Here is a 71,356-nt window from a genome sequence, read left to right as displayed (position 1 = left end):
TAAATAAATAAATAAATAAATATCTTATTCATAGCGATGCAGAAAACACATTTTCTCTTCCTTGGTCGATACCTCACATCGACTCCAAGGAAATCGCTGATGCTAGAAAACTGGAACTGAGAGGGGGTGAATGTCTATTCTCTGCGGGCTCTTTCCTAGGTGCCTGTCACACATCATGTCACTCCGTGGGTCAACGTACCTCATTCGACAGAAATTTGATGTAAACTGTGGCTCACTCGGTCAACTACTCGTCTCAAGTCAGAAAGCCAAGAGATGGCATAGCCTGGTGTCCATCTTTGGCTTGTCCGACTCTGAAGACCATCCCTCCGTTAGAACATCTACGTGTCTGGAGAGGATGTCATGTGGGTACCGGGAATGTACCGGGCATCCCTCTCTTATAAACACTCCTGCTGAAAAAGCTCAGCCCTGACAGTAGGCAGGAGATGTCTCCTTTAAAGCCCACTCTTGCTTATTAATTGATGACATCACTGAGCCTCACGCTGTGGCGCCCATTTTCACAGCCCAGGAAATTTACACGGATTGTGCAATGACAACCATAAATCATAGTCGAAACAACTCTGAGAACAAAAATACCAAGGGTTTGCCTGAGGTTTGCAGAACCTTTCATCCGAAAGATTACGTAATTTGTTTTGAACCTAAACATTTATTATTCATTCAACAGATATTAACAGAGCACCCACCGGCACCGTGCTCTGTGCACTCGTAGCTGTTGATAAATGCGGACTGCTGATCTGTCTTTGATTCAACACATATTTCCTGATTGTCCACCATGTGCCAAACAATGTGATAGATTCCCCTTGGGTGAAGAAAGGAAGCCAAACCTGGTCCCTGCCCTCCAGAACTCTGTCACTTGAGAATCGTCCTTCAGTCACTCCAGGAAGAAGAAATGTGTTCTGCCCTTTTGCCCCCGGTAGAAACAGAATGACATGCATAAAGTCAGAAAATAGGCGCTGGTATTTTTGTTTTCACCCAGTCTGGATGTATTCTCCACCCTTCTTTTCAGTTCTCTGTGCCACAGGAGGCCAGTTCCTGTGGCCTGTTTAACATGAGCTCCGTTGCCTGGTATCATCGGGTCTGAGACAGGAGAGGCACTGGTGGCAAACTGGACCGGGAAGAGGATAAGACACAATTCCAGTTATTTCTTCTCTGCTCCCTCCTGGAGTCAGTATTGTGTGTCTGAGAGGGGCTATGTGACCCTCTGGCCTGGAGCTCCCACCGGTTCACCTCCTCCCAAGTTCCGGGTGGGTGTCCTCCAGAGTTCCAGTTTCATCTGACTCTAGGAACCCTGTTTTCCTTTTGTCCTTTGGCCGTGGGACTAACTGCCTCCTGCTTACTCTCCTCCCTAGTCTCTGGGCACCTAACTAACTCTGCCTTCTTTGTTCACCCGGCACGCACATCTACAAGGGGTCCCTGTCCTAAAAATTCCCTTCCTGTGAACCATCTGGATCAAATTCTATTCCTTACTGGGACCCTGGCTAATCAGAATATCAAAGCTGATGAACATTTAGAAATCTTCTGATCTCTCCTTTTCATTTTACAGGTGCAAAAATCAGGTCCTGTGAGAGAGCATCACTTGCCCGAGGTCCCTCAGCCTGTGGGAAGAATGAGCCCCAGCTCACCTGCCTTTCCAGCCAGCGTTCCTGGACCTGGATCCCCGTCCACCTCTCCCTGGAAGGCTGGTTTTCTCTCTGGGGTCTGACCTTTCAGACTTCGGACAATGGCCCCTTCTGCAAGCTTTTAAGCTTGCAAGCTAAGGACATGAATGAACTGAGTCATCCCTGCAGAGCTTCATTAATTTTAAGGCAATTTAAGATTTCTGAGTCATAGGTTTCAGTCATTTAGACTTTCCCAGCTGGTACTGTGCTTGCCCACACACATTTTTCTTTCAAGATTGCATCTGTGTCTAGATGTGTGGCTCTGCCCACTCCCCATCAGCGTCTGAGAGCAGCGGCCTCATACAGCGATCCGTGCCGGGCTGTGCTTTTTCCATTTGCATGTGCATTTTAGTCTCTGCATGTCTTTAGTCTTTCGTCTTAATGGAATTAGCAGTCTGCAGCTTGATCCAGGCTCGATCCACCGGAGACCTGCCCAAGTCCAAATTCTATATCCAGCACAATATTTTACCCAGCCTCCCGAGGAAACTCAGTTATGCCATATGGTTGACTCCACTCACTGAATAATATTTAGCAACTTGATGAACAAGGACTGAATCATATCTTAACTATCTTGGCCAAATATTGTTTTATATAGCAACAGTATTAGTAATATATATATTTTATTTATTTATTTTTTTTACACACTAGCGCTTCCTGCTACGCCCACTGAAAATTAAGAGCTAGACCTCACTGGAAGTAGACTGCACAATAAAAGAGTTCTCGCTCATTAGCGATCTTCAATTCAATATTGCATTGTATGTATGATACATTCAGAATGTCTGTTTTTTCTTTTCCTCCAGAACAGCTGCCCGGATTGAGCGACAGTCTCCCGGGGTAACGCAGCAGGGAATCCTGGGGCATTTCCCAGACACTGGAAACAAAGGCTACGTATCCATGGGGAGGACAGGGCTCGAGCTCTCTCCCTTCCACCAGGGAGAAGTCCCAAATTCTCAGGATGTGGAGAAGAATATTAGCAGGCCTCTGTGTGGGGCCCCCTCTGTGTGTGGCTAGGTGATCTTAAGAAAGTCACTTTCCTCTTTGAGCCACAGTTCAGTTGTTTAATGGGGATCATAAAGAACACCCTTTATAAACTGTAACAGTGGACAAGCACTGGGTCCATCAGTTATAACGTGCAGGCACTGGGTAAGCCTTATAGACGCAACCATGAGTAAGATGTAATCCATGCTTTCAAGGAACTGACGAGTCAAAAATAGGAATATATGCAGAGGTCATCTCGATGAAATGCGGCTTGGCTAAGATAGAGCTGTGCGCAGTGGAGAGACTCTTAATTCTACCTGAGAACTCCCGAAAGAGATGGCACTCAAGATGAATGCTAGCAAAATTTACGGAGATGAGAGGGCATTCCACAAAGTCAAGACTAGGAGCATCGGTTCACTGGAAAATTATTGCATTGCACAGAATGATTAAAAAATAAGCCGTATTTATCACTAGCAGAAAATATTAGTTATTACTACAAATATAGGTATTTTCTGAAAATCGAGAAGGGGATTTTGGGGAGAGTCTTCATGCTATGGCAGTCGCAGCTCCTCTCCCCCGACCCCCATGGCAATACTGTACCCATCTCCATGCGAAATTTTTGCTGTAAAATGCTGAACTTACTAGAATTAAGAGAAACGAATCATCCTACTTTATCTCTATTCTCCTGAGTATGCAAATCCCTAAAGAAAGGAACACGTTCTCTTCATTCTCCGAGAAACATGTGCTGCTTTCCATGACCTAGGGACGTTTTCTATGGCAGCTGGGTTACCAAGGTTTGAAAAATGAATGATTAAAAACTCCTGGTTGGAATACAGACTGTTAGACAAAGAAGGGACTTGAGTGTCATTTAATTTCATGTCCTATGTTACAGATGAGGCAACAAAGCTTTAGTGAGAAAAATCGTCTGGATCACAGACCCCTAATAAATTAGGGGCAGAGCAAGAGCAGATGTGAGGTTCCCTGAATGGTGTCAAGTCTCTTCTAAGGACTGGATGAATTCTAAAACCTCTAGACCAAAGCAATCATGGTTGTCTTGATGGATTTTCACTCTCTTGACTTGCAAATGTACCCAACACTGCAACAAGGAGGAAGGAAGAGAAGAAGACTGGTCCTTGCCCTCAGAGGGTTCCTGATCCCCTGAGAAAGTCGTGTTCACTTCCTACAAACATGACAGATTAATCAGAATTCATTATAAAATACTGTTAATTGATGCTGTGCATATCAGGAAAGAAGATATTTCCTTAGCAGATCTGTCAGGGGAAGTAGGGTCTGAGATTCATTCAGCCTATTTAGCAAATATTCTCTCATCATTTTTTAATTTTGTTTCGTGTTTTGTTTTGTGGGAGTTTTTTTGTTTGCTTGTTTGTTTTTGGTTTTTGTTTGTTTGTGTGTTTGTTTTCTGTTTTTTTTTTTACTCCTATGGATAAGTCTTCTGGGAAATTGCTTTAGCTGGCTGCATAAGATGACTATACTACATTGTTCTGGTTTTCTGTTACTGAGTAAAAAAAAACTAACCTGATACTTAATGCTATAAAACAACCACAATTTTATTAGACCACGTTTTTGTGGGTCAAGGATTTGGAAAGATGGCGTAACTGGGGCATCTCTGTGGTACTCTCTTGGGTACTGCTCTGGTGTGGAAGAGTCAAGTCGGTTTCATTCTTGTGTCTGGAGCTTTTTCAAGGTTTGCTTGGAAGGCTTAGTTCCACTGGGGTCCCTTCCTCCGCAAGTAGTCTGTAGGGCCTTTCTGTGTGGTTTCTTCAGCAGGATAGTCGATTGGACTTAATGCACGGTAGCTCAGGGCTCCAAGAGCCCAAGGAGGAAGCCTCCAGTCTTCTCAAAGGTAAGCCTTGGGTCGGGTCACACGTAATATCCACCATTCTCTATTGATCTATGGAGTCCGACCAGTCCATATTCAAGGGGAGGGGAATGAACTTTGCCTCTCAACAAGGGGAGTGTCAAAAATGTGTGGCCATCTTTAGCTGGCACATTTATCTTCCTACTGTGTTACTTCATGTGTGCAAGAAAATCTTGGTGATTTATGGACCAAGTAAAAGTGTGATAGAAAAAAAATGAAAAATCTCAGATGGGAAAACAGGACAGTGTATGAGAAGCTTCTGCTATTAAACTGTGAGTTCCTATATGATCCACTGTGTGCAACCCAGCAGCTAGCACGATGCTTGACACATAGAAAGTGATCCATCAACAGAACTGAGCTAATGGACAGACATTTGTTACTATATTTCTTGTTATGTGAGTGAATTTCTCACACTAAACCTCCCAGGAAAGGTGCCAGGGGAATCTTATTGCAAAACTGGCAGTTTATTGGGTTGACAAAGAGAACATTCAATTAAGGAGATTTTCAGAACACAATGGAATCATTTTAGTTGTGAAATGTGGACTTAAAAAGTAATCATTTAGAAACATCCATAAAGCATTTGAAGACTGGATGACACCGTGCAGCCCCTTTCGCTCAAGCACAAACAGCATGTCCTGGATGGGCACAGACGTACAGAGGCACAGACTGATTTGGGTCAATCGCAGGTCCCTCTGCCCCACTCTGAGGCCCAGGCTCTTTTCATAACACTCGATTTCTAAGAGAACATCACTCATAGATTGACTTATTCAGAACACAACGATAATAACCAACATGTGTCCATCACAGTTCTAGCACTATGAGTATAGAGGGAAATAAAATATGCCCCTAAGTCTCAAGGATCTCCATGTCTCCAGATTGGGGCATTGTTTGCCCATTCTTAGAATCCAGGGAAATGTTCATGTGTCTCCAGATAGATCAAGTTAGTAGGGGACAGAGAAGCTGAGATGTCTCATTATCTAGCCATGGAGCCATCGTGTCAGAGGGAAAAATCCTTGGATATTAGAAGGATATCCGTTCTACCAGTGTGGGTCAACAGCTTTTAGCTTTTACCCCTTCCAGTTAAACATAATAATCTCCATCCCAAGATTCTGATATATCACCCCAGAGAACACTAAGGCAGACCACTTCTAAAATGGCTCCCACGGGGTGCCTGGGTGGCTCAGTTGGTTAAGCGTCTGCTTCAGCTCAGGTCATGATCTCAGGCTCCCGGGATGGAGCCCCTTGTCAGGCTCCTTCCTCAGCAGGGAGTCTGCTTCTCCCTCTGCCTCTTACCCCATTTGTGCACTCTCTCTCCTCTCTCTCTTTCTCTCTCTCTCTATCTCAAGTGAATAAATAAAATCTTTAAAAAAATAAATAAAATAAATAAAATGGCTCCCAATCATCCCTGCTCCCTGGTATTCAAATTCTTGTGTAATCCTCTTCTATCTTTTTGGGGTGGCCCTGGCGGCTTGCTTCTAATGAGTAGAATATGGCCAAGTGATAATGGGATGCCACTTCCAAGATTGGACTAAAAAAGGTTGTAGCTTCCATCAGGCTTGTCTCCTCTGTCTAGCCCTTTCAAATATTTGCTCTAATGAAACAAGCTGCCATACTGTGAACTACTCTACGGAGAGGCCAGCGGCCAAGAACTGAGAATGGTTTCCAGTCAACATCAACTGAAGAAACAAGACCTTCAGGCCAAAATATAAGGGTCTGAATCCTGCCAGTAACTCCACAGTGACCTTGGAAACAGAAGCTTTGAGGAGCTATTGTAATGCAGCGATAGATAATACAAATGTATAAAAGAAGAAGAAAATTCACTTTCTCTGCTTGACTTATTTCACTCAGTATAATCTCCTCCAGTTCCATCCATGTGGATGCAAAATTGGGTCATAAGGAGTAGCATGGAGGACATTAGGAGAAGGAAGGGGAAAATGAAGGTGGGGGGATCAGAAGGGGAGACGTACCATGAGAGACTGTGGACTCTGTGAAACAGACTAAGGGTTTCAGGGGGGAGGAGGTGGGGGGCAGGGTGAGTATGGTGGTGGGTATTAAGGAAGGCACATATTGCATGGAGCACGGGGTATTAAACACAAACAATGAATCATGGAATGCTACATCAAAAACTAATAGTGTACTGTGTGGTAACTAACATAATAAAAAGAAAAAAAGAAGGAGAAGAAGAAGAAAATTCAACTAGGTCAGCTCCAAAGCTAGTGTACTTTCTACTACTCCATGTAATTTCAAGCTAGTAAGGATCTTTCATCCAGAGGCCAGGGGAACATCTGCCCAGTGGAACAATGTCCATGCATGTTAGCTCAACATTCGTGCTCCCCCATGGTATGACACCAGCCTTGTCTCCCTCCTGTAGCCTTGGCCTTTGCCTCAGGCGTACCTGGCTCCGTATGCCTTCCTCTCTCCAAGACCCCAAATGGTTCCTTTTCCAAGACATTCTTCCATCTTGACCTACTGATGTTCTGCTCAGATTTCAAGGTCCGTTCGAATGCTTTCTTTGCTTCATTTCCTGGTGGGAGAAATTAGCTTTCTTCTCCAGAATTTTATATATGTATCTACCCCCTACTTTGTGCCAAGGACTACTTTTTTTTTTTTTTTTTAAGATTTTATTTATTTATTTGACAGACAGAGATCACAAGTAGGCAGAGAGGCAGGCAGAGAGAGATGGAGAAGCAGGCTCCCTGCTGAGCAGAGAGCCCGATGCGGGACTCAATCCCAGTACCCTGGGATCATGACCTGAGCCGAAAGCAGAGGCTTTAACCCACTGAGCCACCCAGGCACCCCATACTTTAAAGGATGAAGGGGCACACAAAATCTTCTGCTTTTCTCTAGTTTATATTTTACAATTATGTTTTTAGGACTGATTTTATAGTATAATTTATGTATATCTTTCATGCTTCAACTCAATTATTAATTCGGAAGACAGAGATATCATTTTAGTAATCTCTGTGATGTTTAAAGTAACAAAATCCCAGAGCACAGTAACCACCTGTTATGGCCTACATTGTGTCCCTTCCCTCCCCCCAACACCACCAAATTTGTATGTTGAAGGTCAACTGTATCTGCAGACAGGGCTACTAAAGAGGAAATAAAGTTTAAATTAAGTCAAGACTGGTGCCCTCATAAGAGAAAGAGGGGTGCCTGGGTGGCTCAGTCTGTTAAGCATCTCACTCTTGGTTTCAGCTCAGGTCGTGGTCTCAGGGTCCTGAGATGGGGTTCCACATTGGGCTCTGTGTTCAGTGGGAAATCTTCTTTGGATTCTTTCTTCCTCTCTCTCTCTGCCACTCTCCCTGCTTACTCCCTGTCTCTCTCTGAAATAAATAAATAATCCTTAAAAAAATTTAAAAAGAAGAAGAAGAAGAAGAAGAAGAAGAAGAAGAAGAAAGAGAGAGAGAGAGACACCAGGAACGCACATACACTGAGAAAAAGGCCACAAGGAGACATAGGGAAAAAGTGACCCTGTCAGGAGGAGGTCTCAGGAGAAACCAAGTTAGCCAATACCTTGATCTTAGACTTCTAGTCTCTACAACTGTGAGAAAACAAAATTCTGTCACCGAAGCCACCTAGTCAGTGGAATTTTGTTATGGTTGCCTGAGCAGACTAATACACTATCTTTTGACAAGAACACAATCAAGAGCTTCAGTAGGCTGAGTGGGTCGACGGTGGTGTGGAAAAGTCAGAAGCTATGGGCTCAGCCTTGTCTGAATTTGAATTCTCTCTCTACCCTGTACTGGCCAACAAGAACAACTCTTCCTTTTCCTTTCTTTTAAATGTGGTTAATCATGCCTATTTTACACTGGGCTCTAGAGGAAAATAGGAGATAGTGTTTGCAAAGTGCTGGTTATAAGCTAAACACAGAAAAAGCTACTCATTTCCTTCTTTCTTTTCTTCCCTCCCCTCGGGAAAGCCCAGATCAGTAAAAGGGCCAGAGAAGACTTTTTGGAGCCTGAGGCAAAAAGAAATATCACAGATTCTGATTTATTCTTTCTTTAAAATCTGGATGTATTTTTCATTGTGGATTTTTTTCCCTTGATTTTTATTTTTTTAAAATATTGCTTTAAAGTACTATTTCTCTTGATTACTGAGGTTTTTGGTGTTCCTTTAAATTTTGTACCTGAGACAAGATCTTTACTCTTCTTACTTAGTTTGGGTCCTGGTTACATAACTCACAAAGAAAGCCTCCTCTAGCCTGAAAGTTGATTCACATTCTTTTGGGATTGTCCCTACCTTTGAAATAACCTCATGCTTGAGTCTAGCAGGCTGTGTGAACGACACCAGGGTCTGAAATGAGGGCTGACTCTGTCTTGTCATCTGGAGATAAGGCCTCCTGACATATGTCAGGGCCTTTTTTTTTTTTTTTTTTCCCCTGAGAGGACATCGGAAGGGGCTCTGCAAGGACAGAAGATGATGAGCTAAGTAAAGGATTTTCAAAATGTGATCCTTTGTCAGTTTTACCTGAGGAATTTTAGTGAACATTAAGAAAAGGAATGGGCCCAGCCAATGGAAACCAAATTGAATTTTGGACTGGGATTCCCAGCGGTGCCTTTGGTCTTTACACCAGTCCCTGATGTGCTGTCTCTCCTCACCAGGCTGACAGCAGCTCAAGGGGAGGTGGGGGGCCTTAGTTTACCTTCAAGGATATTGCCCAGTGCGGGGTCAGTAAGGACAACAGAGAGGAGGAGGCAGGGAGAGAAGCAGGGGGAGCAAGAGAAGGGGGAGGGAAAGGAGGAGGAGAAATGGGTCCTGGCAGGACTGAGTAGTGATGGTGGTGGTAGCTTTGTGGTAAGTAAGGGCCAACCTGAGCACTTCACCCACATCACTGAATCCTCATGATGGCGGCCATTTTAAAGAAGCAAAAAACTAAGGGTTAGGGATGTCCTGGAACTGACCAAAGGTCACAGAGCTCCTGAAGTTCTAAATTAGGGCTCACTCAACGTCTTCTGGACCTGCCTGCTGAGGGACAGTTGTTTGACTTTTGTACTGAGCTCTTTCCCAGAGGCTGTTTCCTCAAGTCTGTCAGGGATCAAGCCTTGTGGTCACTGCGCAACCCTGGGGCCCACAGAGAAAGTGGCTTACTTCCCTGTGGCAAAACCCCCTAAAAGTCATATTTATTAGCAGGATCTTTTATCATGCAAATGAAAAGGATGACCCCTAGGCCCTGGGGCACCACTCATATTTATAAGGGACTTTATTTCAGCAACCTTTCCTCCAATTTACACACTCAGGACCCTGCGCCATCATTTTCTCAATGTCGGGTGAATTGTCAGGAACCAACCATCCAGTGCCGAGCAAGCCTCAGCCTTCAAGTTTGGGGACCCATGGCGAAGGAGATAAAATTTCATGTTTTCTCCAGTGATAGCAAGTACGCTGAGATATATTTTTAATTGCCTACCTAGAAAAAATGTGTTATGAAATCGGTGATTTGTTTACATTTTATTAACCACCAAAGCACTCATGCATATTTGAAAGTGGATCCCATGGACAAGCGTGAGATACATCATGTTCCTACCCCCCACCCCGGAGTCTGCCGAGTGGGCTTCCCCACGTGGAGCTCAGTCCCCATCGCTGGGCGTGCTCTGCTCCACGCCCACCTGGGGATCCAGGGCTCACAAGGTGGAAACTGTTCTTCTATCGATATTCGGTTCAGACATACTTTCCTCGTTTGCAACTTTATGGTTTTCATCACATGAAATCCCATGCAAGGTCCCACAACAGAGGATCCAAAAAGGGCTTTAAATTTAAGATGATACGTGGACAAAGTTCAAAGAAGAGAGAGAGGAGACGCACAGAGGAGGAAAAGGGACAAAAGGACTGAGGGCAAGAAGGAACCGTGGTGGGAAGCAGAGTTGGATTACAGAGTATACGCAGGCTGTGTGATCAGAAGGACTGGTTTTGGGCTTATTCACCGGCAATTTCTGTTCCTTGAGACTCACTTTCTTCTTCCGGAGCTGATAATGAAACCTCCTTATGGAGGCGCTGTGAGGATTCAAGGGGGCAAATCTGTAAGCTGGTCTCTAAGTGGGCAAGCCTGTTGCACATGTTAATTCTTAGAAACCTGAATCTGAGCAATTAGGGCCATCCAAGGCCATGTTGTTAATTGGCTGAATTGGAGCCCAAATGGGAAGAAAACTCAATGCACCATTGTTCGGACATTGGTCTCCTGGTGACAAGACTATCGTCGTCACCCTCCCCCCCCCACCACTGAAATTTGGATCTTAGAAGCTGGAGGGGGACTGAGGCAATCATCTTATTTCTCCTCTTCCCTCTCTCAGCAAAGTATTGTTACCTTCATGCCGAGAAGGGAAGGAAAGCTAAGTTCCCTTCAGAGCCCTCCAGCCTGCGGGGTCTCCACCTATCATGTATGGAAACACGCCCAGGATTTACCGGAACAGCTTCAGGCTGAGTTCCTCCGGACAGAAACCTAGCACTCTAAGGACTTGTAACTGGAGACCACCTCCCAGAGGAGCCGGTTTACTGGACCTGCTATCACTTTTCTGTCGCTGGTCAACAATGGGTAACAGGATTGTAGACCATCAGCAAGACCCAGAAAATTCCCAGAAGCCGGAGTTCCTACCTTCCTCTTAATGTGAACAGTAACACTTCTCTTCTGCTCATTTCACTGTTGAGGACTCAGAGTTATTTTCCTGTGCGAGAAGAAGAGCTTACAAAACCAGGGCTTGGGAGGAAAATGTTTCCTACATGGCAATGTCTTTAGTATTTATACATTGGACCATTTATCCAAAAAGAAAAACACATCCCTTACCTTGCCGTGATAAAACGAGCAAGAAGCCACTTTTTATTAATTAATTAATTTTTTTTTTTTTTTTTAAAACTCATGACCCTGAGATCAAGACCTGAGCTGAGATCGAGATGGACACTTAATGCACTGAGTCACCCGGATGCCCCAAGAAGTCACCTTTTAACAGGTACTCCTAGGAATCACCTTGTAAATAAACAACTGCTTTCTGGGCATGAGTGGCTTAAAAAAAAATTGAGAAAAGAAGTCACTATTATGGGAAGGTTTTGAGTTGGCTTTTCAACCCAAAGGTTTAGAACTCTCTAGAATGCCTGATGACAGGCAACATGATGTAGTAAAACATCAGAGTTTCAGAAGAAACTCATCGCCCTGCTCCTCTTCCTCTCCAACACACACACACACACACACACACACACACACACACACACCCCTGCACGGTCACCATGGAAAAAAATTAATTGATATATCTGGGTCCTGGTTCCTTCATCCATAAAGTGAGGATAATGATACTCATTTTGAAGCATTGTGTAAGAACCAGAGAGAAAGAAAGTCGTACTCAAAAGGCATAATTAAATATAACTAACATTAAAGTTAGTAATTGAGAAGATTCCAAAGTAATGGGGCAATTTATGGCATGGAACCTAGAAGCAAACCACAGGCCTCATTGCCACTGAAAATGTATCTCCCAGCCCCGACTGCACTTAAACCCCAGGGTGACTGGAAACCTGGCGAAATGCATCTCCAGTGGGTACAGCAGTGGACTGAGTGCACCTTCTTCCCTGGATATTTCCCTTCTTCCTTACACAAAGAACAGATGAGAGTAGGAGATAAAGTGGTCAACTTCTTGAATTCCAGTCCCATGAGTCTAAACTCCACACTCCACATCCAGCCGGGAAAACTGCTCTGTATGCCTCCAGGGCTCTCATTTACAGAGACCTCAATGGAAACAGACTGTTCTGAAGTCATGGGGTCCACAGTCTGAACATTGGCGTAAGGTGCATTCTCTACAATTTGTCCTGGAAGTCGGTCACAAAATTTTGAGCCTAGCTGGGGTTTGCTGTAAGAGCTGCTTAAGAAAGCTGAAGGTCATCTCCTTTGGTAGACTTGAAGTGATACAGTCATCTTAGGAATTATTTTCAAAAACCATTTATCTAATCAATAAACACAGCCCTTAGCTTAGGAATTTACACCTAGCAGGTACTTACTACTACGTGCTTACTGAATGGATGAACTAATGAGCCTTGACGTAAAGGAGTGAGCAGTTAAATTCATTGCAAAATGGAGAATATTCTGGAAAGCATGCACAGCAGGCTAATAAACTAAGACAACTGGATTGATCCAGTCTGGATTAAAGTAGATGGGTTAAAATGGGCCTCCCTTCTCTAATTGCTGCATTTTTTTTTTAATCATAGCTACATATGGTATGTAGCCATTCCTACCTCTGTATGTTTAACCACTCCCACACATCTTACTGATACTCTAAGCATTTTATCTATTTTATCGATTACTCCCATTTTTAAGAAGATTTTATTTATTTATTTGAGAGAGAGAGCATGAGCAGCCGGGAGGGGCACAGGGAGAGGGAGAAGCAGATTCCCCCCTGAGCAGGGAGCCCAATCAGGGGTTGGATCCCAGGACTCTGAGATCATGACCTGAGCTGACGGCAGATGTTTAACTGACGGAGCCATGCAGGCACCCCTATCTATTATTACTATTATTAATCATTGCATGCTGGATTGCTCTGCAGATGTATATTCTAATCATAATAAAAGTAGGAATAATAATAATAATAATGACTATTTCTACTACATGCAAGACATTATGCTTGTTGCCTTATACACATCTTCCATAATTTTCATGTGTTAGGTAAAATTCAGATAATAATTTTACTGTATAATTAAGATATTCTAAATCCATCCAAGGCCATCTGGCTAAATAGTGCATGAATGAGAAGTCCCACCTAGATCTTCCCACTACTTGCTTTTCCAATCTGACCAGGATGACTGTTAATAAGCATAAGAATGTTGAAGGCACTCGGTATAATTATCTAATTTACCGTGTATGGCAGTAGCTTCCAAAGGACATGAACCTGGCCTTGGAGAATGAGGAGGAAGTAGTCACTGCATACTTCACATCAGAAGTAATAAATACACCATCAGTCATGTAAGCATCAGTTACACAACACTATCAGTTTATAATTTTCTTGATCTCTCTAGCTACAGAGCTCTCTCTTTCCTGGGAAGCTCGCTAGAATGTTCTGGAAAGCATGCACATGATTTGCAGCCTGATTTTTCTAAAACCCCAATCAGACCCCGCCACTTCCCAGTTTAACACCAGATTTGACGCTGTATCTCCTCTACCAAGAAGAGCATGGTCTCTAGATGGCCTTCCAGTCCCTTTCCATTCTAATTTCAACCCATCTGGCCAGCTGCAGGTCTGGCCACTGCTCCCGAACTGCCAATACTGAAGCGTGGTGAGTCAACTAGAAATTTCAGAGTATCCCACTCCTTTTCTTCTGCACATTTTTCTTTCTGCCTGAAATGTCCACGAGGATCTCTTATTCATGTTATCTTATGGCTCATAGAATTTTTCCAAGGCCCACCAAGACAGCACATATATATTTTTCTCCATACCCAGTGTCTGGCACGTAGTAGGTTTCAGTAAATATTTGCTCTGGATTAGTTCAAGGTAAAAAAAAAAAAAAAAAAAAAAAAAGGAATTACATTTTCTGGGAAAACTCCCTGAAGTCCAGGAAATTTGTTTATTCCTGTATGCTCCCTTGATATTCTAATTGCCACATTGTTATGCAATGAAATGATGTATTTCCATGCCTTCTCTGGGGCTAGACTCTGAGCTCCTGGGTGGCAGAGACCAAATCTTACTCATATGTGGGTCCTTAACAACCAGCACAGGGCCTGGCTTATAGTAAGTCTGCATAGATTTCCTGGAATTGAAAATATAATTCTAAAGCAATCACGTGAGCTGAGCAGGGCGGGTGTTACGCTTCTCATTTTACAGTTGAAGAAACAGGGACCCAGGGAGGAAAAAGTCTTGACTCAATTTTCATTTGAAATCAGAGGCCCAGATGGGACTGGGACAATGCTCCCAGCCCCTAGTTATAATAAAGCAGTCTTGGTGGCCACTGTCACAGAGGAGGCCAGTGTCTTTCTGACCCATCTGCAGAGGCTGCTTCAGGTCTGCTCCTGAGATGGACACGAACACTTGAGTGTCTTCAGGCGACAGAACTGGATTAAAGGACTCTGCTTGGCAGTCACGGTGATAGTCTGCGGGAACTCATGAACTCCCATGGGGCCAGGGACAGAGTCCCAGGTAGGTTTTTGAAAGCACTACGATGATGAGAAGTGCCAGGACCCACAAAGCCATTTCCTGACCTTCTTTTCAAACTCTGGCCCCGTGGTGGCCTTCTATATACTCCTCAATGTCCTCTCTGGCCAACTTCCAGGAACTTCTTATCTCTAGAGTAACTCAGCTGCACATAATTATAATAGGTCCCCTTTCTACTCAAAACAGTCCTACCGTGGACAATAAATTGTATGGTCCCCTGTCCCTCCTGTATTAGAAAATATGCATACATCCATATAGAAGCTCAGAGGACTCCAAGAATCTTTTAAATCACCTTTCCCAGTCCCTTGCTTTTTTCTTTCCTTATTTTCTGCTTCTTTCTTTCCTTTCTTTCTTTTTCTTTTTTTTTTTTTTTGGATGTTCATCCCCAACTACATTGCTTCTGGTTTCCCAAGATATACTAGTTTCAGGCCTTGAAACCCAAGCCTCTGGAGGAGTTCAAGACCTTGGCCTGGGGTGCTTCTGCCCAAACCAGAGGACTGGAGCCTCCCTAGAAAGTTGAGAAAAATTGACCAGAAGGGGCGGCCTGTGAAACTGCACCTGATTCTCAACGTTGAATGCGTTTGTTGTACTTGTGTGCACCGGGGTGGGGGAACGGAACGGGGGTGGATAACGGAAGAGATCTGGCACAGCCCCGCGCTTGGTGGGAGCCAAGAGCACTTGAAAGCGTGCATGCAGGTGTCTGTTTCACTGGACCACCAAGGTCCTCTGGGCACTGCCCTGACAGGAGAAGAATTAGTGATTAAATTCGGTCTGAGTCAAAGGTGTCTTCAAGCTGAAAACACCCAAAGCCCCGATGGTGGAGAGTGGAGGGGTAGGGAGGTGGTAACAGGAGGGCGATATCAACCCAAAGCAAGCAACTGTTTTCTTTTTAAACGGGGACGTGAGTGTTGGGGAAAGATAATGAAACTACTTTCTGAAACTACAGGCAGCACCGCGGATGCAAGGGATCACCAGCAGGGAAAGGCTCCTGGCTCCGAGCAGCATCAGAAGCGCAGTGGCCCGATGCTCTCAGGATGCCCGGCTTTCCGGGGAAACGCGCCAGGAAGAGGAACTAGGTACCCAGAAGTACGCTGAGCACCGATGGAGCCGCTCCGGGGAGACGCGTGGACAGCTGCGGCCCCGCCACTCCGGCTCAGCCGCTGTGGCCGGGAGCGCAGTCTAAGGCCTGCGGAGGTGCCGCGACCCTCGCTCCCGGTCGCGGGTGAGCTCTCTCCCAGCCCCGGGCCGCGGAAGGATATTGCGCGGCTGCCGAGCCCGGGAGCCGTGAGGCCGGCGTCCGCGCCCGCTCCGGGGCCGGGAGCTGCTAAGGCAGTGGCAGCGGCCGGCGGGCGCGGGGGAGCAGCCTGAGGACTGGCAGCGGCGGGGCTGATTGATGGCCGCCCGACTCAATGAGGGGGGCCCGGGCGGGGGTGGGGCGGGGCCGGCCCTGGGCTGAGCCAGTCGCGGGTGCCGCGGGGGGGGGCGGAGGCTCCGTGGAAATGTGTCGGTGACATTGAATGGGGAGACTGAGCGCGAGCGAGGCGCGCGCGCGCACACACGCGCACACAGGGCCCCGCTCGCTCCGAGATCCCCGGCCACGTAAGTAACTATTAATACCGCCTCGCCGGGAGTTGCGGGCGTACTGAGCTCGGGGATTGGCCTCGGGCACCGTCGGCCATCCCCTTCAATTTTAAATACACATTCTTCTTACCTCTGGGGAAGAAAGAAAGAAAAAAAAAAAAGACGAAGAAGAAAAGCCATCAATTTTCTCCAAAACAAACCCCACCGGGCAATTTAGGTTTAGGGTCGGGGGAGACGGAGTGGTTGTAAATTATTCCAAGGCAAGATCCAGTTATCCAGCGGGAAAGGAACGTCGCAGGTTGGCTGGGGGCTCATCCCCTTCCAGCGCCCGGAGGAACCCCCACCCCCCCGGAAGCTCGTGCCGGGGGCATCGGAGACCACGGATCTACCTTCGTCCCTGGCCGCAGTTCTCGCTTTATTCGGAGGACGATCTGGAGCACGAGCGAGCAGCGGCAGCATGAGCCTGTGCTGATCTCCGCCCGGCGGGCCAACCTGGGCTTTGTCGCGGTACCTGCGCCAGGCCCGCGCCGCAACTCTGTGCCCAGCTTTTGCAATCTTTTGTTGGCAGCGCTGACCGCTCTAAGTTAAATGCTCCCTTGCTATTCTTCCCCCCCCCCTTTTTTTTTGTCTGTTTGTTTAAATTTTGGAGAGCTCTTGCGATCCTTGGAAAAGCCTCAGACGCCATCTACAGTTAAAACGTAGGTAACTACCCTCTCCGGCGTCCCCCCGCTTCCACGCCCCCCACCCTTTCCACCAAAAAAGGGGGTGCAGCGCGGATTCTGTCTGCGGTGCGGCGCGAGCCGGTAGCCCCGTGCTTATTTCCTTTTCCTTTTTGTTTGGTTTCTAACGCGTGGAGACCGAGCTGCGGCCGCGCGCGGCTCGAAGATCGCGTAAACTACAGCAGGGCTCCCCCGCCCCGTCTGCGATTCGCAAGCCTGCGTGGGGAATCGCTTCGGGAGACCTGGCGCTGCAGCTCCCCACCTTAGCAATCTGGTCGCTCGTCTAGATCCGCGCTGGAAAGAGAGAAAGAAAGAGAGAGAAACTAAAAGTGCGGAGATTCTGCAAATCGCCGGCTGCTTTGGGGTAACAAAAGGACCCGAATTACTGCCGACTGAGCACCCCCGGGATCCGGGCTCGGAGCCGACAAGGTGCCTGGCGGCGCCCATCTGGGGGCTTCCAACTCTTTTCTCTACGTAGCCCCCTTCCCGTCCCCTCCCCTCTCGTTCCGTTTTAAAATCCGTGGCACGGAGGCGCCTGCAGCCGCGCTCGCCGGCGACTCATCTCTCCAGCGGGTTTTTTGTTTGCCGAGTGCGATCCCCACACTCATGAACATACACAGGTCTACCCCCATCACAATAGCAAGATATGGGAGATCGCGGAACAAAACCCAGGATTTCGAAGAGTTGTCGTCTATAAGGTCCGCCGAACCCAGCCAGAGTTTCAGCCCGAACCTCGGCTCCCCGAGCCCGCCCGAGACTCCGAACTTGTCGCATTGCGTTTCTTGCATCGGGAAATACTTATTGTTGGAACCTCTGGAGGGAGACCACGTTTTTCGTGCCGTGCATCTGCACAGTGGGGAGGAGCTGGTGTGCAAGGTAAAGAGCCCGGGGCTTGTTTTCGCTTTTTGTCTTTTAAAAAGGTTTCCCCGGCCGGCCGTTTGGAGGGGGCGGGAGGTCGCCAAGCTCCGGAGCCTGGAGGAGGGAGACTCGCGGGATAATTATCTGTGGCCTCGTTAAATGGGTTTATTTATTTGTTCACGTTCGACTAGTTGCGAAGTTTTTAGTGCGTTGCAGACAATGGGGCGGGCTGCGGCGGGGGCGTTTCGGGGAGAGCCTGGGGTTGGGAAGGGCGGCGGGACTGCGCGGGGGCCAAGCACACGCGTTCTCCCAAAGGCTCGTGGAGCGCCTCCGCTCAGGGCCGGGTTCCGCTGCCCGAGGGGTTTCTCCTTGGGTCTAGCCAGCCCCCTCCTCTTCCACCGTGGAGTAGGGAATCCCCCGCTAATTTTAAGGCACTGATGACTGGGTTCCTTTCGCAGCCATTGTTCTTAGAAGCGTGCAGGTGTTAAACCTTTGTTCAGAAGGTGCCCTTTAAAAGAGACACACAAAGGTGTCCCCTCTGGCAGAGCCAGGGGCCCAGCGCGGGGAAGGAGTTTACAAAGAGCTCTCTGCTGCCTGCAGCCTTGAAAGGAGGTTTGGGGGTGGAAATCAAAGCCACAGGCGCACCTTTGGGTGTAGGAAAGAGTGAGTCCTCTGGGTCCTCCTCTCTTGTCTCGTTTCTTCTCATCTCCAGACTTCCGTGCCTGAACACCCCCTCTCGTGCCCCCCACCCCCAGCACACACCTTTGCCAGGATGGTTTATAGGCCAGCGTTTGGAGCCCCAGGGATTATACAGAGATGGACACTTCAGTTTCCTTTTTGTCTTTGACCCCCAACAGGGACTGGTGTGTCTGTGTGTCTTTGTGTGTGCGCACTCCAGATGAGGGGATGAGAAGGGGAACAGTGGGAAAAAAAAAGAAAGAAAAAGGATAGAGTAGAGCATACTGCTCCCCAGACATTGGTCATAGATCAAGAATTCATTATCAGTTAATTTTACATTTGGTCACTCTTGGTTTTTCTTGGAGGGGGGGGTTCAGGGGGTAGTGAGGAGTGAGGAGCCCCGCACAGCTATGCTACAAATAATACATTGCACTTTTACCATTAACCACAGATTGCTTTATTTTGTAGGGGGCTGGAGTCTTTCATTGTAAATAATGTGTTTTGTGGAGGTCTTCAGTCAGTTTCGCAATTCCTCAGTTCAGATCTTAGGGGAAAATCAGAGGCTCTTTAAATACAGCCCTCCACTTCTCCGGAGCATTTGGTATTTTGCATCTTCTCCTAAGTTACTGAGACCCTGAGCGAGCGACTGTGCCCGGTTAACCAAAATTCAGCAGGCTATTTCGAGCTGGATTGAGTTCTCCAAAGACCTAGAAGGTTGCACAATAGGGGAGTCATCCTTTGAAATGAATGAATTCCACAGAGCTGCTACTCTCCTATGATATACGCACAGTCCCCCAGCAGTGAGTGTGTTCCCTCCTTTTGCTTAACTTGGGTATAGCATTTTAGTATTTCTCCAAGGCTGGAGACGCTTTTAAGTAGAGGGACTCTGCCTTCACATTCTGCAGGAGCATCTTACTGGTTTTTTTTTTTTTTTTTGTTTAAAGGCAGGGTGACCTGCCCTGGCTCTTTCTTTCTCCCTCCAGATTCTTCAAGACATATTTCACTTGGGGCTGACCTCACGGTGTCATTCGTAGACGTGCTCTTTGGCCTGAAACTGTACTTAATCTGCCGGTTTAGTTATTGCAAAGATTGAATCAGCCCCTCACCAATTACTGTGGGGCTGCCAGTGGGTTTAAGTGCAGTATCATTGTTCTGCTTGGCAGAGGTCATCCCTTTAAGACGCGGCGGCCTGTTTTCCTGCCTTTTTACCAGGGGTGACGTGGGTGGGTGACTTTGTATGCAGGCATAGCTGTGTATATCCTAGGAAGCTCCAAGGGGTTTTTATGAGGCTGCTTCCAGGAGCTTCCCTCAGATACACAGCGTGAACTCTTACTGCAAGGCACTGTGAAATCTACACGTTGAATCAAGTTCCTTTTGATGTCTCAGAATACAGAGCTCCTGTCTCCTAGCTCTGTGTTGACCCAAGGAAAAAGTCTTTGCAAAAACAGACCAAATGTAAAGATGCCATTCCTGTAGAGGACTGTAGAAGGGAATTCTACAGGACACTATTTGGGGTCATTTAACCAAGATAATCAAGCCTGTTCATTGTCTCCCCAAGCCCACTGTAAGCTAGGCCAATGAAGGAAGGCAGCTTTAGAGGGTCTTTACCTTATCCTTTTCATGAAAATGCTGGGAGCTACTGTGCCCATGGACATAATTACTATCTTGGCATAATGGGCACGTGGTTTTGCTTTTTGTTTTTTTTGTTTATTTTTTTGTTTTTGCAAATGCTACTAATGATGGCTTAATCTTACTACCTTATCTCAACTGCCAGATTATATTACTAAGGCTCCAAATTAAACATTTAAAAGAAGCTGGCAACCAGGCTAATGGCTTGATTTTGCATTTGAAGGTGATGGTTTAAATACCATTCCCACCCCATAAATGCCTGTTACAGCTGCTACTGAAAGTTTGGTACCTACCCTTTAGGGAGAACAGAAGTATTTGTTTAATTTTTCATACTCTGTCCACCATCTTGGAATTTGATCTCCTACAGAGGGTACTGGCTATTTCTTGAAGCTGCCATGAATTATTATTATTATTTTTTTTAATGTTTATGTCCATTCAGTTTTTCATCAGTGGGACAGAATAGCAGACTGAAGGTACTGAGTAAAAACCACCTTTTATTTTTTTTTAAACGCAACTTGAAGGAGGAAGTATATGATAAGTCATGGTAACTCCAGGAGCACTGGAGAGAGAGTCTGCAGCCTGGTGCTCCAGAACACATCACCCTCCTCCCCTGTTATATAACACAGCGTGTTGACATTAGCCACTGCAAAACGTTTATTACTCTCTGTGAAATTTTTGAGGCTTTCCTATGTTTCTGCTGCCCGCAGTCTGGGTGTTAGAGTTGACTCAGGCATTTCAGATTCCTAATTGAACGGACCTCTGAGGTCACGGCTCGTAGGTCATCATTTGACAGTATCACGGTGTGATTTGTGGTCTCCGGAGACGTTGAAGTATTCATTCTTAAATTCTAGGTTATAGTGGCAGCAGCTGTGCCGCCTTCCTGAGATGCCTCATTATGGTTCATTCACAACGTTACTTTGCTTCCTCGCCCTGGGTTAGCACCAGCCCTCCTGAGGTTCTTACTATCCTCGTTTGACTCACAGATATCTTCAGGCTTTTGAACCTGAGGGCGACTTCTCTTCAATCCTGGCTCTCAGATGGCAGCCTGCGTCCCTGGAAGGGTTTCCGAAGGCCTGTGAATACCTCGAAAATGAATCCAGTATTGTGCGTGCCTTGGAGAATGGGCATTGTCCTCGGAGAGGGGACAGAGCTTTTCTCAGGTTCCCACGTGGGATCCGGACCCAAAAAAGTCAACTGGGTTCGAAATCACATCTCCAGTTAGGAAGAGGAGGGAGGCCCAGGGACCCTGAGTGCTTTATCCATTTTATCCGGATTATTGGTGGCCACGCCAGGATTAGAGTCTCAGTTGGGCGATTTCTAGGCCAGGCTGCGAACTAAGGATGAGGGAGAGGATGTTCCAACTAACGACAAAGATTTAAGAAGCTAAATGGTGGTGCACGGGGACCATTTAAGTGTTTGTTGCTGGGGCATTCTTGGCCTGCAGGGCTTTCCAGCAAAGCACCTCGTGCCTGCCCCTCACTCATGCAGGCAACAGAAGAGAGTCATGTGCCTCCATTCCCAGGCAGAGAGTGAAACCACATTCCAAACCCAGGGATTTGTATTCCTGATTTAGTGGAGGTCTTGAAATGAATGAAAGCCTTTTTTCTTATAACCTCAAAGATTCTCTGCAGTGTTAATTCCTCTTAGGTTGGTTTCAAAAAGGTATTGAGGATGGATTTTCTCTTTAAATAACCCCACAATGAGGTGACATTTCGCAGGCTAATTTTGATTCATAGAAAATCATTGCATAACTGATTCATTGAGCTAGATAGCTGTGGAGGGAATCGAGAAACGTGTCTGCTTCCCTATTAAGGACCGCGTGCCCTATTCCTAGCTTTGCCGCTGGGGCTCCATTCGACTTGTTCTCTGAGCCTCGATATCCACATCTGTGAAATGAAGGTATTGAATTAGAGGACCGTAAGGCAAAGACTACGTATTTACTCTGTGAATTGCTAATATGTTGTGGAGTGCTATACGACACAATTGCTTACCATAAAATATGTTGTACACAGTTGCTGTAGTTGTATAGTGATGTCCGTCTCTGTTCTGTTTTGTTTTTTGGAAGGAAAACAAGGCTTTGTCTGTGTAGCTTGGGGTAGGTCACTTTTAGATTTTTCCTTAGTGTTTTTTATAAACAGGTGATGGGGGTAGACAGAAAAAAATAGTAAGACTTAACCATTTGTGTCCCATGTTACATCTTGCAAAGTGCTTTTGCCCCCACGTTGTCCTATAATCCCCCCGACGGTGTAAGTCAAGTGTCATTTGCCCATTTTACACAGGAAGACTTGGAAGCTCAGAGAGGTCAAGCAGCTTATCCAACATCACACAGCTGGGAGCAGGCAGGGCCAGTGTGGTCTGTGTCCCAAGTTCGGTCTTCCTTCTGTCTCCTCAGAAGCCTGTGCCATTCTGTGATTCGGTGGTTTAAGAGGCTCCCCTGACTCTCGGTCTTGTTGTGAATCCTGTCCTAGGTGTTCGATATAAGCTGCTACCAGGAGTCCCTGGCCCCGTGCTTTTGCCTGTCTGCCCACAGCAACATCAACCAAATCACCGAAATCATCCTGGGAGAGACCAAAGCCTATGTGTTCTTTGAGCGAAGCTATGGGGACATGCATTCGTTTGTCCGCACCTGTAAGAAGCTGAGGGAGGAGGAGGCAGCCAGACTGTTCTACCAGATCGCCTCGGCCGTGGCCCACTGCCACGATGGGGGGCTGGTGCTGCGGGATCTAAAGCTGCGGAAATTCATCTTTAAGGACGAAGAAAGGTGAGTGTCACTCATGTCCAGAGCTGGTACTCTGACGGGCTGCTCAGGAGCGGCTTGCTTGAGAGGTTGGAATGGACATTTTTTTGCTGCCTGCTGTCCAAGTGAGAAGGGGGGGTGGGAGGACAGAGGGAGGTGAATGCATTATTGTGATGTCTTAAGTGCCCTGGGAAACCAGGTTGCCGCTATTCCAGTGGTGTTAGTGGATGTCAGAGCTCGGGTGCCAGGATAGCCTGATTAGGGTTTTGTTTTGTTTTGTTTGTTTTCTTTGTGTTTGTTTGTTTGTTTGTTTGTTTGTTTGCTTGTTTGTTTTTTGTTTTTTTGGTGTCGTGAATTGTGAAGGTGGCTGTAAGCCGGTGTGACATTTTTAATATGAGTAAAGGCACAATTTTGCTTTGGAAATAATCCTACCTTGAGAACGCTCCGTGCCTGGCATCAGTCCTTTCTAATTCATTCGTTCATTCCTTCACTCAGTAGATGTTTCCGCAGCGTGTGAGTATGCACGGATAAACTGAGCGTGCTTTCCTCACAATTCTCAGTGCTGTGAATATCAGGGTGCATTAGCGAGTCAACTCACCTACAAAGGAATGTTCCAAGCCCTCAATGGAGATTATGTACGGGGTCAGATGGGACCTGGGGGCTGGGATGTCCACTCTACGTAGGACTTGGAAGTCAAGAAAGTATTTATAGAAGAGGTGTTTTGGACCTCTCTAGAAAGGTGAGTTTATTACGGACGATGTGGGAAGGACCGGTGTTGCAAGTAAGGGAGCTGCCAATACACGTACACAGTGATGTGAAGGTCTGTGTTATTGCAGGAGACAACAGGACAGGACGCTGGGCATCTGGGTTCCATTCATGGTTCTTCCGTTCACTCATGACATTCTGTTGAGCAAACCCACTGGGGCCTGCTTTCTCTTCCAGCTGACTTAGATTGTAAAACTCTTCCGAGCCACTCCTTTTCTTCTGAAGCATCTGCTTTTTTAGAGGCGTGGAGGCAAGTGATTTACATTCACTGCTGACTATTCCAAAAATTGTTCTAGAGTTTCTACCCACGTGGGTCGTGGAATTACCATGACGGCCTTGGGTATCCTCGGCTCCTCCTAGGAAAGTGGTTCGTGAAGTGGAGATCCGTGGTCACGAAGCTATTAAGGACCATCTGAGTGCAAAGCCAGTGCACGTCATTCATTCATTCACTCAACAGATATATCTGGAGTACTTTTTTTTTTTTTTTTAAATCTGGAGTATCTTTCATGTGTCTGGTGCAGATCTGACAATCAGCCCTTTCTGCCTGCCGGTTACCGTGCCGTGTAGCACAATGGCCTGGGATATTTTAGGCTATCGATTATTGTCCTGTAGAATGATATCCTATAGAATAGACATATAATGAGATCTTGTGGTGTCTGCTTTGTTTTTTGCTTTTGTTTTTGTTTTTTTGTTTGTTTTTTGTTTTTGTTTTTGTTTTTTTCATTTTATGGTTAATGCTAATTGGGAAGCGAATATCTGGGAAGCATTTGGGGATCAGCAAAGGTAAAGGGTCTGTGGTTACTTAACCCAAATGAAATAATTTGATGACAATTTATAATGCAACTGAGTATAGAAAGTGCAGAGAGCTGCTGGCTGCAGAGACTGGTTATGTTCCATATTTTTTTCTCATATACAAGTATCTTAGGCATCGTGACAGCTAATAGCCTGGTCTTTGATAGTGCATGGTTTGCATCCTTACTAATAAATGGAGAAGAGGGAGCTATTCTAAGATCTCGAGTGTGGGGTGACACCTTTTCTCTTCTTTGGCCCAGATGGACCTGCCCTTGGAGCCTGCAGACTCTGGTTATTATCCTGGTTTCACCTTTAATGCTCTCTATGACCTTTTAGTTTGGTTCCTTCCTCCTGGCCTCAAGTTTCTTTTCCCTGTATTGTCCTGGCTCTGTTTTATTGGTTCTGAGGTCTTCTGAGTTATAACATCAGCTGTGTGCTTCTTTGAAAATTCTCATTGGAAGTTAAATAGATACTTGACCCCCAGCAGAATACTGCCAAAGATGCTTTCTTTGTCCTTCTGCATTCCACCTTTCTTGGAAGTGTAATAACCATAACTACAAAAATATGAGGTGGTTGTTTGGGACCACTTTAAAGACCTAGTATGAGGTTATTGTTGACCTTACTTAATTCTCTCCGTGAATGGGGGTACGGTGGGTACCATCATTTCATTTGATGGAGGAAAACTTCAAAACCTCGTGTGAAGTCTTGAAGTTATAGACTAGAAAGAGCAGAAGTGAGGACATATTCTCTATTAAATCTGCTCTCAAGAAATTCATTTGCCTGCCACAGGGAATAAGGGCAACGAATGCCCTCTCTGGCAGGGATCCAAGTTTTTAAATGTCCCCTTTGATTGTGCTCTTTCGAGAGGAATTTCAGGCACCAGCGCATATACAGGGTGGTGTGTCCAGTGAGAGCACACGCATGGTAACTACGTGTTTATGAAGTGAGTCATAGTGGGGTGGTCATCTCTAGGTCACAGAACATGGGAGCACATGTGGACTCGAGGGTCTCCCGAGGGGCCATCCTTCAGGCCTCTCCTGTTGCTGCCTGGAATCAGAGCCCCAAGGTGAGAATGCCGGCCTCAGTGACCATAGCTGGCTGGAAGCAAGTAGGACTGAGTCACCCTCACATGTGCTATTGAAGGCCTTTTCCTCCAGGCCCGGCTTGTCCTTTAGGGGAAGTTAAGAGTGCCCAGGAGTGTATGGTGACAAAGCTGAAATCCTTGACGTCCCAGGGCCTAAGGAAGAAATCCCAAGACGTTGGAAGCTTCCAACACAAGGACATTGAGTTTGGAGCTGAGTTTGACTTTTGTAAAAGAGCATGACCCTTTCTAGAAAAATTTGGAAAGAAGTATCCCATGTGAATGTGAAACCAGAACACGTCACTGGAGTAAGCATGTCAAAGCGAATCCTTTTTAACTCTAGAGAGCATTATCTTCGGAAAAAGGAAGCGGCAGTGACAGGTCACCTGTCCCCGACCTGTCTGACAGGATCTGAGCCCATGCAGCCCTGCAGCAGGGAGAATGGTAGCTCCTCCTCTGCTGGGCAAGGTGATTGGGGTGCACAGGAGTTAAGTGACCTTGCTCAAGGTCATATAGCCAGCACGCTGCTGGAGCAGGCCTGGAAATCCTACCATTTCAGTCCAGAGCTCTTTCCCTGCCCCCACTGCGTTGAAGTCCTGGAGGACCTGGCCGTTCCCGGCATGACAAGTGTCTCTGTCTGGGCAGTTCTGAGAAGGTCACTCTCATGTTCAAGGACATTCCAAATGTTCTCATCAGTAGCTGATAAGAACTTTCTCTCCAGCCAGCTGTCAACTTTTTGTGAAAGAGGAATAATGCCTTGTAGCCTTCCTCCTTGTTTTGCTTTCCAATCTCTCAATTTCAGAGTAGGAGACTGGTTTTGTCACTCCGCGAATTTCTCCCTCTGCGTGTCCCTGTAGCTGTAGAGTTTTGTGGCAGTTTCTCCTTGTCGGTCTGCACAGTGGCCTGCGTGAAGCCAGCTGCCTGTGTTTTGAGGGGGACAGCAGCCTGGGGCCTCACAGGGCCCGTGCTGCTGGCAACCCTCACCATCCATCCTAACCAACATGACCTCCGCAGTAGGTGTTTCAATAGGACTAGAGTCTATGCCTCTCCTGACAACACCCAGCGTGTGAGAAAACAATGGGATTAAATTGAAAGGCTTTTGAAACATTGAAGGATGGGGACTGTGTCTGTTTTCTGGTCCTTTACACATTGGTCCTTTGGGGGGAATAACACAGAATAGGCTTTTGGAAGTACTACTTTATTAAGCTTCAAATCAGCAGGCCCCTTCTCTTGTGCATGGTCTTCTCTCTCTCAAGGATGTGCCTCTTACTGTCTGATGCTCTTGCAAGAGACTGAAGGGGAAAGCATTACAGAGTGAAGTCGGCTAAGCCCCACTGGGTTCAGAACGGGGCCGGCCTGTGTGCTAACTCCTTACGTGTGGATCTCCAATGCTGGACCATCTGTAACTGAACCCATGACCACCCATGAACATGTTCTTGGTAGAATGGTCAGGGCCATCAGTCCAGTTCCCCCCAAGCGCCTGTGAAGACGTGATACACGCATGACACCCATGTTACATGAAGGCCTGCTGTCAACGTGCCTTCTATTGCTAATTTTTGTTGAATTAGCAGCACCGCCGATTCCTTTGCTTCCGTTTTATTTCGACTTGGGTTCTAGATTCGGATTTTTTCTCTGCCCCTCATTAGCTACCTGGTCTTGGATGAGTCCTTTCATGCCTCTGAGCTGCACATTCCTCCCAGCAGAAATTAAGACTGCATCTCTGCGGGTGGCTGTGAAATGATCCAGATGTGTACGGGGTGGGGGAGGCGCTCACAGTAGCCAGCTGGTCCTAAAGTCATTCATAAAACGGTACCATTGTGGACAAGCCCTTCCCAGGGCACTTGAGGCTCATGGAGAATGAGCTCTGCCTCCCGGGCAGCCGTTTCACGAGGAGTGGACCTCTTGTGATGTGAGGGTTTCTCCTTTCTGGTTTAATTGCAATATTAGATCAGTGCTGGGAGGGTGATAGACTGGGCAAGTGCTGGGGGAACCTGCGGCTCAGAAAGGCCAGAAGGTCGACCAGATGTGCACCGGGGAAGGCAGATACCAGGTGCATGCAGAGAGTGAGCAACCCCACTCCCCAGGCCTGGACTGGCCACAGCGTTCCCAGCCTTGTGCTGCTGCTTCTCCTCCATCCCTGGGATGTTTCTGTAGGGCCAAACTAAGGTTGTTTTGTTTTCTTTTTGAGGCAGTTAAACCCCTCCCCAGATTGTACTCAGTGTGGACGCACCCTTTGCATCCACGGTTTCCGTGGTAAGATCAGAGGTGGCCTGTAGAGTAGGAGGGGCGTGGGTGGGAGGGGAACCTGAATCTGCTAGAGGGCAGTGCCCAGGTTCCCCAGCCTCTCCCCCTCCCTGTCGTGGTAATAGGCTGATCTGCCTGGGTGGCCTCTTCCAGGAGGCCCCCATTTTCACTTAGAGCCTCCAAGCGAAGGCCTGAGCTTCAGGAGAAGTCCTGGTTATTCCTGTGTGGAGGACAAGTCACTGTCTGGATTCTAGTCCCTGCTCCTGCGCTTATTAGCAAACTCAATCTTGACAAGTTACATAACCTCTTTTGTCCAGATCACTTCATCTGCAGAGTGGAAATAACAATGAATGAATGCAGGTGAACCCAGGGCTTGGCACATGGACATATCAAAGACGCTTGGCCATGGACAAGCTGTAGCTCCCACCGTCTCCACCTCCCTTGCGTGTAACGCCTGCCCCCCCCCCCCCCCCCCCACCGCCTCCCGACCAGGTGACGTAGGGCTGTTTGCTGAGTCAGGACGTGAAGAGCCCAGGAAGCAGATGCAAACTCGGGCTGCCCTGGGAGCGAGCCAGTGTTCCTACAGCAGCCCCTGTTCTCCCCGTTTGCTTTCTCTTCTCCCTTAGGACCAGGCTCCTTGTCACTCTCCGCCCCACGCTCCCTGCCCCCAATCTCCATTCAGCGTTGACATTTCTCTGCACAGAAATCACCCCCCTGTGAATGGAGAAACATGCCTCTGTCTGTGTTCTTTGGTTAGAAGATTATTATCTCTTGACGTCACGGGTTGCATTTCCTCTGCTTTGTGGAAGCTGGTCAGTGCCTGCTTCTGCAGTAGGGAGGCTAGACCCTTTGTAGAAACCCTGCAGCCCCGGGGCTCTCTGTCACCTGCCGCCATCTGCCCAGGCACTGGACCTGTGTCTCCGGGGTGGGGGAGGCCTTTTGCCTCCCCCACCAGCTGAGGTCTGCGTGCTCTCTCTCTTTCTCAGTAGTTTCTCTACTGGTTCTTCTTGTGGATCTTCAGCCTCCATTGAGGCTTTCATATCTAACAAAATAGGGAGACCAGACTGGAGACCAGACCCTGCCTTCTTTCATCAATAGCGAGTTCATGAAGTTCGTAGGCTCATTGTATTTTAGCAAAAGACCTGACCTTTTTGCCATGAAGGAGACAGAGCTCCTGGAATTCCCTTCTTTATGCTGACCACTTCTGTGTGCTTCAGGCACTGCCAGCCCTTGGGGGAGGCTCACTCCCCCACTTCTTCCTGGGTGGGTAAGTGATCCTCCTCCCACAGCGCCCTCATAGTCCTCCCTCTACTCGAATTGTCCATGCGCATCCCTCCACTGTCCTTATGCCTCATCTCCTGCTGGGCTGGGAGCTTCTGGCTGAGCAGTTCACTGCTTGTGCTTAGTAAATCAGGTGAGTGGCTACACTAGCCAACCAGAGCCAAGGGCACAGCTGTTAGATTTCTTACTCTTTCACTGAGCCATTTCACCTTGGCCTACCTTCTCTGGCGTGGGTCGGAGATCATGAACTTGCAGTACCCAGCACCGTGCCTAGTGGACTGCAGAGCCTTCAGAAGGCACCTGTCCTGACTGTTCCTGGTCACCAGCCAATGGCTTTGGGCCTCATCACCCAACAACCTGGAGATTTATTTATTCGACAGACAGCACTGAGCATCTGTCATGTGCCAGACACTGTTCTAGGTGCCACAGATACTCAGTGCCTCATGAGATGGAACCCTTCCCTCTTGGGACTTACATTTCAGGGAAACATTATCTGGCCTCCAGGCCCTGTTCTAACTACGACACTTAAAAGAACGGATTCAATTCTGTATTTTATTGTAATTTAATTTACATGAACCAGTTTAAAACCAGTGAGTAAACTAGTGCTGTTATCACCGCGTTATGGATGAGGAAATTGAGGCTCAGGGTCCCACAGCTAATCAGAGGCAGACCTTGGGCTGTGCACCCAGGACGCTGGAGTCCCATGTGCAGGCCCTCAAATACCACCCTGACTCTAGGAAAGAGAACACCAGGTAGAATACCACCCCTTGTGTCCCACTAGAGAAGGGACTTTCTCATGCAGTTGGGTAAGAAGTGAACACCAGAAGGACCTGACCAGCACTGAGTACTAACACTCAGTACTTACCTTTCTCTGAGGGGTCGTGGGCCACCAGTTCACCAAGCCCACAGGCAGTCCTGTGAGGTCCTGCGTTTCCAGCTTATGGAGTGGGTTTTGCTTTCTCCACGGAACTGTGAAGTAGGGTCCGATGATCTTTCTGTCTCCCCTTCCTAGCACAGGACCAGCCTTGTAAACACTTCGCGAATGTCTGGCCATTGACTACGTGGGTGTGTGAATAGCCCCTTGGGCCCTGGAGGCATAAATATTATGAGAAAAATCCCCTGGATATACGATGGCAGGAGGCAGTGGATGGAAACCCATTTTAAATGCTCGTCATCCGGGACTCTTGCGAGTTTCTCTAAAGCATGAAATAGATAGAGTCAAGCCTATTTGAAATTTCTCTGGACTTGAGAGAGTGGGCAATTCTTTTTTTTTTTTTTTTAAAGATTTTATTTATTTATTTGACAGAGAGATCACAAGCAGGCAGAGAGGCAGGCAGAGAGAGAGGAGGAAGCAGGCTCCCCTAGAGAGCAGAGAGCCCGATGCGGGGCTCGATCCCAGGACTCTGAGATCATGACCTGAGCCGAAGGCAGTGGCTTAACCCACTGAGCCACCCCGGTGCCCCGAGAGTGGGCAATTCTTAAGCAGAATCACAACCAGATACCCTGGGCTCTAGGCAGCATTTTGCAGCTGGGACGTCTTCGATATGGGAGCCACACCTGTCACAAATGTTAATTAAGCATCTATTATGTGTACATTTGGCACAAGGGCTTGAGGGTATGAAAATCACCTCTGGAGAATCCTTGTCTAACAGAAGACATCGTGTAACAAGTTATTCTTCATACCGTGTTACAGAGGATGGGTGTGCGTTAGAGAGCTCGCTGGGGGCAAGAAGAAAATGTCCTAATGGCAGAATGGGGTGTAGAAAATGGGCGTGTCGGGGGGAGATGGGCTCTTTCTCGGGTTGTTCTGAGTGAAGAAGAACGGTGTCCAGAAAGTATGAATAAAGGCCAAGAGACACAAAGGAACCCTGGGCAGGGAGGGGCATGCTGGTGGAGAACACTGTGGGGGGTCAGAGATGAGACTGAAGAGGGAAGCCAAGGTTTAGGACCTGGAGGCATGCCCATGACCTTGACCTTGACTTGAAATCCAGGAGGAGACATTGAAGGGTTGTTTTTTTGTTTTGTTTTGTTTTATTTTTTGTTTTGTTGTTGTTGTTGTTGTTGTTGTTTTTCCTAGACAGGATGGGGTGGGGTCTGGTTGTGATCCTATCTATGCAGGATGGCCTGGGGGTGGGTAGGTACTTCAGGATGCTGAGGCTGAACCAGGACCCAAGAGGTGGTACCAAGGAGGGGTGGGTAAGAGGCAGGGTTAAACCCACGCTTTGATCTTGACAAATGAAGAAATGGGGAGGAAACATCTTTCTCCAAAGTTCTAGAACATGTTAGTGGTGTGACCCAGAGCACAGCTCAGATTTTCTGGCTCCCGGAACGTGTGTAGTAGGTGCCTGGGCCATCTGGGTGAGCCCCAGTTCAGGACTCTGCCAAGTGGAAATCCCTGTCTGGCCCAGGGCTGGGCTGCTCATAGTGTTCCTGGGTTGGTGGGGTCAGAAGGACTGGCCTGAGCCCGGCTCCCGCCCTGCCAATGGTGCATGATAGGAATGTTCCGGACTCTGAATCAGCCTAAGCAGCAAGGGCAGAGCAGCACCTCGAGGTATGCCTGGCTCTGGCTTCCTGGAACAATCCAGGCTTCGTGGGCCCTTGGAGCAGCGCCGTCCTGCACCGAGTGCTGGGGTGCCTGCAGAAGCTTCTCTGAGAAGCTCGATCGACTGACTCGAGGTCAGGGCACCCTCTGGGACTAGGATCTTCATGCAGAGGGGCAAGAGGCAAACAGAGTCCCAATGAGGGGTCCGGAGCTGCACTGCCTTCCTTCCCTGTCTGTTCCTCTGGAGATGCCCGTTGCGCTCCAGAGCTGCCTCCCTGCAGCCGCGGGAAGGCCTTGGAGGTGGGAGGTGGGAGGTGAGATGGCTCCCCACACCCCCCACCCCCATCCCAGGGCCACGATAAGTCAGGGCACAGACAACAGGACCCTGGTGCTGTGGAAACACCTGGGTGCTTGAGTTGGATCGGGCTTCTCGTCCCCACAGCGCTGTCCCCGAGCTAGTCGCTTCATCTTGCTAAGCTGCGATTTTCCGGTAGATCAGACTAGCGCAGGACCCCCACCTCCCACCCACCTCCCTGACTACGGTGGCGCCCCGTGTAAGGGGGACACACCCCCTAGGACAACCAGCCAGGCCCCTCTCTGGAGATTTCCCTCACCCTGAGGTGAAGTGTTTCCTTGCGGGTCACCTGCTGCTTTCCTGCTGCTGCAGAAGCAGCTTGACCTGGGCGTCGGGTCTGTTCACGGCGTCTGCGGGACCCGGCACATCCGCGGCTCTCAGAGGCAACTGCTGGAAAAAAAATCTGCGCACACAGGAAACAGAGAATTACAGTGACAGTTTATTTGGCAGAATTTAGCTTCGTTTATTTGTCAAGTCCCGGTGGTGGCTGTCCGACCAGCTGGGCGTGGCCTGGGGGGCTGGGACAGTCCTCTTCCCCCCATGGCAGCCCCCTGGGGGACCCTTGCTCGTATAACCGAACTGACAGCGAAGGGTAGCTTTGCATTCAGGGGCAGAGGGAGGCCGGACCTGGTGGAGGCCGACCTTTCTCAGCTGACCCTTCGCCTGCTTGGACCCACCCTGCGGAATGGCCTTCAGCGACTTCTCGAATTCCACTGACCTCAGCCCACCGGACTTCCCGTCCCGGCCCAGCCCCACCCTGGCCCGCCCTGTCCTGATCCCTTCCTGCTGCAAGAGCCCAGGGCAGCGTTTAAAGATTTCAAAACAGAGCGTCATTTGCTGGGGGAGGCCGTTTTTGACGTTTTGGTTGGGGCACGACTCTAGACATTGAAAACCTGCTTTTGAATCCCAGCTCTGCCACTCATCTGCAGGGTGGCCTTGGGCAAGTCCCCTCTGCTTTCTGAACCTCGGTTTCTTTTTCTAATCAACGAGCAGGTCCAGCCACCTCTCTCCAGTTCATGAGTTCCAGCAGATCAGCCACGGATGTGAAGGTTTTGTCTTTGTAGAATGAACCCGGGGCCATGTTGGTTGCAAAAACCCAGAATGTTCCTTCCACAGATTCTGTCTTTGACACTAAGCAAGTCTGTGATGCTGGTGTCAGGAGGTATGATGGAGGACGATCCTGGGTTTATTCAGGTAACCGTATATGGCCTGGGATCTTCAGTTCTCTGTGCCTCAGTTTCCTTATCGTGTAAGAAGTTTTCACGTACCGTAATGCTTGCCGTTCAGTTCTGTTGGGAGAAGTAGCCATGTCCACGGAGCCAGTCGCAGTGGCAGTGGGTGTTGAGTTCACGGCCGCTGTTGTTGCTACCGTGATTATTATTGTTAGGACCACCATGTCCAAGAGGAAGTCTTGCGGTTCCGGGAGTTTCAGATGGAAGGAAACTTAAACTCAGGAGTTTTGAAGCTAGGAGAACCCTTTTCAGGCCATGCAGCCGTGTTCTCATTTTACAGAAGGGAAACAGAGGCCAGACGGGCCCATGGTCCTGCTGCTCTTGGATGTAAGGGCCCCAAGGGAGGCTCGCGGGCCTCTGCTGGGAGGGTGTGGGGCACTGGGACCCTGAAGGCCGGTGCTGCGTGCTGCTCTGTCGAGGCAGGGACTGGGAGCACATCCTGCTGGTCCTGGCTCCCTCACCTGGCTGGGGATCCGATGACACCAGGCCCAGCGCCAAGTCCACAGGCTGCCCCTGTGTAAGCCTTTTTCATTCAGAAGTTAATGCAAAGCAGGCTGGTTCCTGCCTTTGCCAGGGATAGGTTGCAAGACGCACGCAGGGTACAGCTTCTTGGCCAAGTCAGTCCTGCCCCGGGCTAATGGCTCTTTCCTCCAAGAAGTCACAGGGGATCTCCACGACCATCCGTAGCGTTTTGGTCGCAAAAATTCTCTGCCAACCTTCGCTTGTCCTTTTCAGAAATTTCTGCTGTTCATGTACCATCTTTACCCCCATGACCTTCACGAGGCCCATTCTGATGGCTTTCGTCGTGAATAAAGTGAGCAGAATGAGCTGGGCACCTTGGGGGAGAGTGGGAAGAACATTCTGGGGGGGAGGGGTGGGAAGCCAGTGCTATGAGCCCAAGAAAAAAACATGGGCACAGAATTCACATCCACTTGGGTTTGCCTGAGGCTTGTTCCGCTGTCTTCTCTAGGCTCTGGGCTTGGAGGGGGTTATCTTACTAATAAGATCAGTTAGATTTGCCGCCAGGTTTTTTGTGGATTTCCTACGCTTGGCAGCTTGGTAGAGATCACGCTTTCCTTGTTCCGTTGCTTCAGTCCTCACAAAAACCCGAGAAGCTTGGTGTTACTTATCATGTCCTTATCCCTGGTGCCTAGTTTCAGTGCCTTAATGATTAGTGGGACATTTGAATTATTATTATAGGACCACCAGTGCTCTCATGGATTGTTCGGAAAATCAGTTCCTTTGCCTGGGAATGCATAACCCTCAGGCTGTGCAGGGGACAGCGGAAGCTGAAAGACTGTTCATTCAGATCCTCTATCCCATGCTGACACGAGCAAGTGCTCTGCTAGGCAAGCCCCCTCCCCCCACACTCTCCAGTGCAGACAGAGGCAACCTGCTCCCCAGCGGGGGCAACCAAGCCCCAGAGACCTTCTGAGAGTCCCTGCAATGGTCCAGCAAGTCCATTGGGGACTGGCGCTGGGACAGGAGCCTCGGGTTCCTGACATGCGTGCACCCTGGAAGGTCCTTGTTTAAAGATGAAATCCAGACCACTTGCCTTGACCCTTGCCTAGGAGTGATGTAAACGAGTTTATGGGGTTCTGAGGAGGAGGCAGGGGCAGAAGTATGCACTTCCTCCCCGTCTTTCTCGAGGCTTCTCTTTTGTTTCTCACCGCGCCTGCCTGGGATGTCTGGGCTTCTCCCTGGGAGGAGCAGGCTCCTGCCCCATGCACTGGCTCTCCCTGACCCTGGGTGCACGTGTGCTCCCCACTCTGAGGAGGCCTCACCGACGGGGACATCTGGCTGTGGTTTCCTGCGCTCGCTGCTGCAGTGGATGGGCCAGGCCTGCGGGAGGGCTGCTGGGTCGGAGCCCAGGGAGGGATGAGCGCTCAGCACCGATGGGCCTCGCTATTCATATGGGCTTATGCACCCTTTCCCAGCATCAAGCTCCATGTCCGCATAAAAGGATAATAATTCTTGCCTTGAACATTGATTTTATAAGCTTTAGAGAAGAAATATCTGAAGATAACCAGCACCTATCTAGGTACATAGATGGTGTTTGCTATTTGGTACTTAGTAATTTTCAGAGCCGGTATTGGAACCCGGGTCTCTGACTTCAAGACAGAGCTGCCCTGGTGTATATGGGGCCGCTCAGGCACCGCACGCACGGAGCCGAACATGACCAGCAGATCCAGACTCAGGCCACCTAGACCCTGGCTTCGGGAGGGAGGAGGCTGATGTGGCAGGTGGGGCAGCTCTGGGGCAGCCAAACATCCACAGCATGTGTGCGGCGCTTTCCACTGGCCTCTTGGGTCCACTGGGCATTTGCACAGCCCCTGAGTCCTTGATAGTGGGGAGGAGAGATGTGAATGCTGAGAAGGGCATTAATGGACAAGATTGAACCCTTGGCCATTTCTGAAGGCCCTTTTCTCTGAGCTGGAGAAGGATTCCAGAAGGGGGTCAGGCTGGAAGTAGGGTCCGTGCCCCCGAGGGGAGGGAGGTTAGTTGGGTCACAGAGGGAAGGTGAGATTGACCGTCTAGGGTTGTGGGCTGGAAGGAGGTAAGAATGGAAAAGGGCTTCAGATGTGGTGCAGCATAAGGAGCTTGAGGGCTGACGTCTGTCCCCGGCAAGGGCTGAGCTAGTAGCCGCTCAGGTCTCCGGAGGCACATCCACACCTGCCCTCACCCCCGCCAGGGACTGAGGTACTGGAATTTACAAAGCCTGTTCCCCGTGGATACTTCCCCTGACATCCACTTAATCCTGGCTAGGAACGCAGAGCAGGGCTGTCGTTCCCTCAAAGATGGGCACACTGGAGCTCCCAGGGGTTGGTGGTGTGGATGCTGCTTTAGTCTCAGACTGTTGGCTGGGTGGCCCCTGCTCGTCTCGGTGCAGGAGAAACAGCCGTCAACACCGGTGACGTTCTTTACATACAGAGTGACCTCAGCCACCTGCTCCTGAGCTCCTGGATGTGGGACTGAGGCGAGGACCCTGCAGTGCCCACGGGAGTAATACAGAGTATAAATGCGTGACCATACAAATAGGAATGCACAATACTCCGGGTGGCAGTCAGGGGCAGGAGAGGACGGGGGCGGGATGCTCCTCTCTAGAGGATGGTCAGGCAAGGGCTCTCTAGAGAAGCTCATTTGAGCAGAGACCGGAAAGAAGTGAGCAGGATGAGCCGGCCAAGTATCCAAGGGAAGAACATTCCAGGCAGAGGCTGGGAGAGAATGTGCACAGAGGCCCCAGGCAGAGTGGTGGTGGTCAATGTGTTGGAGGGTGGGTGGTGGTGGTCAGTGTTGGAGGTGGTGGTGGTCAGTGTGTTGGACGTGGTGGTGGTCAGTGTGTGGAGGGTGGGTGGTGGTGGTCAGTGTTGGAGGTGGTGGTGGTCAGTATGTTGGACGTGGTGGTGGTCAGTGTGGTGGAGGTGGTGGTGGTCAGTGTGTTGGAGGTGGTGGTGGTCAGTGTGGTGGAGGTGGTGGTGGTCAGTGTGGTGGAGGTGGTGGTGGTCAGTGTGGTGGAGGTGGTGGTACTCAGTGTGTTGGAGGTGGTGGTGCTCAGTGTGTTGGAGGAGGTGGTGGTCAGTGTTGGAGGTGGTGGTGGTCAGTGTGTTGGAGGTGGTGGTGGTCAGTGTGGTGGAGGTGGTGGTGGTCAGTGTGTTGGAGGAGCAGGGACGGCGCTGGAGCAGAGAGGAGACGGGGCTGTGGGTATAGCCAGGAGGCCCGGGGCCCGGGGCTCACCACGCAGCCTCAGAGAAGACGTCAGCCCCACATGCAAACCTGGAGGGCTGCCGCAGAGGAACCCAGCCCCAAACCTGATCCCACGTCTAGTGCTCCTTCCACTGGACTGTCCCTTGTCCCACAGCTGATGACCGTTGCCACGGCTATCGTTATTCCTGTAGCTATCCTGCTGCCATGACAGTGACCTTGGAGGCCAGGAGGCTGGCCAGCTCCTGAGCTCCGGGTTGGGGGCTGCTGCCAGTGAGGGTCTGAGGAAGGAAGCTGTTGAAAGAACCCGCTTGGCCCCGTGGTGTGCCGCCCCCTCTCCTCTGCCCCCTTGGGTTTCCCTGACTCACCTCCGATCTTGGAACATCTAGGGAAGTTGGTGTGGGTCCACCTCACCTGCCTCCTTCGATTAGAAAGAGCAACAGGAAGAATGGGCTTTGCTTTCCATCAGCCCAGTTCCAGATGAGCTCATCTAGACCCTTCCCGCGTCTGTAGATCGTTAGCCGAAGGGGGAGGAGAAGAACGTGTGTGCTACAGGTTATAGCAGAATATGGGAGAGCAAGTAAAGAAGACGTGTTGTTCTGTATTACAGACACCCAGAATGGTAAAACTGGCAGAGACTTTCACACCAGCTTGTCCAGATGCATGCCCAACAGTGGGAATGTACTTAATGCTACTGAACCGTACAGTTAAAAATGGTTAAAATGATAAATTTCATGTACATTGAACCATAATAATAATGATTAAAAAGAAGACTGCCTTGTCCAATGCTCCTCTTTAAGTTGGAGAAACAGAGAGGTTGAGTGACCTCCCCACAGCCACACGGCAGATGAGAGATGTCATCTGGCTGGAGTCTGCTCTCTGAGCTCCCAGCCCAGCACCGTTTCCCGAGGACACCACCATGTTATTGCTCACTGAAGAAATGAGTACAGGGAAGCAGTCACTCCTTGGCCTTTGAAACTTCTGCAGTTCAAAAAGGGGATCTCAGAATCTTGGGATTTCATCCGATTTTTTGCTATAAGAGAGCTAACTGATTAACTTGAACCTCACCTTCCTTCTATGGCTCCCTGAGTAGGTGATTGCTCTGAAAGGCTAAGACCTGTAGACCGAGGGAGGAAAAGGGAAGCAGCTTACCGACTTGAGTCACAAGCTCTGATTTAGGCAAAAGCCCCAGTGTCTTTTCTCTAAGCACTTTCCTGTTCTTTGCTCATTTGAGCCTCGTCACCCCTCAGGACAACAGGATAGAAACTGTGATGTGCACTTTTGAGATGAAGGAACCCACTGGTGTGAATGATCGTGACCTTGTAGGCCTTGAATCCTCACTCCAGCCCCTCCTCCCTGGCCCATGTCACCTTCGTGGCAAGTCTTCATCGTGGGATGGAATGGGACTGAGTCTGCAGGGTTTAACACAAGAGCTCTGTCGTGGAGGGTTCTGGCCAGGAGAATAGAAGAGGATTTCCATTTAAGCACTGGAAAGTCACAATACCTAGGTTTCCCCTCAAGGAATGGCAGAACGGGGGAACAGGATTCTTCAGAAGCCCTGAACCAAAGAGGGACTCTGGTCTAGGAGCTTCTGTTGCTCGGTAGGGGACAGCCGCCAGTCTTGAGAAAGTCACTTCATGCCTTGGTCTTCAGCTTTGTTCACTGCATGTTACTGTAGTTAATTTTAAGAACTTAACTTACTTGTGAAAGTATTTACCGAGCACTTATTTTATGCCCAGTGGTCATATAAGGCTCTGCTGTATAAAGAGTAGTGCTGGGCCCCAAGGACTCAGAGTTCAATGTGGAGTTTCTCCACCTCTGTTCATGAGTGCAGCCAGGAGGGTCCTAGAACCTGTCAGCCAGCTCAGCCGTGCTTAAATGGCAAGGGGAAGATGGACACACATACATAGGTGTACATGTTGACACAGGTAGAGGATACAGGTAACTAAGTCAGGCGAACATCAGGTCAAGGACCAGCCCCTGGGAGTGTGATAGGCCAGACGGGAGGCAAGTTCAACAGCAGATCTTGGAAAGAAGAAGGGCTTGATATGAAGATGTCAGCCTTGGAACGGCTTATGGTAATGCCTGCCTGCTCAAACATTTCCCCAGCTCGGTCTATGTCCTAAAGAAAGGCAGCTTGGTAGTGGGCAAGGAGCCCCAGGTTGACTAAGGAAGGTGTGGGACCAAGTCTTCTCTCTTTCCCAGCTAAAAGGCATTGGACAAATTACTCAAACTCCATGAACCTTAATGTTCTTATCTGTAAAATGGAATCATCAAATCTTCCACGTCTAACAAAAAGACTGTTATAAAGCCAAGACGCCATTGAATCAAAGGTCCTTTCAGACTGTTATATCATATCATTCAGAAGTTGTCGACAGAGCTCCTGGGAGCTTCCTAATTGTTTGGATCTGAGTAAAATCCTGGGGATCCCCAACTACCTAGATGTGTCTGAGAATAGTACAAATCTCCCGTTCCCTCATCGCTGAGATGGGGAGACAATCATGTCGTTTATGGTCTGTGTACTTGCTAGAGGTGTGGGTTCCCACAGTAGATCTTAAGCTTCATGCAAATTCCCTGTCAGTCCTCTTCGCTCCTGGGTCCCCCCACCCCGGAACTGTGTCTGACACCTAGAAGGCGCTCACTAAGTCATGTTTGACTGGTTGAATGAATGAGTGCATGGTCTTGGAGATATTAAAGCGGGAGCTAAGATACGGTGATGGGATTCACATGCCTCGGTGTGCCCATGGGAGCTCACCCTTTCTCTCTCTCTTGCAGGACTCGGGTCAAGCTGGAAAGCCTAGAAGACGCCTACATTCTGCGGGGAGATGATGACTCCCTCTCCGACAAGCACGGCTGCCCGGCTTACGTGAGCCCAGAGATCTTGAACACCAGTGGCAGCTACTCGGGCAAAGCAGCTGACGTGTGGAGCCTGGGCGTGATGCTCTACACCATGTTGGTAGGGCGGTACCCTTTCCATGACATTGAGCCCAGTTCCCTCTTCAGCAAGATCCGACGTGGCCAGTTCAACATTCCAGAGACTCTGTCGCCCAAGGCCAAGTGCCTCATACGAAGCATCCTGCGGCGGGAGCCCTCAGAGCGGCTGACCTCGCAGGAAATTCTGGACCATCCTTGGTTTTCTACAGATTTTAGCGTCTCAAATTCAGGATATGGTGCTAAGGAAGGGTCAGATCAGCTGGTGCCGGATGTCAACATGGAAGAGAACTTGGACCCTTTCTTTAACTGAGCTCGTGCCCCACAGAGACTTAGCAGGTACCAGGAGCGAGAGAGGGCCGCGGAGAGTCCTTCCATGGGACACGGATCGTCTGGCTTGGTAGCAAGAAAGACACTGACACTCAAGTTTCTCGATTCACAGAAGGAGAACCTTCAAGGAGCTGACTGAACATGGAGCATGGGCGCGAGAGACGCGGGGTGGGGGTCTGGGGTCGGGTCCGCGGGGCGAGTGCCTCGGAGCTTCTCTTCCCTGACGTAGCCCCCCTGGAGAAGCCCCGGTCTGTTGGGCTGCTTCTGCCTACCCCACTTTTCATTTGTTCCAGAATAGTTGCAGAGCCCAACAGAATCAAAACTCTCTGCCTCAAACACACATCTTGGCATCGCACTGTTAGCTTTTAACTTCTTGTCACGATTCAGGGAAGGTACAATGGGCCAAGGATTTTTTTCTTTTCCTTTCTTTTTCTTTTTCTTTTTTTTTTTTTTTTTAAAAAAAACAAGACAACCACCTATCTGATAATCAATGCGGTTCATTAAACAGCAACAACAACAAAATTCGGTGCACACAGACTGACCAGAAACCTGGGTGCTAACCTAAAAGAAATTAGAAGTCCAGTTTGTGTCTCTTAATCTCTTAATTGCTCTTTTAACTCATTTCTTCTAAATAAACTATTTAATATCCTGGTCAGGAAATGACATGTTGATGCTTTGCTCCCTGAAGGGGAAAAAAAAAAAAAAATCTGTCCTTTAACAAGCTATTCTGTTCTGTGTCCATGGGTTCGTGGCAGGAAGCTGTTAGAAGTCAAACTTCTAGATGCATTAACTGCTTTCATAGTCTAAAGAAAGAAAAGGAGGGGAAAGGAAAGGAGAAATTCACTCCTGAGTTTTTTGTTTTTTGTTTTTCCCTTTGAACGATGAGGGCTGCCTCATAGGGGGTCCTCTCTGCCGGGATGGGGGCAAAGGGGGTGAGATCACGGGAGATGCTTGGAGTCTGAAGCTTATACGCCACTCTGGTCTCAGCTACACCTTTCTTCTTTGTTGTATTGGAAACGAGTGAAACCAAGCAGGTTGTCCCACATGTATGAAATACAGGGCAGCTGTTTCCTTTTCTTTAGGAAGAATGATCCTTTTGGCTTGGCAGGCCCTCTGGTTTGGACAGAAACCCTCGGTAGAGACAAACGGGGAGAAAAATCAGCCGGAAGCTAGGATGATATAAATAAAAACAGCTCTCTATCCCAATACGCACCTTTGTATTTTCAAGAATCCTTCTATTTATTAAGGAAAATGTCACATTGTGATGTATTAAGCCAGTTTTTCAATTACGGGTTGACTTGGGATGACATGTTACATGCTGTAGTGAATAACATCTATATATTTTTTCTTGTTTGAGTATTTCTGTCCCTGAAGTAACCTTTTGTTTGGCTTTTCTAGATAGCTTTATTTGATTTCGAGTGGCAACGTTTTTTTATTACGGCTTTTCTATTTGCTGTATGATAAAGAACTCTTTTGGCATAAATATTTGTGTTTCCAGTACCTCACTTGTTTGGATTTTACTGCCTGTATACGTTTTGTGAAATGGTCCTGTTTTTGGGTAGGTAACACGTGGACTCTAGTATGTAAATGTTACTTGAATCTGTGCTTCATTATAGTACGTGGCATGTGTGTGCAGATCTTGGATGCTTTATGCCTGTTCAGCAGGAGCCCGGCCTTCACGTTCCCAGGAGGGTGGCTTCACCGTTCATAGTCAGGAGACAAGGCGGCCATGGATTTGCCCTTGATTCTATTTTGATAATGGAAGATAGCAAGGAGAGGGTTTTTTTTTTTTGGTTTGGGGGTTTTCTTGTTTGTTTTTTGTTTTGTTTTGTTTTGTTTTTTACATTCTAAAGATGGTGCTGTGTCAAGAAGGACCCGTTTTTCTTCCCCGTCCCCCATTTTTTTTCAGTACCCCGTAGGAGGAAAGATTGGTGACGTGCATGGTGGGAATCTATGGCCTCTGGTGCTTTGTCCTGTACTTGGTTTAATGTTTTTGTCCTAATCTCTTCAATCAATAAAATTGTGCGTATTTAACTAAAATGCTGAGGTCCTGCAAATGCTGAGTCTCTGCCATCTGGGGTTTGTGGCCACCGCCCACCAGCCAGGGACACCCTCGTCCTCCCAGCGGCTCAACTGTTTCAGCGTGAGCCACCTCGACTGTTAATACAAAGCCGAAGCCAGCTTCCATCATGTGCGGGCATATGCTGGCCAATTTAGAGGTAATATCTCACTGAATTAACCGTCACTACTGCCTGGGGAGATGTGAATTATGTTCCTATCGCAGATTAGGAAGCAAGCCTAGAAAGGTGCTTCACCTGCCCCAGGTTAAACCACCTGTAAGCGATCGAGTAGGCATGGACCACGGTGCGTTCGATCCTGAAGCTCGTTATGCTTTCTATGATGTTAGAGCCCAGAGGCTTCCAGGGCAAGTATGCTAGGAGCGCTGGAGTAGTCAGGCTCTCCTGGACTCACATCACCCAGGCTTCCACACGATTCCTTAGGAAAAGCAGCATCTGCTGCAGACCCCATTGGAAACCTCCAAGGAGGAGACTGCCGAACTCCCAGAAACTAATCCCTACTGAGCAGCCCTTCCCCCGGTCAGACACATAGATTGTCACACTCGTGGGCTCCATGGGCAATCCCATCTCTCTTTTGCACCTCATTTACTAGAAATAACTACAGTCCAGAGGGTCAGTTCGATCCTGGAATGTCTAACGTGTGCCTCCCCTGTCCCTTCAGTGCAGGATGGGGAACAGATAAGAAAGCAGACAAAGACGATGTCCAGAACGGAGTGGTGGGTCAACACATCCACAGAAGCCCCTAAGAGTACGTCTGCCGGCAGGTGTCCGGCAAGGGGTGACCGTGGAATCAGAGTCCATGAGGTGGTGGCTTTGGGTAATGATGGAAGACAAACAGTAGCAAACACAGGGGGAATTATGCCTTGAGAACTTTCTGGAGACACGCCCAAGTGAGCACCACTGGTGCCGAGCTGTGGATAGATCTCATCGAAGTTCTTGCAAAGACTGGGGTTTGTGGAATCTGAAAGGACATGGCTAAAGCAGAGGCTTCCCAGCCAGTTGGCCCTATCTTCTAAACTCACAAAATGTTTGTCACCCTGCCGTGTCACTTCCTTGTCTGTCCCCAGCGGCACCTGACCCAGTGCCTGGCCCATGGGAGGTGTTCAGTAAATAACTGTGAATTGGAGTATAATTTGTGTGGGGACACTATGCTGCTAAATTTCCTCCCAACCCCAGGTTTCTAAGCAGCACATTGTTAGAAAACAGCCTTCATGAGTACTGAAGCCCACTGGTGGCTTTTGCTAGGGCACAGTTAGTCTGATCCAATTTCTTTGCTCTTTCACTCCCTGTGATTAAGCAGAAACGGGCCTGCTGCCCAATGGATGCCTGGTTGAATTGCATTCTGTCAACCCATTGCCTGTGTGGGGGCTGGAGGCGGGGGGCATTGGCACACACAGTTCTGGCCTTTCTGTACTGAGGTTCCACCTTGGTGGGAACCCAGAATCAGGATGCTCCCTCCCCCTTCATGTGTCAAGCCTTTGCCAGCAGAAATCTTTTATTTCTTTAATTCCTTTGGGCATTGGTACTTCACCCCCTTGCTACTTAATCTGGATCTGGGGCAGGGCAAGGGGCCTGGACCGCTGGGAGTGAGGGCAGGAATTGGGGAAGTAGTAGGTCAGGGCTCTGAAGCTTTACCCTCTTATTAGCTATGACTGGGAAAATCACTTAACTTTTATAAGAACCCAGGATATTGTGAAGATGAAACCAACTTAGGGTATGACAAGGGAGTGTCTTGTGATCAGCCGGAATAGAGACTGTTACTCTGATCAGCCAAGGGCATGATGGGGTGCTGTTCTTTTGACTGGGGAATGCTACTGGAATTGAGAGTTATCAGCCTTTATCAAGGCCTTCAAGAAGAGGTGACAGAGACCCACTGAGACTCTCCCCATGCTACAGTGAAAGCAGTTGCACTTCCGAGTGTACTTCTGATGTGCACTTATAGGCAAGAAGTTAAAGTTTCTGCTGCAAGATAGGTTTGAAAACTACTGAAGCAGTCCCACTATTGTTAAAGGGGTAACAAACGAAATTTGATAAAGCATCCAACGTCCAGAGAAATCAAAGGCATCGCTAGAATCATTCAAAAAGTAGGTAATGGACTTCGAACTGGAGGACCAAGGTGTGCAAGGACTTTATAGGTGGGTGGCCTTAAACGAGCATCAGTGGTTTTGTTATTCACCTGACTTCTCTCACTGTGACCTTAGGTCCTTTCCACAATGGCCCTTGTCCTTGACCCAGTCCGTTCTCTTCAGTGACTAGCTCAGTGACCCATATTTAGGTCTTTAATGGGCATCAGATGACAATCTCCCATAATTATGTATTATACACCACTATATCAATTGTCTAAACCCAAAGCGTTCTCACTCATCATCTCTGCCTTTTAGATGTCCCCATTTATACAAGTCAGAGAAGTGCTCAGTGTCACAAGTACATACAAGAGTCAGGCAGCTCAGTTTTGGAGATGGAGTTCCTTGCTGAGCCCATAGGTGACCCCAGCCATGTCTGTGTAATTTCTCTGCTTACTGAGTCTCTCTCTATATGTTGGCACTGCAGGAAGCCAAACTTTGAAACAAAGGCCTGGCCAGAAAAAAATGAAGGCAAGAAGGAAATAGGAATCAACATTTCCTATTTAATCCATGCATAAGCCTCTCAAGGTAGGAGGCAAGTTTTACAAGTGAGTAGTGAGTCTCCAGGAGATTAAAATAATTGAAGGATGCCATCCAGGTACTTAATGCTGAATCCTGTGTTTGAACCCTGGTTTTACAGTCTGTAAAGCCATTCCACGCTGCCAGAAGGAAATGCTGATGCATCTCAGCACAGAGACCTAAATTCTAAAACTGGGAAAGTTAAGACTGGCCCTCCCCCATTCCCAAATCCTGCAGAGAATGTTTCCTACAACTCCCAGAGGCTGGGACGGGAGATGAGCTGAGGGTATCATAGTGAGGCTAAATGAAGTTTTCCCCTTTCCCTGAACTGATTCACAATTCAGCGGGATTTGGTCAGCAGCTTTTGCACACCTGAATTTCCTTCCTTCCCTGAAGAGAAACTTCTCTTCATCCAGACTGTTGAAGCTCTTAAAGCAGGGACATGTAGGTTTAATGAAAAGACAGCACGGTTTAGAGAGATGGCCTCAGTCCGCATGCCTGTTTCCCACACAGTGTGTGGCAAGTCGCTTCCATTGCAGAGTCCCGGAGGCTTCGTGTGTGAAATGGGAAGAAGCGTTATTGTGAGGCTAACTGGTTTCTTGTTAGTTTACATGCTATGTAAACTGTAAAGTGGTCCACACATGGTTTTACAAGGACAGATGGCCTGAGACATGTTACATCGTTAAGGTACTAAAATTAAATTCTAAGTCAGATGCAAGGTTGGGGCCAACAGGACTCCATGAAGTGAGGAAGCAGCCGGGGGCACGGCCCCAGGCTCCCCTTCCCATGGTGCAGCTGCTACACCAGTGAGAATACTCCTCCAACACCCTCTGAGCTCCTAGTCTATGAGCCCAGGCTCTGAGACTACCGCAGAGGCTGAGGAATAGGTAGTGATTCAGGGAGGACCCCCAAAGAAAGGAGCTTGGGCCACCAGGCTGCGACTCCCCAGATCTATTGTTTCTGACCTTAACCTCACAAATCCTGAGCCCAGAACATGCTTGCAAGAACCTTCCAACCCTTCTTCCATTAACCGTGGTGAGTTCTCAACACCTTACCTCTACCTGGAGGCCTAGGAGACATTGTACTTTCTTCTAAGTAGCCAACGAAAGAATGAGCCATATATAGTTTACTTTGAAGATGGTGTCCTGGACCATCAGATCTTTAAAAACTGACGAAGGGGCAGGTTATTGAATCTTCAGAAGGTTCATCTCCCATCCTTTACTTACAGGCATCTTATGAAGGCTAGCCAGCCCTTGCTCTTCCTTCCTGACTGCTATCAGGAAGGAATGTTATCAATGGGAAGGCTGAAGGCGATGCTCTACGGGTTTCCCGATGGCCCAGCGCTCACCAGACAATGCTGTGAAACAAAGCAGTAGCATTAACATAGCTCTGGGCAAACTGGTGAATATATATTGTTGTCCCTTCCACGCCAGCACAAACTGCTTTTTTTTAATTTATGAGCCACCATGAAACAAAGTCTTCTGGTGGATCTCCTGGCCTCACATAACACCTGTTCCAGCATGTTCTCCTCCCTGCCGCTTCAATCCCTTTCTGTACTGTTTGCCTTAGTAATTTGGGCATCTTAGCTCGACTTGATGTTGGCTTTTGCTTTTTCCAGGGTTCTAGGCACACTCGCCCTAATAGCATGTTGGTATCATCTGTAAGACCCTCGCTGGGACGGGGGAGGAGATTTCTATTGCTGCTGCAACAAAGTGTCATGAACTCAGTGGCCTAAAATAATACAAATCTATTATGTTATAGTTTTTTTTTTAAGGTTCATTTATTATTTTAGTAATCTCTGCACCCAACATGGAACTCTGACATGTGATCCCAAGATCGAGAGTCAAGTGCTCTTCCAAGAAAGCAAACCAGTGCCCCATTATGTTATAGTTCTATAGGTTCATTAAACACATAGGACTCACTCCTAGTAAACACTCAAAATTAAGGCATCAGCAGGGCTGCCTTCTTTTCAGAGGCTCTGGGGGAGAATCCATTCTTGCATTTTCCAGCTTTCAGAGGCCACGCACCTTTCTCAGCTTGGAGCTCCTGTCCTCCTCCAGCAACACACCATCCCTCTGACTCTGCTTTCATTATCATGTCTCCTACTCTGACCCTTTTTGCCTTCCTCTTCCTCTTTTAAGGACCTACCTACTTAAGCATCAATTCCTTCTGCAACCCAAGTGCAAGTAAACTGACATATTGAGAGGCTTCAGAGATTAGGACTGGGACATCATCAGGAGTGGGTCACTATTCTGCCTCTTGCAGGTAGTAAACCTTATACCCAAGAAGCATATCCCGAAGTTAATAGACTCTCCTTTATCTAGTTTTATGTTCTAGTCCCCTTGATCAAGAATCATTAAACTCTGGGACCGTAAATACATTTGGGGTATAGTTCCAGTCTTCCCTTATCAGGTGCCATCTGGAGCCATGGTGACACTTTGAGTTCTGGCTATCTTTGTCAATCCTACTATATGACCAAAGGTCCTTGAAATGTCTAGAAGATAATGATGGTACATATTTGTAGCTGGTTGAAGCAGCTGCTACACATAATTTATTGGCTTGGTAATTCCAAAAGAAGAGAGTTTGAAGGAGGCCTTGTAGCCTTGAGGTCTCTCCCCACACAGGAGGACGGCTACTTCCTAATGGAAAAGGAGGGCCACTGTGAGACATCAGGATTCTGAGGAGCCAAAATCTTTGGAGGAACCCACCAAGATGTTCAGTGACCCAGATTTTCCCAGCCAGGGCCTTGACTTTGATACAATGGACTGCCTTAGGTGCACATTAAATTGTTTAGAAGGTCTCTACTAAGTATTAAATCCCGAGTCTAAATTTCAGTATTTCGTGTGCTCTCACTAACCCAGATACAAACTTCTGAAAGGCCTCGCTGGTTTTCACACTGTTTCCAGTTGTTAACTGCCCAAGATTTGTCACTATCCTCCCCACTGCTGTGCAATCTCGCTCCCCTGTGCACTGTTCAACCCCATTCTCTAAATGCCTGAATCAGTTCTCTGGCCAGGGCATACTTCTTCACCACACATTCTTTGAGAGTTACCTACCACTCATGAAAGTTTTAGTACTTGGGCACCACTTTGTAGTAGAACCCATCAGTGTCCCACGCACCACCTGGTATGGAGTCCTCCAGCTGGAGGTTGAGTGAGTGTTGAGTGAGCCAGTCTTCAAATCCCATCCTAACACCTGCTTTCTGGGTCCTGCTACTTCTGGTACCACCGTGCCATTTGGGGCTGCTTGAAGAAAAAGTTAAGTCAGAATCACACATGTAGGACATCTCCAGGGTGAAATTCTTGTGGAAGGAATCTGGGAAATTCAGGTTTGGGCAGCCCACCCACAGTGATCATTACTGTTATACCACCATCTTGCTTAGTCCTCCGTTGGGCCATCCTGAGAAGGACCTGGGATTGTTAAAAGCTGCAGGCTGCCCACCAGTCTCACCCAAGGAATCCTTCCCTGAAGGGGGATCTGGGTGCGAGCCTCCCTGGGTTCCCCACCTCTTTTCACACCATTTGTGGGGTAGATCAAGTGGATAACTCTTAGGAAAATGTAAATTCCACTCTGAAGATTTGGCTTCTCCATTAAATATACCCCTTCTGGGAGATTGGCATGAGGCATGGCTCTTACTGCAAGGAGGTTATAAGCTTGTTGGAGAGACCCAGGTTTAAGGCATTACATTTTCAGAGCCTATGGATTCCCAGTTCTCTGATTGTTCCTCATTAAAAAGTAATAAATTCCAACTTCAAAGGGAAGTACACATCCTCCCTGGAGCAACCCAACCCATAGCAAGGAGAAACAATGGGTCACATCCTTGGGTCAGCTTTTCTTCTTCTGGGAAGGAAGTGACATCTCCAGAGCCTGGCAGGAAGCTGAAGCTCCAGATCCTCCCTCTTCCCCCTGGCTGTGGTGGCAGAGGCTTGGGACCCAGAGGAATCTTGAAAGGGGGTCTGAGTGGACTTCTTGGTGAGGAGCCCTGGAGGAGGTTTCAGAGGAGGACACCCCCTCTCCCCCCAAGTGAGTACTGCTCATCAACACCTTCTGCTGCCAGCACTAGTATTCCCACAAGGCCCTGGAAATTGGAGTAGGAAACGAAGGGATTTGTCCTTTGAAACCAGCTCCCGACACTGATTAACAGCTTCCTTTCCCAGGAAGACACCATACCAGGGTTGGCGGCCAAGTATTTTGACTTCTAGTAGAATGAGCATCTAACCTAACCACACTTAGGACATGAAAAGGAATTTTAAAATATAAGGTTTTTATTAGTGATAAAAATGAACATGTATCTGAAATCTTCCATATGTCTTATCCTATACAATAATTATCCTTAAATATTCCCTACTTGGATGGCAAAGAAACCTAAGAATCATCTAGTTTGGCCCCCTCCTTGCATGATTGAGGATACTGAAAGTCAGTGAAGGAAAGAAGCTGTTCTCACCTTCAAGACAGGGATCTGCAGTCACCTTTTCCAGGAAGTTGCGCTCGAGCTGTCACCTGCCTAAGAGCTCTGCTCTACCTCTGGACTTGGTCTCCTGGAGGCCAGGATTTGGCTGAACTCTCTCTACCTCCAGTGGTCCACAGAAGTCTTAGCATGGTCAATACCCATCCAATGAGTGTTGAACGATTGAAGATAGATCAGAGACATTCTCAGGGTCAAGGCAGAGAAATACATTGAACACAGTTATTCAGAGCACAGGAACCTGAAAGGAATCTCACAGCTGAGATGATAATGCCAAGGTAGGGAGGACAGGCAGTTGTGGGGAGGGCAGTTAGAGGGAGGATACCAAGGAACAACTGGTGGGTAGAAGAAAGTATCTTTTCTAAAGATGACTAACAATTCTCTTTATGACATAGGAAGTTTGTAGTTTTTACCATATTGAGTCCAGCTGGCAGCTGGGATGCTGTACACAGTTGAAAATACTGCAGTGTAGCCACTATCTCATTGAATGTCTGAATTCTTCATACCATTTAAGGGACTGACATCTAGACATTATGGGCATCTTAAGTAGGCACCACGTTATATCCTTGAACTTTCACAGGATCTGGTAAGTGGCCATCAACCAATATTCACGGAGAGAACAAACACGGGGTTTAACAGACTATTGGATCTTCACAAAGCCGAAGCAGCTGGAGACCTTTGTGCCAGGGATGTTATTCTGGAGAGTAATTTTGAAGTCATTTCAAAGTGACTAAGACTCTTTTAAATTAAGTTATTTTTACAATGTTTTATCAGTGCCAGTTCGAAATCTATTGAGATAGATACTTAGGGTAGTGGCCTGGGGATGTTCAATGTGGTATAAATAGGAGGCCATTCCTGCTAGACAAACTTCTTGAAGGACAGTATTCCTTTGGTTAAATCTTGGCAATCTTTGCTCCCCATCCATCAAGCTGGATTTTCTGGTATTTTCCCCACGAGTTTATTTCCAGCTATTTTCATGATGAGATTTTTGTTAACTTTATTTTAACAAGGACACTTTTGTTCAACTGCATGAGACTAATATATTTCTAGAATGCATATCTCTCCAAATATAAGTTTGCTATATTATTAAACAAGCTTTTTTAAGCCACACATGTATCATCCTCCTCAAATGGCATTTTGACCTTCCCCGTGGGAAATGTCTCTGTAAGTCTTAAACCATCCAATCATGAGAGCAGAACCCTGGACTCAATAACCCGTATCATGGAGTCCCATAGAAATTTTAGGGACCCTTGGCAGTTGAAAGGCAGTATAATGAATGAGAGATGAGAAAGTCACGGCTCAAATTCCAGTGCCGAGACTCTTTTAATGTGTGAATTTGGGTGAATCACTTAGACTCTCCAGGCCCAAGTGTGATTTATAAAACTGGAGTATTGACAACTATTTTGCTGATTTCGAAAACACTCTGTGAATGGAGTTAGCCTGGAAAGGGTGGGGTGGGGTGAGGACTGCAAACATCAAGGCCAAGAGGAAGGCCAGGCTGACAAGTGCACTTGCCTCCCTTCTTAGTTTGAACCGCTTAGTTGTAGACTATCTCAAGGCATTAATTTCCTCTCTCCCACACCCCACCAGGTTGGAAGCAGGGAGAAGGGCTTGAAAACTGCAGTTGCCTCTTTGATTCAAGGTACAGTTTTGCAGTTCTGATCCATAAAGTTTATTGATTCAGTTTTCCTATAGTCCATTTACCTCTCAGGACACTGATGTCCCAACAATTCACATCTCTGTGATTCTGGGCTATGGTGAGTCCTGGGCTTAGCAGAATTGTCAATTGTATTGGTATTATTATAGCTAAGCGACTCCACAGAGATTTTACGCATATTTATAAACTTACTTATACCACTCTACTCTTTTTTTTTTTTTTTTTTTTTTAAGATAGAGCATGCAGGAGCAGAGGAAGAGGGAGAGAGAGAGAATCTCAAGCAGACTCCGCACTAGGTTCAGAGTCCATTGCGGAGCTTGATCTGAGGACCCTGAGATCATAACCTGAGCCAAAATCAAAAAGAGTTGGATCCTCCACTGACTGAGCCACTCAGGTGCCCCTCTACTCTTTCTTAATAAATTATTTTTATACAACTTTAAGAATAGAAACCATAGAATAAAAGGATAGAGGAAGATGCTAGAGTTACTGCTGTATCTATTTTTGGAGAGTGTGTACATGTTGGGGGAGAGGTCTTAAAAACATGTTATGAAATCTTTCAGATTTTAAAGAATGTGCAGAATTTTTTATAATGGGGACCTGGGTACTCATTCAACCTCAGAAATAAAACATGACCATCATGGCTAAAAGAAAATAAAAAAAAAAAAAAAAAAGGATAGAGGAAGAAAAAGTAAATAGCTGAAAACTCTAGGGTAATCATTTTTAGGATCGAACATAAATTTAATTCTGACCTCCCACTCTCTTCATTTCCTCCATCCCTCCCTCGCTTCCTTCCTTTGTACATTTATTGAGTCAGACATTAAATCTGCAAATATCCCCAATGATTTCTTGTGCATCATACGTTGTTCAGGATATGTAGACATGACGGATACATCATTCCTGCACAGAAGGAACTCAGAGTATGATGGGGCAGCTGACAAGAAACAATCACAATGTTCTTTGAGAATTACTAGAATACAGGTAAGCTGGAGGCATTAGAGGACTTCTTGATATAGCCTAAGGGGAGGTAAAGCAGGACTCACTGAAAAAAATATGGCCAGACCAAGTCCTGAAGGATAAGTAACAATATGTGAGCCAAGAAGGTAGATAAGTATTTTTAGGCCGAACTATCAGAAAGCCCCTCCTTAGGTGACTATGACTACCCAAAGCTAGAACGATTAGTTATGAAATCTGCTGTGTCCGAGTAAAAAAATTCAAGAATTAATCATGAAAACACACTTTTCCTGTCATCAAACTCTTGACAATTTTCCCCCCCTCAGGTGTTATAAAGAGCATACAGTAATATGATAAGCAATGTTTTCAGGATCAGTTTTGTCCCAGGCATAGACACAAATTTTATCTGATCAGATTTCACAGTCCCTTAAAAGTCCCAAAGAATGTGTGCTCAGCACTGATACGGGTGGCACAACCTGCCAGAGAATGTAAAAGCTTAATGAAGAGAGACAGTTCCATGGGGACTGAGGTCATCTGGAAAGACATTCTGGAAAGATGCCTCTAAATTTGAGCCTTTATTGATTTCCTAGGATTAAAATTTCTGCCAGAAGGGATTATGTAACTCTTGATACTGAATTTGCTGAGAGCTGGACCTCACCCTCTAGTTTTGAGATGCTCTTGTTGTAGAACGTTGTGGAGGACAACCCAGAGTGGGCAAAATCAAGCAGGAACATTTAGAGCGAATTCCATCCTACACCGTCAACTCAGGTAGCACTGCTCAAGGAGAATCTCGTCCTCTTGGGCCGTTTTATCTTCTGGATCCAAAGTCCAACACATGATCTTCTTTCACCAAGACTCAGGTTATATTGCCTGTATCGTAGCAGTTGGAAGAAATAGATTCTTCCTGTTTTTCAAAAAACTTACTTTCTCACATTTATTAAAAGAAAACACAGCTTCCCAGGCCTATAGACATAATGGAGTTGAAAGCAAAAGAGGGGAGTAAGATACAATTGGTCTGAATTTTGGCTCTATCTCTTTGAAGCAGAGCGTTGTCTAAATTAGTTCTCTGTTTTTCAGTTCCTTCCTCGGTAATTTGGGGATGATATTACTTACCTCATTTGTCTATTGTGATATTGGGATAAGTCATGCAAGAGATTCAATAATGGCATCCTGTGGTTTTTAGATGGCCAGTTTCAGTCTTTCTATCTTAATTTGCTTCTTATGAACCCTTGCAATCTTTGGAACCAAACACGCACTAAGAGGAAAGAAAAAGGAACCATGACTACCAGTTGGCAGTAGATGAATCCATGGTTTCCCTAGGAAGTCTCTGGATGTTCCGTGTGCCCAATATGCAAAGTGGTCTGGGCTGAGTGGGGCCAGGGCCAGGGCCAGAGGTGGAGGTGACCTCAGGTGTCCCCATGCATAGTAGTTCAATCACTCAGGAGAGATCCTATGGAAACAAGGATAGGAATGCCAGGAGGTGTTGCAATGTTATTTTAGAGAATTCATCTGCTTAGTATTATAGTTCCCCTCATTTAACCCTCAGAGGTTTTGGACTCTGTCTGGTGTGAAAATTTTTTCTGTTTAGAAAGAGTTCCACTCATTGCTCATTACTTTAGCAGACTGCACATTAGGAGAACTTGTTTATCCTGCTAAGTGAGTCATCAATATCCTGCTCTATACTAAGCCATGGAGTGGTAGATTTGGAAGGAATCTCAGGGCTCATCTAACCCAGCTCCCTCATTTTACGGATGGGGAAATGGAGGCTCAAAGAAGAGAGGAAGTTGCGTTAGATCACACCATCTCATGTGTAATCTACTAAATGCAACAGACATCTACAGAGTTCCTAGGAGGGTCTAGGTGGAAAGGAATCATGCTAGATACTATACACATCATGTTCCTGCTAGACCTCTCCGCAGTGATGGAAGATAAGAAGGGAAATATGATACTTAGTGAAGGAGACAAAAATAGGATGTAACTCTATCATTCATTCTACATCAGTTTACTTGTACATTTACTCCCCAGCCACAGAGCTAGACACTGGGGTATGGGAGAGAATAAGACAGATACGGTCACTGCCCTCACTAAGTTTATAATCTAGTGAGCTCTAGAGTTGACACCACATACATGGTTTTAAACCTGGTTGTTTGAAGCCATCGGGTTCCACAGAAATGTTTCAAGGTCTACTATGAGGATGCAGAGGATGCAGAGGATGGGCTCCGCATCGCTCCCTCCACTCATCACCATGTCACCTTTAGAGGTGCCATTTTGTGTCTTTTGATACTGGGACTTCATGTAAAATTTCACTTGAAGACAAGATTCCTTTGATTAATCTACTAAGTCAATCCAGACTGCCTCTATTATTCAGAAAATTTTCATCCGTAAGTGCAAAAAACCTACTCAAATTATTTTGATAACAGAAACAGTATAATTTATTGAAAATCTTTGGATGCATCAAGCTTTAAGTTTAGGCAGGTCAATGAGCTCCAACTGACAGGGCTTTTCCCTTTAGTTTGACGTCAAGTAAGTCTAGGTCTGAGAACGTAAACAAGGACATCCGGATTTGCTCTCTCTTCTTTTCCCTCTTTGTTTCTTCACTCTGCTTATCTCCGATCAGCTTCATTAGTCCTAACTGGCCTCCAATAGTGGTGATATGACTATTGACAGCCCTAGATTTATACTTTCCAGAAGAAAGAAATATCTTCTCTCCCTATATGCATTTAGTCATTCGAGGGAAGAGTATTATTTGTTCTGCTTGATTATCTCTGAATGAATCAGTGAAGCCAAGGGCAGAGGGATACTCTTAGAGGCCAACAATTGTTCAGGTGCCAACCCCAGTGGAGGGGACTAGGCACTATTATGGACAGCATTAAACAAAAATGGAAGAATGTTTTATAAATAAAAAAAAAAGAAGGATGAGTATGCGCAGGTAGGAGGACCAAAGGTATCACAGGTATCACAGTCTATTATACTACTTCATTCTTTCAGTTGATATAGTATTCTTTGTAACCTATCACCCATTTTTATTAATATTGACTCACTTCAAAGATGCTTCCATGCAGCTCAAACTAAAGCATAGCAAAGCTAGAACACAAATCCTTGATTTCAAGGTAAAAGGCAAAACGGACTGAACATTACACTCTTCCTAGATGAGGTAGCTGGAAGAAGACATAAAAACTGAGAATATAATCTTTGCTGTGAGTTTCTAGAATTCCAGGGGGATGAAGAAGAAGAAGGAGGAGGAGGAGGAGGAAAAAAGAAGAAGGAGGAGGAGGAGGAGAAAGGAAGAAGGAGGAGGAGGAGGAGGTAGGAGGAAGAGGAAATATTAGGAGGAGGAAATAGGAGGAGGAGAAGGTAGCGGGTGGAGGAGGAGGTAGGCAGAGGAGATGGTAGGAGGGGAGGAGGAGGGGAAGAGAACAAGGAAGGAAAAGAAGGGGAAAGGGAAGGAGTGGAAGAAGAAGAAGGAGGAAGAGAGAAAGGAGAAGAAAAAGAATAAGGAGGAGAAGGAAGAGGAGAAAAAGAAAAAAGAAGAAGGAGATAAAGAAGTAGAAGGAGAAGATTGGGTGCATGATTTTCATTTACTAATATTAGAATTTAGCTGCCAAGGTATAACAAACTTTTTTTCTCCCACAGAGATCTGACTTTTGTTTGTTCCAGACACTTTTGTTTATGAGGAATTTGTGTAATTTGTGTATGTGTGTTTGTTTTACCAGCAGATAATCTTTCTGTCCAATCTCTACAACCCTGGAAGGTTCTTTATCCAACCTTTGCAAAAAGTAAACAGAGCCAGAATCTTTTAAAGATGTGCTTCAGTGGTGCTGGGTGGCTCAGTCGGTTAAGCCTCTAACTCTTGGTTTTGGCTCAGGTCATCATCTCATGGGTCATGGGGTCGAGCCCCACAGAGATTCTCCCTCTTTCCTTCTTCCCCTCCCCCCATTCACATGTGCACACTCTCTCTAAAATAAATAAATAAATCTTTAAAAAAATAAAAACATGATTCAAATGAGAATACCATGCTACTGAGAGCTGGACAGTGTTGAAGAAGGTAACAATGCTGAGGGTCAGCTGATGACTCTACAAGTTTCTGAGCCACAGGAAGTACCAGCCCCAATCATGCTCTCCTCAGACGGAACTGTTTTCCTTCTATCTCAGTAAGAATACGGGGACCATGAGAACTCAGTGTAAATAAGGACAACTTCATTGAGAAAGTCACTACACAGGAGTCACCTTCAGATAATTTTGATACCCACAGTATAATGCTGGTGCATTATTGCTGCATTGTCATTCCTTGGACAAGGACTATAAAGAAGAAGCAACGTTTCTATTTTCCAGGTAGGAGAATGCACATGAATTCCACTTAGAGGGAAAAAGGGCTTGGTGCACTTAAGAAATAATGATCCTGAGAGCCAAGCAACGTAGACTGTTTCTGACTCTGTCCTCATTTGCTATGAGGGACTGTCGAAATCTCTTTCTACTTAGACTTTGTTTTCAAAATCTGAAAAATACAAGTCTTGGTTTACACAATTAGTAGATTTCTTCTGGCTTTAAATGTCCATATCTAGATCATATTTTTAATAATATAAATTCTAGAAAAATGATGCCTGTTTGGTTAAGTGAAAATATTGCTTTCCACATGTAGTTTTTGGAAGTTGGTCTTACTCATTGGCAGTCAGCTTTCATATTTCCAACATATTATTGTTTTTTTTTTTTCTGTTTTTCTTAACAAAACTTACATTATGTTGAAAAAGATGTTGAATGTCCATTGCTCTTAATAGTTTACTCTTTATGAACAGTCTTCCCCCTCAATATGCAAATAGAATTTAAGATTCAAAGTGCCCTGAAAGACCTTTTTTTCTCTGTAGCTTCTCCTTGTGTTATGCACTTGAATCTGTCAGTCATTCAAAGGGTTTGTCCCACCCCACCCCCACCTTGCATGTGGGCATCTGAATGTTATGGTTAGCTTTTCCTGACTCCAAAGAAAGGGATAGACATCTCAACACAGGAACAAGTCATAATCTTGGAAAGATAGTTCTTCTACCTACATGAGGGTGTGTGTACGTTGAAAATAAGGAATAAAGGCTTCATCTAAAAATATTGAGATTCTTCTCCCAGTTCTGCCCATAAACTAAGTATGGAAGACTTGCTAATATTGATATGCCATTTTGCAGTTTATTGTACCCTCCCATACCTACTATCTCACAGGATCTGCACAAATAACCCTGCACATCGGCAGTACTCATCCTGTTTCCTCGATGAGGCAATGAGACCCAGTTGGTTTAGCCGAAGTGCCAAGACAGCTAGTGGGGAAGGAGGAGACCCAGGGCTGCCATCCAGCTCTCACCAACCCACTGCGGGAGCATGGGCTAGCACTTTATGGCTCTGGGCCTCAGTCTCCCCACTGGTAAGCCAGGAACTATGACCCCAGGTTACCTAATTCACAGGTATGAGTGTGTTCTGAGAAAATACAAATGCCATTCATTTCTTATTGACTGAAATCCAAGTCTATTTCAATAGCTCAGCAACATGGTCAAATATCAAAGACCCGAATTTAGCAACTCCTAGAGTCAAAACAAACCCAGCGCCACACACACTCTGTCTTCTCCTCGGAACAAGGTAGTAGTATTAAGCCCACAGCCAACCTCGGATTCTGTCCAGTGGGACCCAAATGGGAGAAATGAGCTTTACATCTGTAGTTTTGGTGTGGTTTGAGACCTCGTCTGCAAAAAAGAAGTTACTTACCAGGGAGGAGGAGAAACATTTTGGTGGATACAAAAACTGGATATGAAATAAGAAAAAAAAAAAAAATCAGAGATTTGAAAATCTTACAAAAATAACAAATGAATAATTTACAGCTTTTCCTTCATTTATTGAAAAACATTGGAACACGTTCTTAATGCAATTCTTGAATTCTCCTTCTCAAGCTAGTACTCACTTAGTCATCGTCTTCCTCCTCTTTTTTTTTTTTTTTTAAGACATTTGTTTGGAGTCTGTTGCTCCTGGCTTTTCCTAAGACACCAGCAAAGCACCGCCTGAATTCTACCACCCAAGCATTCAGCCTTCAGAGATGGTGTCTACTCGCTTCCTTGTCTCATGGGATCCTCCCCTCCTTCACACTGTCTGAATAGCCCCCTCAACCCTTCTCTGGCCCTGCCCAGGGATCTTATAAGAATTACTAGGCTCGGAGGCACCCGGGTGGCTCAGTCAGTTAAGCGGCTGCCTTCTGCTCAGGTCATGATTCCAGGATCCAGACATCGAACCCTGCATCAGGCTCCCTGCTCTGCTCTCTCTCCCTTTCTCTCACACACACATGAATAAATAAATAAATATTCTTAAAAAAAAAAAAAAAAAAAAAAGAATTCCTAGCCTCAGATTATCATCAATTCACCTTTAATTCTGCCCTTTGTACTCAAGAGTCAATCCTTTGACCCAGAGTGGCCGGATACCTTACATTTTTTCAATTCCTGTGGTTATCAGGGCTATCAGATTTAGAAATACAAACACGGGATCCTCAGTTAAATATGAATTTCAGATAATAAATTTTTAGGCAATATGTGTCCTGCATATCCTTGTGATCACACACGTGTGACAGGAGCAGAGCAGGAATCACAACTCCTCTACGGAGCAGAACGCTGAGATCCATCAGGGGAGAGACACTGCCCGAGATCACACAGGTGGAGTGTGAACCCAGGCTGGCCGATCTCAAGACCCACGCTTTTCTACGGCAATGTGCTATCTCTATTACAAATAGTGGCTTATCCACCGTACTTGACAGTTTTCAAAACACTTTCAGATGCATGATCTTAATTAATCTTCATAGGAGCCCCTCTGAGATAGGTGCCACATCTAGCACGCTCCCCCCCCCTTTTTAACACTCCAACATCTCTAATTTCAGGATGTATTTCATTGTCAATAAGCATCGGCATAATTGGTAGCTTTTTTTTTTTTCTCTTTCTTAGAAGTGCATAAAATAATGGCAGCTTGGATTCAATGAAATGCAACATTATTATGTATTTTCTACAGCTGAGAAAATAGGCTCAGGGAAGTCTTGTCTCTAGCCTAAGGTGGCAGACACTGCAATTAAACTTGTCTTCCTGACCTCCTGCTACTGTGTTGAAAGGGAATCATACAGGCTTTCTCCCCCAGACACACAATGGGGCTAAGAAGGGCTCGGTGAACTATGCCAGTTATCAGGCTCCTCGAAGGAGGGTAGAGACGTGTGCTCCCTCTTGCCTCAGTTTCGAGGTAAGCTTAGCACTTAAAGACTGAGCAGGAGACATAAAGAATCTCACAAAGGGTGACTTATCCCTTTTGGCTAAACCTTCCAGGGGAACGACACAGAAAAACCTACAGCTAGCTGCCATGACATACAGATGCAAGGAAGATTCGAAGAAGTGAGAGACAGAGCCTCCCTCCCTAAAGTCATCCCTTGCCTGGTGCTGCCAGCCAGAGAGCATTCCTGAGAAGAAAGATGCCGGCTGCTTGCTCAGGTCCTGGCCCAAAGATTCAATGACTCAGACAGCGTTGCTACCACTACTTCCCCTTGGAACCCCAGTCAACAGTCTGGACTGTGCTGGAGGCGATCACTCTTGATACTGGGCCCAAATGTCCCAGCATGTAGTCACTGAACCTCATTCCAAATGTTGTGCTCTTGGGCTCCAACCAGCTAATATCGGGATGGACTCTTCATTAGAAAAGAGAAATGCGTTTTGCGGGAAAAAGGAGGAGGAAGCGAAGGAGGTGGAGGGAAAGTTGGAGAAGGAGGAGGAAGAGAAAATTATGCATTGATTGGAAACAGGTAAGTTGGGGTTGGATTGATTTATGTATTCAGAGCTTAAGGGGCAAGAGGCATCTGCCGGAAAGATAATCATTTCAAAACAGATAGAATTGAAAGCATTCAGCATGGTCCTATCTTTAAAGAAAAAGAGCTTATAACTGGAAGGTTGTACGTATCTAACTACAGCATCGTGACTATAGTTAACAAAACTGTATCATATACTTGAAAGTTGCTAAGCAAATAGATCTTTAAAGTTCTCATCACACACAAAAATGGTAACTATGTGAGCAATGGAGGTGTTAACCATTTTGTGGACCATTTTGTAATATATATGCACAAATCATTAGGTGTACATCTTCAACTCACATAATGTTATATGTGAATTGTATCTCAATAAACCTGGGGGAGTGGAAAGAAAGGGAAAAAGAAAAAGAGCTGATTCCAGATCCGAAGCCTATCTGTGGATTTCCCTCTATGTTGATAACCATCGGAGATGTTACACTTTCCCAGGCTCTCAGTAATAAAGAACATCACCTAAGCTTCCCATCAAGCCTATGGGTCAATGTTCATGTTCTTATTTTATAGACAAAGAAACACAGGCTCAAAGACCCCAGGGTCGTTTCTCAAGTTGACAGATGAGGATTCATGGCAGAGTTGGGAGCCGAGGCCAGATCTTGTGACTCTAAGGGCTATTTTCTTTTTACTCCTTGCACCTGCTACTGGCACCTCAGGAAATAAGAGCAGAGATCAAGTTTGGTTGGGTGAACTTGGCAGAAAGTTGCGGAGGGTTAAGTTAGGGGGGATGCAGGTAACAGAGCTTCCGTGGGACTCAAGAGTCTGCCCGGTGACCTGTAGGTACTGCCCCTCGGAGCCTGCAGCACCTCTGTGAATGGGAAAGACAGGGAGGAGGAGAGGTTAGTTTCAGGAGAGCCATCTCAGTAACCCCTGGATCTCAATGGAACACAGTAAAGGTTATGCCAGGAAGGAGGTCCCAGAATAAAAGGCCTTTGCTAGTGAATAAGAAGATCATGAAGAGGGTTTTACCTCCTTACTCCAAGAATCTTGATACAGGAAAAAGCTTTTTTTTTTTCTTTTTTTTTTTTCTTTTTTAATAGCATCATACTTCTTCCCTTTGCTCCCAAAGTTGTTCAAAATGGTGGTACTGGAAAGAGAAGCATCTTTGCAACCAGCCACAACTGGGCTGACTCCAGGCTACACCACGTACTGATTTATGACCTGAGGCAAGTCATCCAACTTCCTGCGTCTGTGTTTCCTCCTCTGTAACACAGAGGTGATGTGATCTCTCTCACAAAGCTTCCAGAGACCGCCCACACGAGTCTGGCCCCTTCACTCTCTGACACTCTGTCATGCCACACCCACCATATTTCAGTGTTGCTTTGCTGCCCTGTCCCCTTTTCCTTGCTCGGCTCCTGGGAGATCTCACATCACGGTCAGACAGCATGCGCAGCGGACTCTTGGAGCCTCCTCCAAGAGGGATGCTAGGAGAGTGGGGAGTGGGAAAAGCGGGGAAGGAAGGTTCTATGTAGGGAACTGCAGAAATCTGGAATGTGTTCCCCACTTGCTCGAAGACCTTCAGCCTCTTTCTCCTTCCAACCTCCCAAGCCCGGTCACAAGCCCTGCCTCCAGCTGACAGCCACTTGCAGGGACAGTTTGGGGATTTAAAAAAAAGGATCTTTTCACTGGGGGGTAGTGAGTTTACGACAACTAAACATTGGCGTTTTGCAGTTGACTTTGGTCTTTCACAGGGTCGTGTCTTCGGAGTCTGCAACAACACTCTCTGGAAGAGAGGCAGACAGTACTATAGCCATTGTACAGATGAGGAAACTGAGTCTCAGAGGGGTATAAATGAGCATTCAAGGTCACACAGTTAGTAGCCACAAAACCAGAAGCAGAAGCCACACGGCCTGGCTCCCTCTCTCAGCCTCCCCGGGCTTCATCTCGCGAAGATAACATGAAGCTCCCAAGGCTACAAATGATGACAGGAGAGACGTCTCCCCAACCTGGGGATGTGAGTGGGCTCTCCGAGATTCAGAGACGGGCGCGCCGAGCGGCCCACACTTCCTGCTCACTCATCAGACAGGCCTGCCGGCCTCGGAGGAGAGGAGAACGGGTCCTGCAGCGCCGGCTGAGCTGAATCATCACACGCCCGGCTGGCGGATCGGAGGAGAATGGTGTGGGTGGCCGCGTCCCAGACAGAAGACTCGGGGCCAGATGGAGACGCGCCTGTTAACTTGGATGGGGCTGGGGTTGATGCCGGATCCTGGGTGCTGCTCTCTTGATGGAAGAGGTGGTCGAGGAGGCAGCCGTGGGGAGCTACGCACGGCTCAGAGAGTCCCTGGAGTGGGGACAAGTCTGAGAGCGACCCAGGGGCCATGCAGCCAAGGGGGAGAGCCTGGGGCAGTGAGAAGGGCAGACACAACCTACTTCTTGGTAAGGAAATTTGGGCAGCAACCACAGCGTGGCAAAGATGCTATTTATACAGCACCCATCTGGTGAGCATTCTGGGTGCTTCCCTCCAGACACACAGCTCCAATACAGCAAGTTCTTCTGCTGAAGCCCAAGGCTCGCTCTGCCACAGCTGAACGGCCTGCCAGGGTCCTGTCCAGAACAATCCCACTTCAATGGAGGATGATTTCAAAGGGCCCTCCCTCTCTCCTCTATAATGATCAACATAATAATCAGGACAGCGACAATTATTCTGTACTCTGTTAATCACTTCTAATTTTTATAACAATTCTGCTAAGTAGGTATCATCGTCATTATGTATGTGAGGAAATGGAGATTTGCCAAGGTTAAATCACCTCCCCAAGGTCACACAATTGTGAGTGGTGGAACTGGGGCACCCTTGTCCTCTGGCTGCCTGTGCTGGGGTCCCTCAGCCTGTGGGCGACAGAGTGGGGATGGAATCAGGGTCTATGTGACCTCAGAGCCTGGCCATGCTCCATTTCACACCCTACACCTTCCTGCCCCCATTGCCCCCAGAGGGAAAGGAACCCTGATAGTCATCTCAGGAGGGAGGCGAGAAGATTGTTGCTGTCATTGGCCCAGCACTGAGATTTTTTTTTTTTTTTTTTTAATGGCTTCAATCCTCTGGAATTTGTAGGCAAATATTCCACTTTTGTCTTTGGCCAACCCAACTGCACATTTCATACTGATACAGCCCGGAAGAGAATGGGAAACTCCTACTCCACCACCTCCAACGTCCTCGGCTCATTCCCTGCCCTCATGAGCACAGACCTGGGCCATGCTGACAGCGCAAGGGTCTGCAGCCTGAGTGGGAGGGCGTCTGGCTGCCTGAGGCTCCTTCCATCCCACAGGGAGTCCTCTGCGAGCCCAGTCAGAGTCTGAAGAAGGAGAAAGTCATTCATTCAGGTGCATCCCCCAATCTGTCTAGAATGGGAAGGAAAGAGGGAAGAGGCCCAGAAGGATCTCAGAACGCCTTTGAGAGCATTTACAGACATGAATGAAAAGAGACAATTATAGATCTATAAATCTAACCAAATTTGGAAAAAAAAAATCACAGGAAAAAAAGCACAAAGTCCTTATAAATTACTTTAATCTAATGAGAAGGAAGGGGAGGAGGGGGCTAGGGAGGGGTGAGGGAGTAAACAAGTAAAACCAGCATTTGCTACCTACTCCTGTGTCTTGCACAGTGGTGGGTACTCCGAGACTGAGAGGAGAGACTGACTGCTTTTAGCACAGATTCATCATTCAGTGATGTGTGACTTTGGGCAAGTCATTTCCCTCCCAGGGCTTTGTCTTTCCATGCAGGGGAAGATGATCTCCTAAGGGTCTTCCAGGCCAATGCATCTAGACATGTAGGGTCTTAGAGACCAACGTTTGCCCCTGCAACCACAGTGAGTGAACCAAAGCAGGATCTGGCACCTCACCGTTTCATAGGCAGGGGCAGCTGGAGTCCCGGAATGCAGGCTTGCTCTGGAACTCCATGCAGGTGGTGACCGGGGAAAGCCTCCTGCCTTTTCATGTTACCATGGCATTCTTCCTTGTTCAGGACAAAAGTCTGGCCCTAGTCTGGGAAGGCCACCACATGTCATGAGTAGATCTGAGCAACAAGGATAAAAGGAACTAAGGGGAGGTCAAGCAGAAGGCGAGGGGAGGAGGAAGCAGGAGCCAGGATGTGTAGGAGGGTTTGGTAGAGGAGGGTAGTTGCCACGTGTGCCTGAATGGTAGATCTTCAGAATCCAAGTCTTTCAGCAACGCCAGCCCGCTCTATTTAGGGAGATCACTGTGTGCATGGGCTGACATAGTAATTACCATCACAGGACTTGTGCTCTAGTCCCGGCTCTGCGAGTAACTGACATGCACCTTTCCCTTCTTCTCTTCCTCTGTAAAATCGGGGATGGGCAAGGGCCTCTTCAATGAGAGTCTTCCACTGTAATGTCTTGCTCCATTACCATGGAACCCCACAGAACGGCCAGGTCCACTTCATGTGCTCAGCTCACTTTGCCATGATGCATGTCTTATCTCTCAGATTTCTCCAAGGCCTCAATTATTTTCAACAAAGGGCGCCACCTTGGAGCTGGTGCTTTCAGTGGAGTCTCCGCTCCTCCAGGGTGCGCTGGGTGCTCTACTGAGTTGCCTCTCCCTCACCTTTCCGCTCTCTTCTACCACATCTGAGCCCTCTCGACAGCTCCTTGAGGAATACCTGTGGTGTGTGTTGTCACGGCGATTCCGGCCTCCACTGGGGAATGAACCAGGTGTTCTCTGAGATACCCCCAAGACTTGAGACCCAGAGACCCAAGTCTTCTCCACAATCAGAAGAGAGAGCAGCACTTGGCTCCTAGGAAACCAAGATCTCCATGATATTAAAAATATATACACGTTCAGACCTCTTGTCTTTTAGGTTTTGTTTTTGTTTTTGTTTTTGTTTTTGTAAAACTAGGTCATGGGTTATGCTGAACACCCTAGGGGTGGGCCCTCAGAAAGCAAGAAAGCAAGCAGGAAGAAAAGGTGAAAAGAAGGGAAAAGGGAGGGGGCTGGGAGGGAAGGAGCAAAAAAGGAAAGGAATGAAAGGAAGTGGGAAGACAAATGGCTTGCTAGAGAAAGACAGGGGGAGGCTGGACTCCTAGATGTGAAGAGGAGAGAGGGGGAAGAGAAGAGGAGGCAGAAGAGGAGACAGAGGCAGGAAACGGGGAGACGAGGGGGCAGTCCCGCGCCCCCCACGCACGGGCATCTGCCCCGCCACGACTTCCTCTGAGCAAGAACTTCTGTAACCGAGGAGCTGAGCGGGCTGCCCTGGCTGGTTTCCAGCGCACAGTCGCTGCTGTTGCTGAAGGATGCTGGAAGTGGAATAATTAGCACTTGTTCCCTCGCCAGTGCCGCGCCGGGAGGAATCGGCTGCCGGAGAACACGGCTTGGCTGGCGGCTTGCTGACCTCGCAGACCCCGCCCAGAGAGGGCTGGGGTGTGCCTTTGAACTTGTAGACCAAGTTGGAGACAAGGTGGCAGGAAGGTGCTAGGAAGCAGGCAGTCGAGGCCCAGACTTCCATCGCTGTCAGGAGCCAGAGACTAAGCCAAGCAATTCGGAGAGAGTTATCTCGGCGCCTGCACAAAGTCCCCTCCGAATCATCTTTATCCACATTGAGAAAAGAATGTAATCAGCTTCTTCTGAAGTAAATGGATTCAGAGCTTTGGCATCCTAGGTCCTACCTCATGCCTCCATCCTGAGTGAGCCCCTTCTCCTTTTAGAGCCTGGGTATTCCCACCTACACAATGGGGGTGACTCTTGAAGGACATGGGACCATTAGGGTGCTGGGGGAGCACTGGTGGCTTCTTCCTGTGCTCCCCTGTATCTCTCAGATTTCTCTAAGGACTCAATAATTTTCAACAGAGGGTGCTACCTTGGAGCTGGCTGCTTTCAGTGGAGTCTCTGCTCCTCCAGGGTGAGCTAGGGTGCTCTACTGAGTTGCCTCTCCCTCACCTTTCCGCTCTCTTCTACCACATCTGAGCATTTCCCAGCATTTGGCAGGTGCTCGGCCAAGGTCTCTTCTCAAGCCCTTTAAGCACCTGCTCCCATTTCTATTCCATTCCATTTCTTTCTTCCTATTTCCATTCAATTAGGGGCACTAAAGCATCTGCACTGCTAGAAAGCAATCATTTCCTTCCAAAGGAAAAGATTTTATGTGGCAAATATATCCGAGAGGAAGGAGCAATAGTTAGTAACCGCGGGGATGGGCTGATGTTCATTCCTTTGCTGAGAGGCTGAAGGTAACTGGATAGCACGTATGTTCTATGACTCTCTGGTGACCTGAGCTGTCCTGCCAGCTCTTGCCTTCCCTTCTCCCGAGGTTATGCTCGTCCCTCACTGGGGCACCGCGGGCATTGTCCCTCACAGACCCCTCGGAGTGCTTTTCCCTATCAACTTGGCTCCGATAACTTGTTTTCTTAATGCATAGCTTTTACTCTCTTCTGTGCAGTTTTTTTTTTTCTCTTCTGAAAGTTTGAAAATTATTTTTGTATTCGTCTATTTCCTGCCTTTTCTTACCGATTTTTCTAAGGAGATTCAGCTGTTCGTACCATCTGGTCATAGTCTTGAGAATTAGAAGAGTTCTTAGTGATAAGAAATTTCATCTTGACTTGCTTCAGGTATGCGGGCAGGAATCAAGATTGAGAGGACACATGCCTCAAGTTTGATGTTATTGTGGGACACTCTTGTTCAGCACAGGGGAATCTATTGAAGGTGGTGTCATACGACACACACTGATGTGGGTGCAGACACACACACACACACACACACACACTACACAACAGACCAGGGATGAGGAGATCAGACTTCTTGTGTTACCTCTGCAGCCATCTTGCAGGGTGACCTTTGAATAATCACATCATCCTACAAAGTAGATCATATTATTTCAGGATTTTTAAAAAAGGATTTGTTATTTATTTATTTATTTATTTGAGAGAGACAGAGAGAGAGAGAGAGAACGCAAGCGGGTGGAGGGGCAGAGGGAGAGTGAGCCTGTCCCAGGGCTCCATCCCAAGACCCCGATCATGACCTGAGCCCAAGGCAGACGTTTAACTGACTGAGCCATCCAGGCGCCCCCAGATTATATTATTTCGATTTTATAGATGAGATACTCAGGTAAAGTGTGACTTTTTGCTCAACAGTGCACTTCTGTTATGTAAACCAGCAAGTGTTCAAATGTAGCCAACCGTCTTAGTCCCCAAACCAAGAGCTGAGTTTGGATCTGAAGGGAGGGTGTTCATGCACCTGTGTCTTGAACTCCATGCCTGCACTGGTTTGACTCCTTTGGGCCACACTGCCTGCTCCTCTTGGCCTACACCTTACCCCCAGGAGAGAGGAGGCTGGTGTATCTCTTCCATTCGTGGCCCCGCTCCTAGGAACTCAGCTCACCTTCCATACATTAGGAGGGTGACCTTCTGTCACACCGAAATTCTGACCTTCTGAGACTGTTTTGACCCTTTTCATCTCAGGCAATTTTTGTTCTCATTCTGAGCTCTTTGCTTTTTTTCCCTCCTTTCCCTCCCTCCCTCCTCCACCCCGCTTCTTCATCAAACTGCATTGTTTGAACTGATGGCTTAGAGCCAGGTGTTAGAAAGGAAGCACACTGATGAAATAAATTTGCACTCAAGTGTTGGTGAATGAAAGCCTCCGCACATTTCTTAGGGAATTTGTATTTTGAAAAGGAGCGTAAGTAAATCTAACCGACATTCTGGTAAGTTCTGGATTCTTCAGACAATGTGAAAAGAGCTATGAAAAAATCTGGGAGTGGTAGGCTGGTTTTGAGTGATTTATGACTTGAGGACATGTAGATACCTCGCTTAAAACCACCCCCAGGGACATCCACTTGGTTCAACCGTTTCTGAGCCTGGGCCATTCATTTCAAACCTGCTTCTTGAGAGTCCTTAATTATAAAATGTGAGTATCTTTAGACTGGGAAGAGCACTACTCAATATGTATTTTATCAAGTGCTCTAGATGATTTTTTTGCATTCTTTGGGGGTGGTAGAGGATCCAAAAGCAATGCTGGGAGGCTGAACATGAAAAACAGGAGGATTTAATTAGGAAGAAAGCCTCAGCGTCACCCCCTGGGACCACACTGCCTCATTCCTGCACGAGATTCCATCTTTGAAATGTCTTCTATACAGAACTCCCCCCACCCCCTTGAAATCTCACAGCTGTGATACAGAGGGACTCTGAAGGGCGGCAAGACAAGAGGGATTTTTTTTCCTTCCTTCATGGCCATATTTAACAGCCAGTTCCCAAATGGTATTAATAAACATTTAAACTTCAAAAACTTAACTTGACATTTCTACATCCTTTCCATTGTGGCTATGTTTTTGTCTTTGTCATTACACAAATGACTTCTTATGGTACATTTGGAACAAAAATGGGTTCACATGCCTCTGGGTTCAGAGATGTGTATTTGAAGTTTCTATAGCTGCCTGAAAAGTATTGGGGCAGTCACTGTTATTCTAGAGCTAGGCACCCAGGGGATGAGTCCAAAGATTGAGAACCCCAACATGAGTACATGGGGTACAGGAGGTAAAAATGAAAGTATTCTTTTGGCAAAAAGACCAAATGAGATGGGACAGTGGGATAATGGGTCCTAACTTACAACCTTTCATTTGAACCCCAGATATACATTCTACCTGAGTGATTTTGAGCAAGTCATTTAATTATTGTCCCTCAGTTTTTACTTCTGTAAAATGAGGATAATGGTGCCTGAGATTTAAATTAAACAATCATGTCTTTATATTCTTAAAAGATTTATTTATTGGTGTGAGACAAAGAGAGAGAGAGAGCAAGCTTGGAGGGGATGGGCAAAGGGAGAGGGAGAGAGAAACTTGAGCAGATTCCACAATGAGCATGGAGCCTGATATGGGTCTCAATCCCACAACCCTGAGATCACAACCTGAGCCGAAACCAAGAGTAGGATGCTCAACTGACTGAGCCACCCAAACACCCCTAAATGACCATGTATTTAAATGTCTTGCGCATAGGGAAATAATAACATACACACACCTCTCTATTCCTGGTTTGTGACACAAATTTCCTAAAATCCTTACAAATAGAGGTGTGAGGAGAATCATTTGTTCCACCATTTAGTCTTTGACCCCAATTCCTGACACAGAGTTCTAAGTCCTTCGTCATTTCCAAAGTGATAAGAGTGTCTGGCCCAGAGCTCCTAAAATCCTTATGTTTTCTTGGGTGATAGGCATGTCTTTTGTTCTACAAGTATGACTCTTGCTGGGCTCCTGGATGGGGGTGGTCACCAGAAAGACCAACGCAGATGAGAAGCTTGGAGCTTTTAGCTCCACCTCCCAGGTGGGGAAGAGACAGGAGAGTGGCTGGAAATGGATTTAATAATTGATAACACCTACAGGATGAATCTTCTAAGACAATCCCAGTAGTTTGGGCTCTAGAGAGCTTCCAGGTTGGTGAACACACCTGTGAGCTGGGAGGGTGGTGTACCCCAACTCCATGGGAAGAGGGGCTCCTGTGCTCAAGATTCTTCCAAATCCCATCCTGTGTACCTCTTCATCTGGCTGATAACACATACTCTTTATCATATCCTTTGTTTTTTTTTTTAGATTTTTTATTTATTTATTTGACAGACAGAGATCACAAGCAGGCAGAGAGGCAGGCAGAGAGGCAGGCAGAGAGGCAGGCAGAGAGACAGGAGGAAGCAGGCTCCCTGCTGAGCAGAGAGCCCGATGCGGGACTCGATCCCAGGACTCCGAGATCATGAGCTGAGCCGAAGGCAGCGGCTTAACCCACTGAGCCACCCAGGCGCCCCAATCATATCCTTTGTTTTATAACAACTGGTAAATGTAAGTCAATGTTTCCCTGAGTTCTTTGGGTTGTTCTAACAAATGATCGAATCCAATGAGTTGTTGTGAGACCCTCTAATTAATGGTCTTGTTGGACCGAGGTTGTGGGGAACCTTGGAACCTACTGGTAGATGGGATCTGAAGTAGCGGGTGGTCTTGTGGGATTGAGTCCTTACATTAACTTCCATTAGAGTCAGAATTGAATTGAATTATAGGACACCCAGCTGGCATCTCAGAGAGTCGCTTGGTGTGGGGAAAAAGCCCACACATCTGGTGTCTGCAGTTGTGTGTATGAGTAAAAGAGAAACATATGCCATGCTTCTTCTTTTACGTCACATAAACATTGCTCCATAAATAATTTTAATACTGGTGTTCATGGTTATAGGAAGAGAAAGAAAGGTAACAGGAGGAGCAAGCACTTGGAGGGGGAAAAGGCCAATGAATGACAGTATGTGAGGCATACCAGTTGTTGGCATCCAGGCAAGTAAGCAGTCCCAAAGTTTCCCTGGAAGGCTAGAACTTATTGTCAGCAAATTCAAGCTCAGGGGATGCAGTGGCAGAAGAAACCAGCAGTGAAGACATGGTGGGAAAGCAGGCCCTTGGAGAGCCCCTGTCTGGAAGCAGGCCTGATCAAAGGCCACAGCGTAACTAAATCCACAGATAAGGACCTTCCATTACACACTGGGCAAATGCTGGACACACTGACTGTATCTGCTGCCTGTCGGTGTTTGGTGCCAGACTCTCTCCCAGGAATTACTTTGGGAATCATTTCACTCATGTAGAAGCCTGGGTCAGAGATGGCTTTGACTCCATGTGACAGTGGGAGGTAGGGCCTGGGAAGACATTGCAAGAAGTCTTGTGGGTTCATGTCTTACCTTTTCTGGAGAAAAAGAGAGCAAGGGAGAAACTTGGAAGACACTCCTGTCTCTGGATGTACATTAGGATGTCCATATGAAAAGGGTCATCGCCTTCCATGTGGGGAAAACAAAGGAAATGTCCTGCATTTATCTGCAGGACACCATTTCTCAGGAATGCCCATATCTGCCCATTACTCAATAGTCATGAGTGATTTGTTGCTGGGAAGCTAAGTGGCAAAGAGGGGCTCCAGAACCAGACAGCATGGTGTTGAATTCTGTCTCCACCACTGATTTTTTTTTAATAAGATTTTATTCATTCATTTGAGAGAGAGAGAGAGAGAGAATGTGAAGATGAACATGGGGAGGGGCAGAGGGACAAGCAGACACCCTGCTGAGCAGGGAGCCTAACTCAGGGCTCCATCCCAGGACCCTGAGACCACAACCCCAGCAAAAGGCAGACATCCAGCAGACTGAGTCACCCATGTGCCCCTCTACCACTTATTACCATGTAATTAGGAGAAATCTGTGTGTGTATTTATCTATAAAATCTCCACAGGCTCACGGGCCTGACTGTATTTCTGCTTGGGTCAAAAATGTCCTACGTAAGAAGTTCTGTACTAGTAAAAAAACCTCAGAATTCAAGGCCACAGAGCCAGGTAAGGGAGCCTAAGACACTTCCTTTTTCTAAAATGGAGCTTTAATCATGCCACTGCCTTGATGAAAACCTTTCATCTGCTTCTGATCACCTTCAGAAGAAAATCCACCTTTGCTCCTCTCAGGGACCACAGCCACAGGACGAGTCTTGTTCAGCTCTAGCTTAGTCTCATTCCACATGCCCTCCACGCCCCATACTAGCATTTCTTATGATCTCCAGGAGCTCTTTGCACCCTGACTCTGCACATGCTGTTCCCTTGGCCCAGAATGAACCTCCTGCTCCAGGAACAGGAATTCACCTTTTAAAACTGGCCTCTATGGTTCATGCCACAACAG

At 47.2% G+C, this 71,356-nt stretch overlaps 1 protein-coding gene across 1 annotated transcript; it reads left to right on the top strand.

Moving 5' to 3' along the window:
- The first annotated feature begins 17,218 nt into the window (after positions 1 to 17,218).
- Positions 17,219 to 40,542, top strand: LOC111154154 (tribbles pseudokinase 2). The gene is made up of 3 exons (XM_022513571.1): positions 17,219 to 17,826; positions 22,584 to 22,876; positions 39,622 to 40,542. Exons 1-3 carry the CDS (start codon positions 17,557 to 17,559, stop codon positions 40,088 to 40,090), a joined length of 1,032 nt encoding a protein of 343 aa, XP_022369279.1. The 5' UTR covers positions 17,219 to 17,556; the 3' UTR covers positions 40,091 to 40,542.
- Positions 40,543 to 71,356: the final 30,814 nt, after the last annotated feature.

Source organism: Enhydra lutris, unplaced genomic scaffold (genome assembly GCF_002288905.1).
Source record: "Enhydra lutris kenyoni isolate GAN:26980312 unplaced genomic scaffold, ASM228890v2 scaffoldscaffold35, whole genome shotgun sequence".
NCBI classification, from domain to species: domain Eukaryota; kingdom Metazoa; phylum Chordata; class Mammalia; order Carnivora; family Mustelidae; genus Enhydra; species Enhydra lutris.
The sequence above is the reverse complement of the archived record's forward strand: the minus strand, read 5'-3'. Positions and strand labels throughout refer to the sequence as shown.

Bases quoted from the DNA above. Each gene is read 5' to 3' on its own strand.
- LOC111154154 (XM_022513571.1), top strand. From the start codon at position 17,557: ATGAACATACACAGGTCTACCCCCATCACAATAGCAAGATATGGGAGA. The intron at 17,827-22,583 runs GTAAAGAGCCCG...ATCCTGTCCTAG, and splicing joins GGGAGGAGCTGGTGTGCAAG to GTGTTCGATATAAGCTGCTA. The intron at 22,877-39,621 runs GTGAGTGTCACT...TCTCTCTTGCAG, and splicing joins ATCTTTAAGGACGAAGAAAG to GACTCGGGTCAAGCTGGAAA.